This window comes from Lygodium microphyllum, chromosome 9 (genome assembly GCF_053477565.2).
Source record: "Lygodium microphyllum isolate KBCC chromosome 9, Lygodium_microphyllum_v1.1.10, whole genome shotgun sequence".
In the NCBI taxonomy this organism is placed as follows: Eukaryota; Viridiplantae; Streptophyta; class Polypodiopsida; order Schizaeales; family Lygodiaceae; genus Lygodium; species Lygodium microphyllum.
The window spans coordinates 20155611-20227699 of record NC_141143.1 but is presented as its reverse complement, the minus strand read 5'-3'; the positions used below and the strand labels follow the sequence as shown (position 1 = coordinate 20227699).

General features: G+C 41.3%; 1 pseudogene; it reads left to right on the top strand.

Annotated features, from left to right (window-relative positions):
- The first annotated feature begins 59126 nt into the window (after positions 1-59126).
- Positions 59127-59649, top strand: LOC148030842 (ATP synthase gamma chain 1, chloroplastic-like; annotated as a pseudogene).
- The last annotated feature ends 12440 nt before the right edge of the window (positions 59650-72089 follow it).

Genomic DNA, 72089 nt, shown 5'->3' with positions numbered 1-72089 from the left:
CATGATGTTACACAAGATGTTAGACAGGATATCGAACACGCAACATAGCTTGCATTGAGGTGTTCTACTAGAGATAAATGATCTCTTGACCACTATGAGCCCTCCATAAATTATGTCTTGGTTAATAGATGCAGGAGAGCCTCTCACCTATGATGAGGCTATGCTCAGGGGTGACAGTCACTCCTGGGAGAGGGCTATGCAGTCTGAAATTGACTCGTTGCATAAGAATCATACGTGAGATTTGGTTTTCTTGCCTAGTGGTAAGAGGGCTTTGCCTTGCAAGTGGGTGTACAAGTTGAAAAGTACCCTTGGACACCCCAGGCCGGCATACAAGGCTAGATTGGTAGCAAAGGGTTTAAAATAGGAGCATGGTGTTGACTTTGATGAGGTCTTCTCTCATGTTGTTAAGATGACCACCCTACGCTTAGTCTTGGCTTTGGCTGCACAACTTGACTTGGACATGTATTAGTTGGATGTCAAGATGGCTTTCTTACATGGGGACTTGCATGATGAGATTTACATGGAGCAGCCTAAGGACGTTGCAAAGCCTGGCAAGGAATACCTAGTGTGCAGATTGAGGAAAAGTTTTTATGGCTTGAAGTAGGCACCTAGGGAATGGTATCATAAGTTCGATGCATTTACGCGGTCACAGGGCTAGAGCCATAGTGCTATGGATCTGTGCTTGTACACGAAGAAAGCCCATGATGGATCTTTATTGATTTTGGTACTCTATGTGGATGACATGATTTTGGCAAGGAAAGCTCATGGTGAGCTAAACGATCTTAAATCTCAGCTCAAGAAGAGCTTTGAGATGAAAGATTTGGGACAAGCCTCTCATATTCTTGGTATGCATATTACGTGTGATAGGCATCAAGGACTACTTTATCTATCACAAAGAGAGTACATTCATAAAGTCCTTGAGCACTTCCATATGCAGGATGCAAAGCCTATTGGCTGTCCATTGCCTTCTCATGTGAAGATATCACATGCCATTTTGGAGAAGTTGTAAAGGCGTTAACAACCCCCTTTGCACCAACCAATCCAACCTTTTTAACAATGGACCAATAACCATTTCAAAGAGCAAGGGTGCCAAGGGGCATCCCTATCTAATTGACCTTTTGAGGCCAAAGGCCCTAGTGAGTGAGCCATTGATACACATCTGTGCAATTGCATTAGAGAACAATGGTTTGACCATCCAAACACATGCAAGACCAAAGTCCAAGGCTTCCATAGATGTCAAAATAAATTGCTAGCTAATGCGGTCACAAGGCTTGTCAAAATCCATATTGACAAGGAGGATCCTTTGCTCCCGCTAGGTATAGCTCAGTCCACTACATTTGCCAAGTTCAAAATAGCATCTTGGATCTTTCTATTAAAAATGAATCTGTATTGTCACAAATCAATAACCCTAGATAAAATACAAATGAACCCCAATGCCATGACCTTCGCCATTATCTTGTATGATAAATTTAACATTGTGAGGGATCTCCGTTGTCCCATCTTCATCCTGTTGGTGTGGCTAACTTAGGGATCAACTTTATCATGCCATTGTTAACTTCAACAAGAATGGTACTGCATTTCATGCAAGAATTTAGGAAGGTTGTGAAATCCTTATCACATGTATCCCAAACATCTTTGTAGAACTCAATGGGCATAAGGTCTGGTGCCTTGCCATCTTTCATCCTCTTAAGGTGTACTTTGCATCCTCTTCAAAAAAGGGCTTAGAAAAATTCCAAGTGTCACCATTAATGAGAGCGTGAACTCATAGCCTTCAAGGAAGATGGCCATCTTACTATTGTAGTTTGCCACCCTCTCAAGTTCCTGTCCCACGATGGCTGAGAGGTGCCCATGAAAGGTTCCCTTATTTCTTCGATGCTCGTAAGCTTTGCCTCATCAAATCTTCTATGCATCCAATTAACTACCTTCGAGCTTTCTTTTTCAATGCTTCAAGGTTGAATTCAATTGGGACATCACCATCTACCTCCGATTTGACTTTCAAATGACCTTTTGCAGCCTGAATTTTAAAGGCTTCCTAATTTTTAATGAAAATCGTACTCTCCTACAAGAGAGTAGAAAAATCATATAATCATTAGGAGAATAGCTAATAGTAGCAATAAGAGAAGCGGTAATTTTGGAAGCATGATCTATCATACTTCTCCTTTTATGAGGGCAACATTTCTACCATGTTTTTCGGAGTATTCAATAAGTATATAGTTGCACATGATCCATGTAAACACCTACTCCATGCTGCTAGCTCTTGTAGTGTGTCACATGTATTGGATCATCTTCAAATACATTGGGTCTTCCACAAAGGACACATTAAGCCTAAAGTGAGGGGGTCCTTCATTATTATCTCCACTTGCTTATAGCCTAAAAGTAACATGAACTAGGCAATGATCCAATGTTGCCACAACCATCATGATTGAAATTCTACAATTAGAGGACATCCATCAAGCGTTATCACTTTCATACACATGATCCAATCACGAAACTCTCCGAAAGCTCTCCTTTAGATGATTGTGCCAAGGGTGAATTGACTTGCACTTGTCAAAAACCATGGCCATGTTAGCTAGCAAATGCATGGAGACCAAATCTTCCCATGCAACTTTTTTTGAAGTTAGCATTGGATTAGTGTCATGCAAGTGATCTCCCAACTCCATGGTCATGTGCCAATCCCCTAGGAGCACTATAGGGGTGGTCTACAATTTCCCAAATAATAGGGCCCATTGTTCATTTCTCTTAGAAGAGCAATTAGAAGCATATACATAGATGCATATAAATCTTTCACCATCGATAGAAACCTTAGCCCCAACTATGGTGCCTTTGTCATTTGACCTGTTTGGCACTTGAGAGAGTGTATCCCTAATCAATAAGAGTCACCTTTGCCTCTGGGGCATACCCCTTGGCAATGGGTATATGGCCCGGCATAGAGAGATTTAGAGCTTCTTCCTCATCTATCTTAATCTATTGTAGAGCCATCATTTCAGGGTTCCTTTTACTAATGACTCAGTAGACCATAGAGTAAACCATCTATTGGCATCTTCCTCCAATGGTGGCCACCCCATAAAATAAAAGAATACTCTTGATGAAACATAGTCAGTAAATCTCTACCCGATCCTATCCAATGGTAACGCCTTTGGGACTTCAATTCATTTCTTTCAAGTTATTGTTGCTTCATCTCCCCTCTTGTTAGCGATGGCCACTTGCCCATTCCGAACCTTAAGTTCAAGACATTTCTTTCTTGTTATTGTTGCTTCAACTCTCCTCTTGTTGTTGATGACCGCTTTCTCATTGCGGACCTTAAGCTCTATGTCCACCATATCAACCCCACCCAAACAAGTAACATATGTGAAATCTAGCTCCATAGTTGATCTAGTTGCCATGGCGGCCTACATCTTCCCATTGTGCCTCTCAAAGCATCCCTCCTCCCCAACTTGTTTGCTAGCTCTAGACACCTATATGCATGTAGGAAATGGTGGTTGCAAAGTGTCAGTGGGCGGTATAAAAGGTAGTTATGACCATGCTTGTATCTTAAAGAGCTTTTACCCTAGACACCTGCATGCATGTAGGAAATGGTGGTTGCCATGTGTCGGGTGACATAAAAGGTAGTTATGACCATGTTTGCATCTTAAAGAGCTTTTACCCCTTGATAGTAGTAGCTGCTCAATAGCTCTTAAGGTTTTTGCATTGTTCTTATGGACAGTGGCTCAAGTTCACCAAATATTACACTACAAATTCAATTTCTTCCTTGCTGGTGTATATAGCTAGTGGTAAATTCAATTAATGCATGATGCTCTCCTAAAGTGATGCAAAGTTTGTCTCCCTTATGCTTCAAACCTATTCACAGTATGAAGGGAAAATAATAAAATAGATATTTGCTTGCACAATGAATGTTAGGGTTGTGGCACAAATCTTACCTTTCTTGATAAACCCCATCAATTTTAGGTTCATCTCCAACATCAAAGGCCAAATATATCTTTTGAACACTTTGGCAATTTTGTCACTGTATGTGGCCATGTGCCCTTGTTCATCCCTCACCAAGGGAATCATGCTTCACCCATAGTGACTAAAATAAGAATTTCGTAGGTGCATCTCATACCATCTCCCACTTGGATTTCAATTAAACCTTAGTAGCTACAACTCGACAATCTTCCCAATCCTAAAAATTACCCTTCAAGGTTTTGTAAGAGATACGATAGAATGCCATCACCTGAATTGGCAACAACCAAAGTATCACCAACATGGCTTCTATGTTCTGAAACTAAATTTAGCTCCCGTCTCCCTAGTCTAGCTTTATGTCTCCCATATCTTTTGGTTGGCTTTATGACTACTTGCTTGCATCCCTTCCAATTTGTTGGAGGGTAAATTGGCATGTTGGTGCTATCTTTCCACCACTCCTTGATGTCATTCGCACAAACTACTTGTCTTCCAACATGAATACATAAAAATTAAATGTGGATAGTGTGAGGAGTTGGAGAACCATGCCGACTACAATAGATAAGTATAAAGAGATATGGTGAGGTAGAGCTCTCCCTATCATTTGTAAAGAAACACTACTGGTACCACCTCTACTCCCTCCACCAATTTTATAAGTCCACAACTCTACTAAGAGAGCTCTCCTACTAATAGGTGAAGCCCACTACTACCCTAAAATACCTTGTTGGGGAAGATCCAATTTCTGGTTGCCAAAAACTAAATCAAAGTAGAAAAGACCACACCAACAAGTCTCGCACCTCAATTTTTCCTTTAAAGAACAACACTTCTATAACCCATACACCAACTCAAAGACATACGCCTCTTTATAAACTTGCTTCAAACAAGCCTACTATTACATTGTAAAACTTGCAAATCTAAAAAGAGGAAACCACCTTAAAGCTTCGATCTTTGATCATGATACAATGAACTACGATAAATAATCCTATCAAGTCCCACCACTTAGATCATGATACAATGAACTACGATAAATAATCCTAAGAGCAGTGAGCTAGAAAGAGAGTAGTCCATCACATTGTAATTGTATTAATCACTATATGAATCAAAAGTAGATTCATGGAAATTATCAGTCCATGATATATACACTCATGAGAAGCATAAGATATATTGCAATGCAATTAGAAAATGTGTATTCAATAAACATAGACAAAAGGGAAACAAATTGTTATAAATTGTATTGATTGATGATTGCATATATAAATATGAACTCTTGCAATTCTCCAATCCTAATATATGTATGTGGCATTGTAAATAGACAAAGGATAGAGAGAGAGAGAGAGAGAGAGAGAGAGAGAGAGAGAGAGAGAGAGAGAGAGAGAGAGAGAGAGAGAGAGAGAGAGAGAGAGAGAGAGAGAGAGAGAGAGAGAGAGAGAGAGAGGTGAAGCAACCAATTGCACATACAAAATGGAGACTTAAGCACACAGATAAGCATGGTTAAAAACTTCTTCTTCTTTCTTTTTTCTTCTTCCACACAAAAGAACATAGTCTATAACATGATACAAGACTAATATGAAAGTACTAGAACATATGTACATGTGGTCACTAAGTGTGAGCTTGCTAAGAATAAATGAGGTGGCACAATGAATGTGCTATAACCAAGAGTGGACTACGTGGGTGTAGTCTAGCTGTAGAATCATTGATGCATCCTCCATGCTAGTCACCTAATGTAGAGTGACCAAAAGTCCTACCATATCACTGAGGCATGTACTAGATGCCAACTATGTGGAGCTCAACACTCCCCCTTGAGCTTAGCATGAGCTCACATACTCCAAGTATAGTCCTAAAGCAGTGGAGATTCTTAGCTGCCAATGCCTTGGTGGAAATATCTGTAGTCGATCATGTGTACTGACATAAACCAAATCAATATCACTTGCTAGAATCCGTTCTTGAATGAAATGGTAAAATGGAGCTCTATGTGTTTGGTCTGTGCATGATACACTGGGTTGTTCTTGGCTAGCTGAATGCTACTAAGGTTATCATAGTAGATGATAACCTTTTTGTCCACCTGCAACCCCAAGTGACCAAGTGCTTACGTAACCAAGCTACCTCACATGTTGCAACTACACCACCCACATACTCTACCTTAGTACTAGATATAGTTGCTCTATCAAGCACTGAAGTAGAGTATAGAGGCATTGCATTGGCAACATGTGAGCAGACATGGCTGAGATTGATCTCATATGACATGGGTATAGAGATTGATGGTGGAGTCATTATGTATTGTGACAATGTTAGCAGCATTATGTTGGTAAAGAACCCAGTCTACCATGCAAGGACAAAACACATAGAAGTGCACTATCGTTTCATTAGAGAAAAAGTCATTGATGGAGAGATTGACTTGGTCTATGTGAAAACAAATGACCAAGTTGTTGATATCTTTACCAAAGCATTAGGTAAAGATAAGTTTGAGTACTTCACGAGTGCACTTGGAGTCTTATGTGTGCAAGCTCATTCTGAGCTTGAGGGGGAGTGTTGATAAATACGACATATCCTAAGCCATACCCTATGGATGTATGTATCTAAAATAGAAGCATATGTAAAGTGTCCTTAAGTTGGGGGTATCTATCTTTGGAGGATACCACTTGTTGTAGTAGACTTTGAGAATGGAAGACGAATAATGCAGGAGAAGATAACATGTAGCTCCTGACCTCTGATTTGCTCCATCTCTCGGACTCCCTCCACTTCAGTTTATCATATATTACCATGATTGCCTTTTGTCCCAAAAGGACCAGAAGTGAAGACTAAGATCTTATGGGAAGCACATGAGAGCCCCATTGCAAGACATCCGGGGTATGCCAAGACACTCAACGTAGTTCATAAGGGCTATCACTGGCCATGATTAAAAAGGGATGTATTAAAGTACATAACTCAGTGCTTGACTTGTCAAAGAGTCAAGGTGGAAAGGATCAAGATGCCTAAAGAGTTACAACCCTTGGACATTCCAGAAATGAAATGGGAGTCAATAAGTATGGACTTTGTTGTTGGATTATCTACTGTTGCTGGTGGATATGATTCCATCATGGTAGTGGTTGATAGATTGACAAAAGTTGTACACTTGATCCCAGTCAAAACAACCTATAAGTCAACTGACATTGCTCAAGAAGTATTTAGGTTACATGGATTGCCAAAGAGCATAATCAGTGATCGAAACTCCAAGTCCACCTCTAAGTTTTGGACTTGCATATTCCAAGCAATTGGAATGGAACTATGCTTTAGTACTGCTTATCATCCTCAAACTGATGGCCAAACTGAGAGGGTGAACCAGACCATTGAAGATATTCTAAGGTCTTATTGTGGCAAAGAACCAAAATGGTGGATTGAACATTTACCTTTGGTGGAGTTTGCTTATAACACTACCTTTCAACAAACAATCAAGATGTTGCCATTTCAAGCCTTGTATGGGCAAGAATGTCGTACACCTCTAAACTTCTCAGATCCCACTCTCAAGGTAGAGGCTTCTAAGGCTATGCTTGAAGAGATGGACCAACAAATCCAATTGATCTGACATGACATCCAAGCTGCTCAAGATCGACAAAAGTCCTATGCAGATATTGAAAGATCCATAAGAATATTCAAGGAAGGTGACATGGTGTTTCTAAGGGTGAGGCTCGACAAGAGATCATTATCCTTGGGGAAATACAAAAAGCTTAGTCCAAAGTACTGTGGACCGTATGAAGTAATCAAAGTAATGGGAAGGCAAGCCTACAAGCTTAAATTGCCACCCCATCTCAAGATTCACAATGTATTTCATGTAAGCCTATTGAAACCTTATGTACCAAACCTCGATCATGTGCTTAATGACGAACAAATAGTTATGCCTGCCCAAGGAATATGCAACTCGAGAAGATTCTAGATACAAGGGAGAAACCTCTAAGAAGCAGAATCGTAAGAGAACACATAGTACAATGGAAGGATTACCTTGAAGAGGATGCCACTTGGGTTGATGAGGTAACCCTCATAGAAGAATACCCCAACTAGCCTAATGGATAGTCACTTGGCAGTTAAGTCGACTTGGGTGACGACACTATCGAGATGGGTGACCTCCCAGGAATATTTTCGTGCAAGCTAATGGGATCTTCTCACGTGCAACCAATGGCTCCAACGAAGCCTTCATAGCCCAATATGCCAAGGTCTATGCCTTGGTCGCCGCCTTGGAGTGACGCTGCCCGACGACAAGACGTATGGTGCTTGCCCATATATTCATTAGATTGGTATCCTCATGCTACAAAAATGGAGCCCCTCCCTAATGTCATCAATGATGTCATCAAAACTGCTAAAGAAAGCATTCTCTCTTTATAATCAATGATGTCATAAAAAATGCTAAAAAGCAAACGTCCTCCTTTTACCCCCCGGTTACTATATAAACAGGGGTAGAGAGTGACGTGAGGAACACACACAGAAACAACAATGACCCGTGCAGAAATCTCTCTCTGTTGGTTGACACAACGAGGCTCTACTGCAATCTCTCTCTCTCTCTCTCTCTCTCTCTCTCTCTCTCTCTCTCTCTCTCTCTCTCTCTCTCTCTCTCTCTCTCTCCACACCTACGCGGGAGCACTGCTCGAATCCATCAACTTCCTCCATGGCTCCCAAGAGACGTCGAGATGATGAGCGAGGTCACACTCAGAGAGCTCCCGAACACGAAGAAGTGGCCGCTGCTACTGAGGGAACTCAACACAATATTGAAGTGCAAGTAGAGATTAACCCCGAACCCATTCAAACCGAAGAACCAACTGTCCCACAACAAATTGAGGATGCGGCCATAAACCGTAATCATGATGGATGGCTGAACGGAGATAATCAGACAGATGAGTTGAGGATTATGGTGGTTCGGGATGTTGAGGTCCCCAACCCAATGCTCCTTAACACTCTGCAAAGTGTGGAATAACTCACCTTCGGGTGGGGATCCTACGTACCCGAGGGAGATAGGTGTTTTTACTTTTTGATCACTCGAGCACTTGAGAGGGCAAAGGGCCGAGTGGTAAGTACCCCTGTTATGTAGGATGGCTCTAGAAGCTCAGGGAAGCTTAGAGGTGCTCTAAGCCAATAAATTCCCTGTTGATCACATATGGAGTGCGATCACATACAGCCCAATCCCAAGGGATTAGAAGGTCCTATCTTGGGCTAGACGGTGTCTTTCTGTGAAAAGACAGTTTTGTACCACTCTGCGGAGTGATGATTCTGGATGTTATTATGAAATAAAGTATCTGATCTTTCGAATGATTTGTTATGTGCTAAAGATCGAGTTTAACGAATCCAGTTTAACGGAGTAATAAATGGAAGCTGATTTTATATGTCAAAATAGTGTGGTAGTATGCTTTGCTAATTAGAAAACTAAGCAAACCCCATCGAGGAAAGTGGGAGGCTTCAATTCTAACGATTGGGCACCTATAACTGGGTGGACCCGATAAGTCAGGTAACTAGATAGAGCTGATTAAATCGTGGCCCTCCCAATATTGGTAGGATTAGTTACCAGGTTTAACACCGTTTAGGGAGCCGCAGCTGAGATTTTACCTTATGGGTAGGGGGATCAAGTTACACTCTCCCCCGTCTCTCACTCTCTTTGAACCAAGTGCAATGTTAACCTTACTTCTGCCTTTGATTGATTACAAAGTGGTCTTTCTTAGGTGGGCGTTAGATTGCTGTTAGGGGTGACTTTCCACGCTTCCCTTGTGAAGTAGAAGTAAGATTCCCATGTTCAACTAAGTCCAAGGATTCCCATGGGGAGATGGGATGGTGATGTGCATGGATATGAATTTCAGTCGACTACTAAGAGGACTCCTTCGAGTCTGTTGGAGGAGATGTCAAGATTGTGGGAGAGAAGGAAGGAGTCTCGCTTGTAGCTTTCTTGCTTGCACAATGGGGGAAGACACACAAAGGTGGAGGCTGAAAACAGTTTTCCTCTTCTTAGTTGTGTAAGCCAAAAGAACTCAAGTACAAAGAAATAGAAGAACCCTAGATATGGGTCTCAAACCAAACTCAACTAACTAAGGTGGCATACTAACTGAGCCACGAACTAGAGTAGATAAGGATAGCTATCATGTAGCTATTATTCAGGGGCGGTGTACCAACCGCATCTGCAACCGACAAGTCGGTGACATAAGTACTCAACGGTCACCCTGGCGTATCATGAGTGGAGCTCGATATCTCAACACTTCCCCTCGAGCTCAATCCCAATTCCTGCACACCAAGCAGGTCTCTGAACTTGCGCAACTTCTCTGCGCCCAATGCCTTCGTGAATATGTCAGCTACCTGATCCTCTGTGCTGACATAAACTAGATCAATAAGACCTAGTAAAACCCTCTCTCGCACATAGTGATAATGCACCTCAATGTGCTTTGTTCTAGCATGATAGACTGGGTTATTTGCCAAGTGTATACTACTCATGTTGTCACAATAAATGACAACTGGCCCATCTGTAGACTGATGCATATCATAAAGTAGCTTATGCAACCAAGCTACCTCACATGCAGCCATTGCTGCACCCCTGTACTCAGCCTCTGTGCTCGACAAGGCAACTGTAGGCTGTTTCTTGCTGCTCCAAGTGACTGCAGCACTCCCAAAAGAGAACACATATCCACTGGTAGATCGTCTATCAGAAATACTACCAGCCCAATCAGCATCAGTGTATCCATGCAGCTGTATCTGAACCCCAGTCTCATAAAATAGTCCATACTGCAATGTGGACTTCACATACCTGAGTATACGTCTAGCTGCATCCAAATGCGGTTTCCTTGGAGCCTGCATAAACTGACTTACCAATCCAACAGCATAGCTCAAATCTGGCCTGGTAATAGTCATATAAATCAAGCTTCCTACTATGCGTCTGTACATAGTAGGGTCTTCTAGAAGCTCACCTACATCTGCGCTTAGCTTCACATTCTGCTCCAAAGGAACTGAAATAGGCTTACAGCCTGTCATCCCATATTTGGACAGCATGTCCAATCCATACTGCCTCTGCAAGAGCTGTATCCCACTTGGTGATCTAATCACCTCAATGCCCAAGAAATAACGCAGCTCTCCCAAATCCTTCATCTCAAACTTTTGCTTCAATAGCATTTTCACATGTAGGATATCTTCATCACTGTCACCTGTCATAATCAAATCATCAACATAAATGACAAGCAGCATAATACCTTTCTCTGTCTTTCTCACATAAAGTGAGAAATCTGCCTTGAAAATCTGAAAGCCAATAGTGACAAGATACTGCCCTATCTTGTCAGACCATGCTCTAGGTGCTTGCTTCAAGCCATACAAGGCTTTCTTCAACCTGCAAACAAACTCAGGATGAACAGCATGCACATAACCTGGTGGCTGCTCCATATAGACCTCTTCTTGCAAATCACCATGCAAGAAGGCATTCTTTACATCCATCTGATGTAAAGACCATCCCTTTGATGCAGCCATAGCAATGACTGCTCTTACGGTTGCCATCCTTGCAACCGGACTGAATGTTTCTTCATAGTCAATGCCATATGTTTGTGCATACCCCTTGACTACTAATCTTGCCTTGTATCTATTCACAGAACCATCTGCATTGTGCTTCACCTTATAAACCCACTTACAGCCAATTGCATTTTTACCTTTAGGCAAAGGTACCAATTCCCATGTAGCATTTGCTTCCAAGGCATTCATTTCTTCATCCATGGCTTTCTCCCATTTTTCTTTTCCCATGGCTTCCTCAAAAGAAGTGGGTTCTGGTTCCTGTATTACTTTAACCATATATGCATAGTGAATGGCTGTAAATCCATCATATTTCAGCCTATCCACAGGATACCTAGCTCTCGTAGACCTGCGCAAAGTAGGTTCACTCCCAGGTGCTCTCAAAACATCCCTGGTCTTCCTTACTCCAGGTGTAACAATAGAAGGAATACCCAACTCATCATCAATGCTCTGTTCTGAGCCACTGGATTCACCATCCACATAAGAGTGACCTGCATTCACATCAAACATGGGCTGATCAACCTTCTCTTTTCCTTTTCGTGATACCTGCATACCACTATCTGCATTACTTTGAGAAGATTCTCTTGATCTCAATCTGCCTGTCCATGGCGAAGAATGTGAACCACTGCTAGAGGACGCTCCAGGTCCACTAATATTTTGTGACTGCTGCTGTGAATTTTGTGCAGCATTACCATTTTGTGCATCTACATCATCAATCACATTTACTGGTTTATACCAGCTACTCATCTCATAAAAAACAACATCTCTGCTCACTGTAAACTTACGAGTAGAAGGGTTATAGCATCTATACCCTTTTTGCTGCAGAGAGTAACCAATAAAGATGCACTTCTCAGCTTTTGGATCCAACTTGGATCTCAACTCATCTGGCACATGTACATAGGCAATGCAACCAAAAATTTTCAAATGAGAAATATCTGGTTTCCTACCAGTATACCTCTCCTCTGGAGTCATTCCATGTATTGCTGCAGTGGGAGTCCTATTCATTATGTAGACTGCTGTAGCAACTGCTTCAGCCCAATAAAAATCTGGCAAGTCTTTTTCATTGAGCATGGCACGAGATACCTCTCCAATATGCCTGTTTTTCCTTTCTGCAATTCCATTTTGTTGTGGGGTATGACTGCATGAATATTGCTGCTTTATGCCATGCTCCTGTAGGAACCTTGCAAACTCATTTGAGAGGTACTCTCCCCCTCCATTTGACCTTAGGCATTTTATCTGCAAACCTATTTCTTTTTCAACCATAGCTTTAAGAGTTTTAAAATGCCCAAAAACTTCACTTTTCTTTTTCATAAAATACACCCAAACTTTTCTGCTATAGTCATCAATAAAACTGACAAAATAATGACAGCCTCCAAGAGATGCAGCTTTAGTTGTCCACACATCAGAGTGGATTAATTCCAATAGCTTCTTACTTTCTTGAACATGTCTAGGAAATGGTTTCCTTGCCTGTTTTCCAAACTGACAGGCTTCACATACCTTATGCATTTCTGCAACCTTGAATTTCGACAAACCTGCAACAATATTTTGGGCCTGCATTGATTTAAGTCGCTGTACATTAACATGACCAATGCGTTTATGCCAGATATCAATATCTGCAACTACACCGGTCCCATGTGCAAACATTACTGCACTCAATTCAGACATGTCTGCATCCAATGTAAACATTCTGCCCTTCTTCTTTCCTTTTGCTATCAAGCGACCTTTATTTTTCATATCCTCAACAAAGCATCCATGAGGATTAAATCTGACCTGCAAGCCCTACTCAACCATTTGACCAACTGAAACCAGATTCTTGGTGATATTCGGGACATGAAATACATCGGACAAGTATTTCTTTTTCCCATCCTGCATAGACAAAGGAATTTTTCCAATCTGTACAATAGGATGTGCAGTATCATCACCAGTCTCCACAAATCCTGGTTTTTCCATTTTTCTTGCATCCTCCATCCATTCTGCATGACCTGTCATGTGGTTTGATGCACCTGTGTCAACATACCATACATCATTGCTTTCTTCTGCACTTGTCACAGAATTGTTCATGTGCTGCACCATAAACAAGTGCTCATTTCTGTCATCATCCTGTCTACTAGAAGATGCATAATTCCCTTGTTGCAGTTTTCCATTCATGATGTCATTCTGCTTTTTATAGCAGTCTTTAGCCATATGACCCATTTTACCACAATAGTAGCATTCAACATTACTGTTTGCATTTTGGCCTCTTTGCCATCCACCACGACCTCTTTGGCTCCCCCTGCCTCTAGAGTTACCACGTCCTCCTCCATAGGACTGGTTTTCTTGAGTTTACTGCATATTCTGATTTCTACCACGGCCTCCATATCGGCCTCCTCTACCTCTGCCTCTATCTCTTCCAGCATTTGAGTAGAAGACAGCTTCTTTTGAAGTTCCTCCTGAAGAAGATGCACCACCATTTCTTTGCTCCTCAGAAATTAGAAGAGCAATCAACTTCTCAAAGTCAGGAAATCTTTCACGAACGGAAATGGATGTTCGAAACTGTGCATAATCCTTTCCTAGACCATTCAAGGTCACGGAAACTAAATCATCATCTTCCACTGGCGACCCAATGGAAGCAAGTGCATCTGCAATCTTCTTCACCTTCATGTGGTAGTCATTTATGCTCATATTTTCTCTTTGCACATTATGCAACTCTTGCTTGAGCTGCATTTTCCTGGCTTGTGTATTTGTGCTATACATTTTTGACAAAGTATCCCATGCCTCCTTTGGCGTACTTGCATCCTGAATATGCACAATCATAGAGTCTGAAATGCTGATAGACAGCCAGTACATAACTTTCCTGGCTCTCTCATGCCATGCTTTGAATGCCTGCATTTGCTGTTGATTGGGAACATCAGGAAGAACTGGTTCTTCTTCATTTCCTGCAACAAATTCCCAATATCCTTTTCCCATAAGGAAATTCGTCATTCTAAACTTCCATGCCTGGAAGTTGTTATTGTCAAGCTTTTCAGTGACAATCTGTGAAAGAGAATCAGACGCCATTACAGAATACTGCAAGAAATTCTGTCACTGCAAAAAACACAGCTTCACCCTCACAAGGGCAAATCTGGAAAACTGGCGAAAGTGGTATTTGACCACACAGTCACTTCCTAGTGACGATTTTGCATAAACAGGAACCAAGGATGATTCTGAAACTCCCAATGTCTCTGCGCATAAGCATACGATGCAATTTCTACAGTAACTTTTCACCGACCTGTAGAACAGTGGCTGCACAGCATAAAACTGAGCCTTTTCCTGAGTGCGTGCAGAAAACTTCCGTCTGGAAAACAGGCCCCGAAATGGCCTCAAATCAAAAAAATAAGGTCGCCAGGGCTAAAGCCCTTCCTGCAGCATATACTGCCCTCTTGCTTCACCGCGAAGGGCGTCTCAACCTAAGACAATGCACTCCTGCACTTCCGGCTGTGCTACTTGCAGAGATCTGCTCCCAAAACAGAAAATGAAAGCAACATTGCTCCTCTTACCAGAACACCGCGAGCTTGGCTTGCTTTCTTGAGCTCCTTACCACGAACAAGGCTCTGATACCATGTCAAGATTGTGGGAGAGAAGGAAGGAGTCTCGCTTGTAGCTTTCTTGCTTGCACAATGGGGGAAGACACACAAGGGTGGAGGCTAAAAACAGTTTTCCTCTTCTTAGTTGTGTAAGCCAAAAGAACTCAAGTACAAAGAAATAGAAGAACCCTAGATATGGGTCTCAAACCAAACTCAACTAACTAAGGTGGCATACTAACTGAGCCACGAACTAGAGTAGATAAGGATAGCTATCATGTAGCTATTATTCAGGGGCGGTGTACCAACCGCATCTGCAACTGACAAGTCGGTGACATAAGTACTCAACGGTCACCCTGGCGTATCACGAGTGGAGCTCGATATCTCAACAGGAGACACCTCACAAGATACCACATGAGTTCAAAAGAAATGATATTTTATTTAGTAAAATTTATAGAATTATATTTACAATAGGACATTTTTAATTAAAATTTGAAAAAAAGTATAATTTTAGTAAAGTAAAAGTCATCATTTTATGGTCTTATAGCATGTAAAGGATGGGTATTTCTTAGTACCCTTTAAACACATGTTATATAGATAATTTCTTATAGGTGCACCTTCCAAGTCAAAATGTGCCCAAGTTAGCATCTCCTTAGTAGAAATGTGTTTAATGATGAAAAAATCCACCCTATTTAGGTATTTCTACGCATTCACAACAAAGTTGTTCCCAATAGAAAAGGCATCACTCATTGCATCTAGATGCACTACATACACTAGAAGACTAGTATCCTCCTTGTCACTAGAGCTATGGTCTTCGTATCCATCATTAGCAAGGAGTTCAATTGTATGGTACTCCCAATTCTACATGATCTACTTATTTTCGCATCTTATCCAACACCCGTCCTCCATGTGTTGGTCACAAAAGCATGATAGCACTCAACATCTTGTAGAATTTGTATCGATGGATGAATATCCATTCACTGAATACATGGAGTGTTATTTGGGTATCCACTTCCAATCCCACTAATTTTCTCTATCCACACCACCTACCTTGATCTCCTAGAAATCCCTATACACATTATTGTTAGAAAACCTTGCCCTTAGGAATGCAACACAATCTGAAGTGTGTTTTTAGCAAAAATACATTTTGTTTTTGCTATTCATGTGTCAACTCTCACTTTATCTCAACAGTTGCAGTGTCATGCTCTCCCTTTTCATGTCTCAAGCATGGATAACTCCACAACATCTCTAGACTAGTCATAACAAAGTATCTTACCACAAAATAGAATGGACACTTTGCCTTAAATTGTGCTCCATAATCATCAGACCACACCCAATGATATTTCAACTTGTACCCCTAATCCTTTTATTTTGATAAGTCTTTTTCACATCTTCGTTGTAACAAACATAACTTATATGTACCAATATTGTGACTTGGTCACACTAAACAATGCATAGACTATTTTTCATTTTGTTCTTTGAAGGAATAGTTCTATGTAAAGTTAATCATTAAGACTGCTATGTCATCACAAAACCTTGCTATGCAATCTTTAAATAGTTGACTTTGCCACCTATAGATGAAGTTATGCACAATGAAGCTTCCGGTCTTCTCTTTTAACAGAACATGAATTCTAGACACCCCGTTTGCTACATTGAGAGATCTTTCTTCTTCCTCTTTTTACCACTCTCATAGACTCCAATTTCTATATCTTGGAAAACCTGAAATGATAACAAGAACAATTTATTGCTAATTCCATTGGGAACAAGGCTAAATTTTCAGTGCCACATTGAGAACAAATCCCAAAAATGCATTTTCTATCATGAAATGTAGACCCTTCGGGTGTAGGGAAAAGTAAAGACTCGCATAGATATGCGACCCCATTGTAAATAGACTGCCCTATTGTGCAAGTAGAATGCTCTACACCCTTGGCACATAGAGGGTATGTACACATGCAGATTGTGTCATGAAGCCTTTGGCGCATGACATTAAAAGCATCGTTTGGAAAGTTCATTTGGACATGAGTAATGTAACAACATGTATACATGTCTTTCAATTATAGTACATCGTATGGTATCAAGCCCTTCAAACATATCAAAGAGATTTGGCCATAGGGATAGGCTCTCTTAAATATCTTGAAAACCTTTGTTTGCATGCCAATGTAATGTAAATTTTTTTTATTATACATATGTTTTCTAGGAAATAAGCAATGGTTATCACTAGATTTCTCCAAGAGAAAGTTCTCGATATGATTGAGCTTACTACAACTAGACTAAAAAGTAGGTCCCCAAGAGCTTTCAGAGATGGAAAAGTGCTTTCAAAACTAGAAAAGTGCTATAGGATCTAAAAAAGTACTTTCAGATATAGAAAATTTCTTTCAAATATAAAGAATACTTTTGAACCTAGAAAAGAAATTGAGAAAATAGAAGAATGCTTTTTAAGATAGACAATTTCTTACGAAAATAGAAAGATGCTATCGAAAATATATTTTTTGAAAATAAAAAAGTTCTTGCAAAAATAGGAAAATATTTTTTCCAATATAAAAGTGCTTTTCAAATCTAAAAACAGCTCTTCAAAATGCAAAAGTACTTTTGAAACACAAAAGTGTTTTCCAAAATATAAAAGTGCTTTCAAAACACAAAATTATTTTTGAAAGCATAAAAAAGCTATTTGATATACACAATTGCTTTCTGATTTGGATAAGTGCTATGTGAAATAGACAAATGCTTTTTAAAATATAGAAGTGCTTTCTAAAATGGAAATGTGATATCTATAATATAAAAAATACTTTTGGGAATAGAAACATGCTTTCATAAGAAAACAAAGTATTTATGCATACTAAGTGTTTTCTTTCCTATACAAGATCTTTACATTACACACCACAAAGTTTTCATTGATAAAAACAAGTGATTTTCTACGTGTGCTTAATATGAAAGGACATGAAAAAACTATTTTCAAAAGAAGAAAATGTGCTTTTTGAAAAAGAGGAATTGTTTGAACGTGAGAAAGTGCTATTTAAATTAGAGAAAGCACTATCTATGTAAGATGAAGTGCTTTTACACACTACAAAAATGCTTTGAAACATAATATGGACCATGCAAGAAAAAACGATGCACTAGTAATACAAATGAATAAACATGAAAAAGTGATTTTTGAAAATGAGAAATTACAATATGAAGAAGGGGAAAACTCTTTAAACATGGAAAACATTTTTTGGATTAAGAAGGAGAACATTACTAGATATGATCTAATATTTGAACTTGAATTATGTGCTATTTGAGATTGCATTTTGAAGAAGAGAGCGTGAAGTGCAAATAAGGCCCAACCATGTGGGAGCCTTTGCTCAACTGCCAAGACCCACGGACCGCTTATTGTTTCAAGCGTTCCAAGCCGAGCACTAATGGCTACCTCTCACATAGCCGACGCGCCATCCCTATCTACGGGTGTAGTGAGCTTATCTCCATGCCGTTCGAGTTACCTCCTCTTCCGCGCACTCCGGTAGCTCCACGATCCAAGTGCAAGCTTCAAGCAAGCTCCATCCTCAAGCTCCACGCTCCAAGCTCCATCACCGCAAGCAAGAGAAGAGAAGAGAAGAGAAGAGAAGAAGAGAGGAGAAGATGGAGAGCTTCTCCACCCCACGGTCCCTCACCCTCACACACTCACTCCCTCACACTCTCACACTCCCTCTCTCAAGCACAAGCTCAAGCAAGCAAGAACAAGAAGAAGAAGAAGAAGAAGAGGAGAGCCACTTTTTGCCACACACAAGAATGAGCTTCTCATTCACTTTTCAACTTTATATACAAAACCCTAAATCCCTTTTGGGCAGTCATCCCCTTTTTTACATGGCCGGTCGTAGCCTAGGCTCTTTTTCCCATTGCCCTTCTATCTTCCTAGCTTCCTTCCTACTGCCCATCTACCTTTACAAATTGCACGGCGGTGAGAGCCCGTCACTCTTTAAATTAAACCATGATGTGCTTGCGCTCTTTTACAAAAGTATTGATTCACGCTTTTTCTTGTGCACCCTTTTCCTTTATTTAGGACTTTTTTGCATTTCTTGTGCTTCCATATTTTTCTTGGCGCGCCTTTGTCTTCCGTTTTACTTTTGCCTTGGCCTTTGTCTTCTGCTTTAGCTTTTTCAGATTTTTCACCTTGTTGGTCTAACGGTTAACATTACCCCCCTCCTAGATGAGTGCTAGTCCCATGGCACTCATCGTCGTAGGTAGCAGGCTTTAGCATGCATCGAAGACGTGGGTGGTAGGGACATTGGTGGGGCTACCGTGGAGAAGTGTTGGTGGTGGTGTGGAGAAAGGTCGTTGGGGGCACGTTGGTGTTCTGATTGGCTGGTGATATGATTGTTGTAGGTGGCGATAGGGCTACTCTTTGTTGTGAATGGTCACTCATAGTTGGCACGGGTATTGGTGTTCTTGGGATGCTCATGGTGGATTCTGCTCGTGATGATTCTCTGGTGGTCTTGCATGATGAAGTAAAGGATAATAGTTCAGAGTTGAGTGTTGATGTGGAGCTGACGATGCTTTCGTTGGAGTCTTTAATACCTGCAATTGGAAAACCTCTCATGTGGTCTCTCCCTAAGGGGTAGTGCTACTCTTCTTATCGTGCATAAGACATATTTTGATTAGTTTGGAAGACAGGTCAAACTCTAAGCAAGCCTGGAGTATTGTCCTGCACTTGAGGACCCAAATCGTGTATAGGTTATAGTGTGAATATTAAGTGAGTACACGTGCGTATTTAGGTATTACTTAGTTAGAAGACCGTTGGTCTGGTTCCTTGTATAGCAATGGGTTAGTGAAGCAAGGGACTAAGTTGATGGAAAAATTTGTCGATGAAGACGAGGGGTACACTTGAAGATTGCTTGAGACATCATTATGGTCTTGTCAAGGCATTGTAGCATAATTGAGCTCCTTGATGTCTTAGCTTTTGGTAGCTAGTGGCTACTTGTAGTACTTGAAAAGTATGGTGTACTTTTCCATTATCTTTCATGTCTTGCTTACCACTATTGATTGTAATGGCATTGAGATGGAGTGCAAAAGAATTGTGCAAGTGGTTTAGGGTGACAGATCTAACCATAGGTGAGGCGAGCTCCCCTAGGTATGTCCTGCCCTTGATGTGCCCTGAACAATTGTGGGGGATGTACAAAGGGCTAGGGAATCAGGGACAGAGCCAGCCGACCAAGGTCACGGGATGTACCTAATTTGAGGACCCCTAGGTGCGGTGTTGTGATCGTGTGTGGTTTTTTTTTTTGTTCTTCTTTCTTTTTTTTTCTTTTCCTTTTTTTCTTTTTTTTTTCTTTCTTTCTTTCTCTTTTTTTTTTTTGGTGGAAAAAATGAATACAATCAATGCCATACATTGAGGTTGTTAGCCTTTCATTTGGATTGAGAAATGTTGGGATCCAAAGGCTATGAAGAATGGATATTACAGAGATGATTGTGTCACCAGCCTTGATGCTAGAGGAACCATTGTTAAGATGAAGAGACACACTTGAGATTTTGCAAACCTCTTTGCGACATGCGATGTTGGTACAATTGAGGTAACAACTGCCATGAGCCAACTATAGAGCTTGACCCAGAAAGAGAGCATAGCCCATGAATATGCTTTGGGCCATGCGATGTGGGTGGTTGGCAAGGGTGATTTTTGCTTTTGGCAGCGTGGCTTTGTCGCGGCTCTTTGTGGGGTCGATGGTCTTGCGGTGATCGGGAATTGAATACTTTCGCACAAAGACCTGTATCATCCTGCATCCACTTGTCACTTCATGAGAGTACATGCATGGTATATGCCGCAACTATAATAAACCAGTGCAATTTGGCAAGGAGACATCACTTATCTGAATTCCAGGGTGTTGACTTAGATACTTATCACTTGCGCTTGATTAGCTTTTTCTTTTGCTAAAGACGTGAAATATATTAAATGCACATATGAAAAGTTTATACAATTGGGGAACATGTCAACGCTTAACCATTTAAAGACAAAAAGTCATGGCCAAGTAGCATTTGTTAAGCCTTTCATACAACATGGGGCTACTCTATTTGTACGAGGCGGGGCGAGTCTGGGTGGTCGGGCGACTGAGGCTGTGCTAGTGAGGGGCTCCTATGAGGCTGGGAGGGGAAAATGTCGGCTAGGACCCGGATGGTGTAGTCTCTATGGTGCACAGATCGGATGCTGTACGCTCGCGTAGTGAATGCTAGAAAGTCCCCAAGAACAATAGAACTCTACTTTTTGCACAAAATTCAATGTAAAAAGCATGAACGACATGAACAAGAGACCAATTGGGTGCAATCTCCCCCCATGCCTTGTGTGAGTGCTCCACAAAGCATGTATTTTATGTATTAATCATCTTCAAGCTCAAATAATAGCCCAAATTACAAAATAACAAGCTTTTAGCTTTTGAGTTTGCTTTAGCACAAAATAGGAATAAAGCTAACGGACGGTGCCCAAAGAATTTGGCATGCCCAATACAATGTCCAAGTGCAAATAGCATAATTGTACGCCCATGCGCATACAAAATAATAATAAATATCCAATGCCTCAATAAATAGACGCGACAAAATATAGGCGCCATGCCTAAGGTATGCGCCCATCAAAATATAAATAATAAATCGAATACTCGCTATCCTCCAATGCTTTCCTCCGCCACTGCTATCTCTACACATCAACTGAAGCATTCACAATCGTTAGTAAAATAATACAATTAAACCGACAAAAGTGAATACCTAGCAGTCTTCAGTTACACAAATAAATCAACTCGTTAGAAATCAATTCTAACCTTAATTTATTACGAGTACGCACTCTAGACTCATAAACGTTTATTAATTTAATATGCATTTTGCGGAATCACCCACTATGGAATCACCCATGTACACACTAAATTAATGAAACGCCCGAAAATGACAGGCGTCCCCATCAACTTCTCGCACAAAGAATCCACTTTGTGTATGAGCCCCGGTCATCAAAGTTTACGGAATCCACCGTAAAACCTCACGGAATCCACTGTGGCACGGAATCCACCGTGAAATATGCCTCCTGGCATCATACCCCCGGGGTGGGATAGCAATTGACCTCAATTGCTATTAGCTCAATGTGGAGCTAACAGAGTGGGGAAATCATTTAAGTCTCTAGCATGCATCCATTGGGCTTCTTCTACAGGATGGTTCTTAAATTTGACTAAATATCTAGAATATCTTCGGCCAGTTCTAGTGGTCATAAAGTCATTATCTATGATAGCTTCAGGTTCAAGTATTTCAGTCTCTTTCTCTAACAAAGGTGGGTTTTCATAAACAGGGTGTACATGTAATTGGCCTCTAAAGGGTCGTAATAAACTAATGTGAAATGTGTTGTAAATTTTCCAGTGAGATGGTAATTCTAACTTGAATGAATTGTCATTAATTTTGTGAATGATCCTAAATGGTCCATAGAATCTAGGGGCTAATTTCACAACTGGGTGTCTATCTACACTTTGTAGTCTACGTTTTTCTATTCTCAAACCAAACATAGTCATGAACTTTGAAATTCATTGCTTATCTTTTCTTATTGGCTTGTTTGGTATATGATTGCTGGGCTTTGGCAATCATGTCTTTAACCTCATCAAAAATAGTATTGTGCATACTAGCAATATCATCAGCACTCTGAATTCTATTTGATAAAGATGCAACAAGTGTAGATAATTTATAACCATAAATCACTTCAAACGGTGCTTTCTTTGTAGATGTGTGTGGTGTATTGTTATATGCAAACTGTAATAAATGCAAATGTGTATCCCATGTCTATGGTTTAGAAATAGTATAAGCACGTAAAAGATCTAGAATAGTGCTATTAGTGGCTTCTGTTTGTCCATTAGTTTCAGGATGAAATGCAGATGAGAAATCAATCTTTGTGCCAAGGTTAGCAAACAAAGTAATCCAAAAGTTGTTACAAAATCTAGAATCACGATTAGAAATAATAACTTTTGGTAATCCATGGTTAGTGAAAACAGTTTTCAAAAACAATTGTGCTGCCTGTGATGCTGTTAAAGTTTTCTTATATGGAATGAAATATGCTTGTTTACTAAACCTATCTACTACTGTCCAAATCATATCATGGTTAAATTTAGTATTAGGTAAACCAGTAATAAAATCCATAGAAATTTGTTCCCATAGTCTAGACGGAATAGATAAAGGCATAAGCAATCCATACTGTTTACCATGATGTCTCTTAACTCTTTGACAAATCAAACATTCAGAAACAAAATTAGATACATTAGTGTCCATATGCGGCCAATAAAAATCTTCAGTTAATGTACGTAAAGTAGATATGATACCTCTATGACCTTGATATGGAGGACAATGAATCTCATTCAAAACAAAAGATCTGAATGGAACTGTAACACATAATCTCTTTTCATAAAACATAAATCCATCATTATAAGATAGTGAATCAATAGGAATCAAGTTATTTTGAACTAATTTATTCCAATCAGCATGAAAAATAATGTCCTGATCATAAGTATCTTTCATAGCAATCCAAGAATCAAATGATATAATAGAAATATTATGAATGGCAGGTCTTTTGCTTAATGCATCAGCCACTACATTTTCTTTACCGGGTTGATATTGAATGATAGGATGAAAACTTTGAATAAAGGATTCCCATTTGATATGTCGGTTAGATATTTGGGGTTGACTAAGTAAATGTCTAATACTTTGCTGTCGGTCTTAATCATAAATTCTGAACCCATTAAGTAGTGTTTCCACTGTCTTAATGCTTGTACCGCAGCTAATAATTCTTTGTCATATGTGGAATATTTCAGTTCAGAGGGTTTTAGCTTACAACTAGAATAGGCTATGGGATGATTGTCCTGATAAGTACGGCTCCTATTCCTGATCCACTAGCATTGGTCACTACTAAAAAGAATGGTCTATTAAAATCAGGCAACTGTAAGACAGGGACATGGGTTAATGCATGTTTCAATAAGTCAAAGGATTTCTATTGATTATCGGACCAATGATAAACAATACATTTCTTTAGAAGTTTGGTTAATGGTAAAGCAAGTAATGAAAAATTACGCACAAACTTCCTATAGAAACTAGCAAGACCTAGGAAAGAGCGTAACTCATGCACATTTTTAGGTACAGGCCAATTCAATATTGCATCAATTTTCTTAGGGTCAACTTTAATTCCATCAGATGATACAATATGACCTAAATACTCAATTTTTGTTTTAAAGAATTCACTCTTTTCCGGATTTGCATACAGTTGATTATCTTTTAATAACGGGAAAACCAATGACAAATGCTCATAATGTTCTTTCTCATTTTGACTAAACACCAAAATATCATCAAAGAAGACAATAACACAATGATGATATTTCAAAAATATACGGTTCATCATTCTACTAAATGTAGCAGGTACATTAGTCAATCCGAAAGGCATCACTAAAAATTCATAATGACCAAACTGTGTCCTAAATGCAGTCTTGAATATGTCAGACTTATCTACTCTCACCTGATGATAACCAGATTTAAGATCTATTTTACTAAATATAGCAGATCCTTGTAGTTTATCCATAAGGTCATCGACTCTAGGAATTGGATACCTATTCTTTACAGTGATCTTATTTAAAGCTCGATAGTCAATGCACATACGATAGGTATTATTCTTTTTCTTTACTAACAGAACAGGTGCACCAAATGGAGAACTACTAGGTCTAATCAATCCTCTATTTAGTAATTCCTCAACTTGACTTTGAATTTCTTTTTGCTCTATCTGGTTATGCCTATATGGTGCTTTGCAAGGTGGTTGTGTGCCAGGAATCAAATCTATTTTATGGTCTTCTGGACGTGAAGGAGGTAAACCAGGTGGTAGATCTTTGGCAAAATAGTCTTTAAAATGTGCAAGAAATTCTTTATGCCTAGGATGCATATGATTTTCTTTAACTTGCAGTTCATTCACCCAAATGAGATAAGATTTACTACTTTTGTGTAATGCACGTTTAGCTTGAGTATGCGAAAGCAGTGGAAAAGCATTAGATGCATGCATACCGTACAATGTAATATGTTTTCCTTGAAATTGAGTATTAATTGAATGTGTGGAATAATCTATATCTGGATTATGCTGATGACGCCAAGGCATACCTAAAATAATGTCACTGGATTGTAGTGGTACAACTAGAAAATTTATTCTTTCAGTGTATTGACGAATTTGAATTTCTAAATCATTCACTTCCTGTGTACCATTATACCTAGTGTCTAAGAATGCTGCTTTGATGCGATAATGCATAGGTACACTCGGTAACTTCAATTCTTTTACTAGCTTTGCAGAAATAAAATCATGAGTACTACCATCATCATGCAAAATAATATTTTCCTTTCCATGCACTAAACATTTCATTGTCAATAAAGAATGTGGAGTTGGCATACTTGGTAAAGTATCTGAAGGAGTAGTAGTGTTGTCCTCATCTTCCGTGAAATCAGGCATATCTTCATGTTCTTCATCTTCCATTGCTCCAAGGTAGTTGTTATGGACAGGTGGCTTCTTCGAATGGCAATTTGCTGCTAGATGTCCAAGCTGGTGGCATTTATAACATACTATAGGCTTGGCTTTGGTTACATTGTTTGCAATAGCGGGAAGTCTAGGAATATTAGGATTTGGCTGTGGAATAGGCTATGTCAGTAATGAGGGTTGCAGGCCCTTCACTTGGAGGTGGGGATGGTCATACGACTTTTAAATGTGTGATGAGAGGAGGATCTGAGGAGCTTAGCCTGTCAAACCCAACTCTTCTCCCTGCGCTTGACTATCATTGCTTGTGTGTGTTGATATTGTCTATACAGGGTCACACAAAAATCATTGTTTATTTATATACATATTTACGAATCCATGTCACTTCACGAGGGTAAAAGCCAATTGTAGAACTCCGGATTGTACTGAAGTGTGGCACACGCATCTAGTACTCGTGGCAGCTTACTCAATACCGATAGATATTTTGCAATATCGAGTAGTATGGAACCTTGTCCGAGTCTACTAGCAACATGTAGCTCCTCCTCAGTGAGAACCTTATCAACCAAAGAGTTCTCTTCCCTAGTTCTAGCTAAGTTTGTTCCTCGAATGGCAGTTAGCACTCGAAAGGAAGTTGGCGCCACATAGGTTGGGTCTCTTTGAGATCGCCATTTGGCCAATCGCTCTTCTAAGACTGTCATGATTTGGGCTCCTAGTTTGGCCATTGCAACACAGTTTTCAAACCAACATTTCTCAAATTGACTTTGACCCTTCGATTGTCGTTTTAGTTGCTCTATCTCTAAGAGATTTGGTTGGTAGAGCACATCATTGAATGTTACAGTTAAGCGTAGTTCGTCGGCTTCCTCGTCAGAGATGAGCCGCATGCGTTCATGCAGGAGCCTATCATAGTGCTCATTAAGATGTTCTTGCTCTTCCCAGGATAGGAAAAATGGCAAGTATTCTCCAAGCTGCTCCTTAGGGAATGCGCCCATGTCCGCAAGGACGTAGACACGTGCGAACACCTTGAGCTTAGCATCCAACTCAGTTAAGCATTCTGTGACACTTCTATGTTCAACGAGGGCTTGCTCGGTTGCTATCTCATGCAAGGTTCTAGGAGTTTGCCTAGGCTTTAGCATAGCTGGGGGCTTAGGCCTAGATGAGCAAGATTGGTCAACACTAGGATTGCTTATGCTCTCGAGGTTTCCATGTTTCTCCTGAGGCTTTGTTATTGCGTCATGGTTCTCCTTGGATGTGACTGGTATAAATTTGTCACCCTGTTGTGACAACGTTGTCTCCACTCTTGATTGGTCGATGCGAGTTCTATTGTCAGTGGATTGAGTGTTGGAAGTAACTGTTGATGGCAACGGCTGCTTTGATTTTTCAGAGCACACGGATGTGTCTAAGGTTTCACCGCTATTACAAGAGACATCAATGGGTTCATTGGTGGATGGACTTGATGCTTTATTCCCTAGCTCTCCAGTGCTCTTGGTCTCAATGCTATTGGGGTCCATGACCACCTATAACTGCTGTTGTTTGCACTGTTTTCTCCTATTTTTCTTGGTCAGTGAAGATGCATAACTTAATGACTCAAGACCCTGAACTAGGTCAGCCATTGATGTGCTTGGTTGGGCCTCAGCTTTCCCCTTCTCTGGTGTGTCCTCATGGGACATAGCTCTGACCTGTTGGACAGCCTTGCTAGGTTGATTGGTCAGATGCACCATCTCCTTGGCCACATCTTTGAGAGATTTCTCGTCAAGCCTAGGCTTTAGGTGTTTTGAAAGTGCTGGAGTTGTTAAGGACACTGGTTGCGGCACCTCCTCCCCAGGTGAACTACTAAGGACACGTTCCGCAAGGGGCATTGTCATGGCCAAGGGCTGTGACTGCTGCGATCCTTGATTGGAAGTAGTAGCGGCTAATCCAGTGGACTGGCTACTCTTGGTGGATTGCGGTGTCAAGTCCCTAGGGCAATCGGAAGTGGTCGTGTCTTTTGTTTCCATTTGAACATTCACTTGTGTAGATTGAGCATGAGTTGATCTAGTCACCTTAGGTTGCATAGGCATATCCTTGGGCCGAGAGCTACAAATGGTGTCATGTCCCACCTCTTGGACATTTGGAAGCTTAGATGGAGATGGAGATTAGGATTGAGCAGCCACCCTTGACGATTGCTATTGTGCTTCCTATGTTCGTTTGGCAAAAGAGGGTGTAGGAGATCTAGGACTCTTAGGTGGACTTGGCACTGACTGAATGATTTGCTCAAGGCTATTAGACGATTGTGCCATTTGTTTTGTTGAGAAATTAGCCATCTCACAAGCAACGTGGTACCTCTGGTGCTCCTTATCCTCTTGAGGAATCAAAGGCTCCCTGGGCGCTAGTGGCTTTCGTGTATCCTCAACAATTATATATGATATCTGCTTGTCAAGCATGCTAGGCTGAGGATCTACCCTCCGATTAGTCTCATTTGGTTTCTTGACTTCGATCGTGAGGGGCTCGGTCACTCCAATGTTTTTAACTCGAGACTTCGTCTTTCATTTAGGTCTCCTCCAACGCTTGTTTGCTCTTGATATGAACTGGCCTTCAATCGACAGAGGAGGTTTAGCAGGGGGCTTTGGCACCCAAATCCATCGGTTTCCTGCGTAATACCCTTGAGCACAAAGCAACGCTTTGGATATCCATTGTGGCATTGTGCTGACCCTCCATCGATGCCTTCGTCTATAAGTCTTGGGTTTCTTTTGGGGTCTTCTACGATATTTGTAAGTCCATAGCCCGTCCTTGGCATTGTCTCCTGACCTTCTTGTTTCAGTCATGGCCTCACTCAACACTGGTTCTTGTTGTTCGACCTGTGCTTGCATCAACTCTTCAAACAAGTCCTTGCCCTTGTTAGTGGACTTGACTGTTATGTTAGCACCTTCCTTGCCTTTCCCTCGAGGTTCGACAAGGTCAGTCTTGCTAAAGGTTGTGACTATCCTCACACCTGGTAGTATTAGGTGTATCCTCTGTGCTACATAGTCCGCCTCACACTTGGTCGCCCTTTTGAAGGGCCTTCCTAGGAGGGTTTCCTTCCCGCAATTAGCACTATTTGGAGGAACATGAAATAGGATAGGCAAGCTTTCAGTTTCAATTGTCGCAAGGATTTTGCACTTCCCTATGAGTGCTTGTGGGTATTCCCCTGTAAGGGCTAAGAGTTGCATTAGTCGGTGTGAGCTCTGGTTGGCCTAGTAGGGTCCATGCTTCATAGGTCAAGACATTAAAATCTACTCCTTCATCAATCAGAGCATCGATAGTATGCTCTCTTTTCGCGGTGAGTTTGACCCTAAGATAAGCAGGTGGTACTATGTCTTCATCTTCTGAGTCTTGGCTTGTAAATTTAAGCCTTTTGACAAATGTCCTTGAGTTCCCAACTGCACGATCAGATGTGGATTCTCCATTGGTACCTTGGATCGTCAGTGTAGTGCTATTCAAGGAGCATCTATCGTCATGATTGTCATATCTATTCATTCTCGCTATTGTAGCTTGATGTTGTTGCTTTCCGCTTTGACTAGATGCAGTCCGAATGCAACACGTATGTGTTTTAGCAGTGTGGCCTTTTTGCCCTTGTTGGCTAGATGGGCCCATTAAGGTTCCAAGGTCTCTGTTTGTCTCTATTTGGGTACAGGCTTTTGGTTGCTCTTTTGTAAGTGAGAATCCATGCTTATGTAGAGCCATTGATACACTAGGGTCCAATTTGGAGGACCTGTCATAGCGCACGTTTTCTCTCCAACCTACTCGGGGGAGGTGCGAAGGGGGCAGAGTCCCCTCTAGGGGGTCCGAGGGGTAGTCCCCTCCTTGACCCGCAGGGTCATTATGGTAAGCACCATGCATAGCTTGGAGGACTATTCCGCCAAATCTTGAACCTCTTGCTCGAGGTTTCGGCCCAGTGGCGGATCTGCGATGCGCCTTTCGCTCTATGTAGCCTGTGGGGTCAATTTTGGGGTTCGGAGCTCTTTTTCTAATTCGTTGCCTCATTTGTTTTTGGGTCTAATGGCTTTCCCACTCGATGGATTGTGTCTAAGTCCCTGGTCTTGTAACTGCCTGCCTCTAGCTACTAAGCGACTATGCCCTACGATTTTGCCTATTCTGTGTGTCAGAATCGAGTTCTGAGTGTCCTAAGGGCTTCTGACAGTTCGTGCCACTGAGTGTTGGCTGGGTCAGGTAAAGCTTTCTGAAAATTTGGTCAAATTGCACACTCGGCCCAACTAGTCCGAGTTGCAGGGTCCGAGTGCTCGATTCGGCGCGTCCGAGGGCCAAGTGGGTCGAGGCCGAGTCCGAGGGCCGAGTGGGTCGAGGCCGAGTCCGAGGGCCGAGTGGGTCGAGGTTGACTCGGAGGGCCGAGGCCGAGTCGGGCGGTCCAAGGGCCGAGTGGGTCGAGAGGGTCGGGCGTTCCGAGGGCTGAGTCTGGGCCTCAGACCAGAGTTGACGTGACTTGGACGTGCCGAATGCCGCGCGTGTTTTCGTCGACACTCGCAAAATTCGTCATGCAGGGCACTGGAGGCCTTCCCCCTTGTCGAGCAGCTCCAGATTGGTTCTACTATTGTAGGGCAAGGTGTAGAATTACCTGGGCTAGCCGAAGATCCCTCTGATGCCAAGATCGAAGCGGATTCCCTTGCCAAGCTTTCCTCTTCTCTCATGCTCTCCTGAAACCATGCAATGCACAATGTGGCCTTCCTTGCCACTTTGGCCCTTATACTCTTTTCCGAGCGTGGTATTGGCACCCCCAATAACTCATTTACCGACCTTAGGCATCACAAGCGAGTTTTTTACCGCTTTTGCATGATTCTTGCTCTATTTCTGCCCTGTTTTGCAACAGTAACCCTAATGCTTATTTGCTTTGTTTTTCTTTGTTTTCTCCTACTTTAATGCATCCAAATCACAAAGTAAATACCTACACTACTCCATCTCACAATATAACTCTCAAAAAGCAAAGAACCTACTTCCCAAGGAGATTGAATACCGTCTTCAACCCCCTCACTCCCTACCTATCTCAAGCACCGGTTCGAGGGAAAACCCTTACTTTGATACTCGATTCGAAGTGCACAAGCGCTCAAGGCTTGAATCCGTTGGTCCCGGCAATGGAACCAAAATGTGGGAGCCTTTGCTCAACCGCCAAGACCCACGGACCGCTTATTGTTTCAACCATTCCAAGCCGAGCACTAATGGCTACCTCTCACATAGCCGACGTGCCATCCCTATCTACGGGTGTAGTGAGCTTACCTCCATGCCGTTCAAGTTACCTCCTCTCCTGCGCACTCCGGTAGCTCCACGATCCAAGTGCAAGCTTCAAGCAAGCTCCATCCTCAAGCTCCACGCTCCAAGCTCCATCACTGCAAGAGAAGAGAAGAGAAGAGAAGAGAAGAGAAGAGAAGAGAAGAAGAGAGGAGAAGATGGAGAGCTTCTCCACCCCACGGTCCCTCACCCTCACACACTCACTCCCTTACACTCTCACACTCCCTCTCTCAAGCACAAGCTCAAGCAAGCAAGAAGAAGAAGAAGAAGAAGAAGAGAAGAGCCACTTTTTGCCACACACAAGAATGAGCTTCTCATTCACTTTTCAACTTTATATACAAAACCCTAAATCCCTTTTGGGCGGTCATCCCCTTTTTTACATGGCCAGCCATAGCCTAGGCTCTTTTTCCCATTGCCCTTCTATCTTCCTAGCTTCCTTCTTGTTGCCCATCTACCTTTACAAATTGCACGGGTAAGAGCCCGACGCTCTTTAAATTAAACCATGATGCGCTTGCGCTCTTTTACAAAAGTATTGATTCGTGCTTTTTCTTATGCGCCAATTTCCTTTATTTAGGACTTTTCTGCATTTCTTGTGCTTTCATATTTTTCTTGGCGCACCTTCGTCTTCCGTTTCACTTTTGCCTTGGCCTTTGTCTTCTGCTTTAGCTTTTTCAGATTTTTCACCTTGTTCATCTAACGGTTAACAAACTAGCATGAACCCATAGAAAGAGAACAAGAAGATGCAAAAATGATCACTACCTCTACTACTTGCTGAGGCTCATTGAGTCATTAAGCAAGTAGATTGGGTGTGTGTGACAACTAGATGTCCCAATTTGCTTAAATAAATATCTTTTTTGTTTGGCGATACATGCATCTCTATTGTCCAAAGAGCAAAAACAATGTCTTTGATATCATTTGTGATAATGTGATTTAGGGATGGCTATCTTTGGCATGTCTCTAAGGGCAATACTCCATCACTTGAGAACTTGCTATTGTCTGATTTCTTTTTTGGACACCAAGATATTTTGTAGCCCTTGCCATGCTGACCAATTTCTTTATATCATTGGTATCACTATTAACCAAGGACAAACACATTCATCTCTTCAAGAAAAGTTTAGGCTTTGGTCTATGCCTTTTCACTTGTAAGAATGTCCTCTTGATGTCGATCATGAATACTATATCATATTGCAATATTGGAGGCTACAAATCCCTCAATCTAGGATGTTGCAAGAGTTCCCTAAAAATGTATTTCTAGTTCTTAATGTTGATGCCATTTGTTGGACTTAACAATTTGCCATAGTTGTGTATATTTTCTTCTTCCCCCTATCATCAACATACCATGGTTGAGTAATCCTATTCTTTTTTCTTTGACGATGCTCACATTACCTTGTAGCCCAATAATTTTGTGTGGCTTTTATATATTCTTTGTTGTTGCCACTTGAACCACTTCTACATTTGATGGAAAAAATTGATCATGTATTGTGTCATCACACTGAGCTTCACCTTCAAAATAGTAGCATTCATTTGGGAGAAGATGTGAGAGAAACTAAACATCCATTATGATGGGGTTGAACACTGGCAACCCACAGACAAAATATTCCAAACACAGAGAGAGAGAGAGAGAGAGAGAGAGAGAGAGAGAGAGAGAGAGAGAGAGAGAGAGAGAGAGAGAGAGAGAGAGAGAGAGAGAGAGAGAGAGAGAGAGAGAGAGAGAGAGAGAGAGAGAGAGAGAGAGAGAGAGAGAGAGAGAGAGAACGATGCCACAGATAGAACAATATCACAAGGAAGGTGAGAGAGTGTGGAAGCTCTCACTCAACTGCCAAGACCCATGGATAGCTTATTGTTTCAAGTGTTTCAAGCCAACTGCAATGGCTACCTCTCATAGCTATGCATACTCTCACACCTATGAGTGTACTAAGCTTACCTTCATGCCCAATCGAGTTGCCTCCTCCCTCAAGCTCTCCGGTAGCTCCATGATCCAAGGTGCAAGCTTAAGCAAGCTTGACAATCCTCAAGCTCCAAGCTCCAAGCTCCATTGATGGGTGAGAGACAAGAGAAGAGAAGAAGAAGAGAGGAGAAGATGGAGAGCTTCTCTACTATGGTCCCTCACCCTCACACACTCACTCCCTCACTCCCTCTCTCAAGCACAAGCACAAGCAAGAACAAGAAGAAGAAAAAGATGAGAGCTAGTTTTGGCCACACACAAGAATGAGCTTCTTCATTAACTTTTTGCCTTTTATACATGCCCTACCTCCTTCTTGGGTGCCCATCCCTTTTTTATATGATCGGCCATTTTAGCCTAGGTCCTCTTTCCCTTTTCCCTTTCTATTTACAATGTTTCTTCACCCATGCGTGTCTACATTTACAAATTGCATAGGAGAGAGTCTAGCACTCTTTTACAAGGATTTAGGGTGTGCTTTTATATATAAAATGTGCCTTTTCCCTTTTGCAATTCCCTTGGACTTTTAAGTTTGTTTCTTGCGCTTTTGGCCCTATTCCTCTTGTTTTTTTCGTTGGGACACCTTTTTCCGCTTTGTCATGCGTCTTTTTGATTTTATTTTTCTTTCCCTTCGCTTTATTTGCACTGGGGTTAGCATTATCTCTCTCCTAGCCAAGTGCCAGTCATGGCACTTGTTGGGGAGGGCTTTGGGTGGTTGAGGGTTTGCTATGTGGGTCGGCGATGGGATGTTGGGGAGATTGGTCATGGAGAAGAAGCATAACATAATGGTCGAGAGTTTGTAGAAGCCAAGGATAGATTGAGTGTGTGATGGGAGCCTCCAATGTCAATGGTTAATCACGGGTTTTTTAATGTACTTGGAACAGAAAATGAAGTGCACTACCTGGGGGTGTGTCTACCTCACCGTGTAGTGCATGGTGTCCATGCTAGTGGAACTAGGAGTTGGGTCTATTGAGTTAGCTACAATGGAGCTTCTATGTAGAGATGCAGGTTGAGAGAAAGAAGAGACAGAGACACATGATTTATGGTACTTAAGAGTGAACCTCAATAATGATTTTAGATAGGTATATGTACTATGTACAACCTGACCCTTACGGGTGAACCTGGGTAACATTGCCCTTTATCCCAACAACCTCCCCCCTAAACGCAATGTGCCCAAAAAGAATCAGCTAAGTCTAAGTATGTACAAAGCTGAAGAGACTATACCTATCCAATACACATCATTTGCCGGCAATGGGCAAACCTCTCTATTGGAAGACCTTTCGTGAGAAGTCTACCGCAGAGTTTCATCAGTGTTCACCTTGACTAGCTCAATGCTCTTGCGGTCAAGTACCTCTCTCATGGAATGATACTTCACATGTATGTGTTTTGCCTTTGCATGAAAGACAAGGTTCCGTGCTAACATGATAGCACTTTGACTATCACAGTGGAGAATAGGAACCTCAGTAATCCCAAGCTCAGCAACAACCAAACGTGACAACCATAAGGCCTCATTACATGCCTCAATGATAGCCACATACTCTACCTCCATAGTAGACAATGCAACACACTTCTACGGCCTGGATATCCAAGAGATAGATTCCCCCTGTGAAGTTAAATAGGTACCCTATAGTGGACTTCCTGCAGTCCGCATGTCCAGCATAGTTTGCATTTGTAAAGCTAATGATAGATGTCTTCTACTTACCAAAGCAGATGCACAAATCCTTTATGCCCTTGAGGTATCTCATAATACCTTTCACTGCTTCCCAATGCTTCTTGCCAGGGTTTGCCATGTACCTGTTAACCAGTCCCACTGCAAAGGCAATGTCAGGATGTGTAGCAACCATAGCATATATCAAACTGTCAACAGTTGAAACATACGAAATCTTGGCCATATCAGTCTTCTCATCATCAGATGTAGGGCACTCCTCTTTGCATTGAGTTTCAAATATGGAGACAATGGAAGTATGATTGCTTTCCCCCCTTCATATTGAAACACTACAAAATCTTGGATACATACTCCTGCTAAGATAGATAGAGTAATCCCTTCGATGTATCTCTGAGTATCCGCATCCCAAGAATGTGATTGGCATCACCAAGATCTTTCATGTCAAAGTTGCCATGAAGGCTTTACTTCAATGAATCCAAGGTATGAGTATCCCTGCTAGCAATCAGTATGTCATCAACATATAGAGCCAAGATAATCAGGTTGCCATCTTGGTGTACAAGTAGTGATCAACTTGACTTCTCTGAAAGCCTTGAGACTGAATGAAAGTATCAAAATTATGATACCATTCCCTTAGTGCCTATTTCATCCCATACAAACTCAGTTTCAGTTTACAGGCCATCATCTCTTTGCCTTTAGCAACAAAACCTTCAGGTTGCTGTATATATATGTCATCATGCAGATCACCATGTAAGAGTGCAATCTTTACATCCATCTGTATGAGCTCCATATCTTCAACTGCAACTAAGCCCAAAATGGTTCATAGAGTAGCCATCTTGACTACAGGAGAGAAGATCTCGTCAAAGTCAATTCCATGTTCCTGCTTGTATCCCTTTGCAACTAACTGTGCTTTGTACTTTGGTGAAGAACCAGAAGTGACCTTCATCTTGTAAACCCACTTGTATGGAAGAGTTTTCTAACCTTTAGGCAATTGCACCAAGTCCCAAGTACCATTCTTATCAAGTGATTCCATTTTCGACAGCATGGCCTTGAACCACTTCTTGTTGTTCGGTCTAGTCATTGCTTCCTTGAAGCATGACAGCTCACCACAATCAGTAACCATGACATAATCTGTAGTATACTGTGCACCAGGAATAAACCTATTTGGTTGGCTTGAAGGTCAAGTTGACCTACACAGTGAAGGTTCTGCATTTGCTAGCTATTGGGCGTGCAAATCTGCATTTATAGGTTGTTATCCTAAAACACAGCCTGTAATTCTGCATGTATAGGTTGTTATCCTAAAATTCCAGCATGTTTTTAGGCTGAAACTATGGTGTATCATGGGCAATACCTTCCTAGTCATTTCCAGCACCATTTCTTGCATTTTCAAGAATATTTACAACAGGTATACATTGCTATCCAATGGGCATAAACTAATATCCAACAAGTACATCCTCCCTGAAAACAACCCTCTTGACTTCCTCAGTCTTCTCGGGCTACTTATGCATGCGATCTTTACGGAAGATGATGTCATTGTTGCATACTATCTTTCTTTTCTCGAGATCCCAAAGTCTACACCCCATTTCACCCTCGTCAGCATATCCTAGGAATATGCATTTACAAGACTTTGCTTCCAATTTGATGTGCTCTTCTTTCCTTATGTGCACAAAAGCCTCGCAGTCAAACACTCGCAAATAAGCATATGAAGGTGGCATGCCCGACCACTCTTCCTGAGGGACTCTCCCCCCCCCCCCCCCCCCCAAAGACCTATTCGGTGACCTATTAATCAAATGAATGGCTGTCATAATAGCCTCTGCCCAAAATCCATGGGGTAATGCAGCATGAGACAGCATTGTATGGACCTTATCCTATATGGTCGGATTCATGCGCTTTTGTAACTCCATTTTGGGGTGGATTATGAGGGGCAATGAGCTCCCTCTTTATCCCCTTGCTGTCATAAAATGCCTGAAAGGCTTTGGACACATACTCCCCACCGTTGTCAAAGTGAAGACACTTAAGTGTCTTATCAGTCTGGTTCTCAACCAATGCCAAGAATTTTTGAAACCTGTCAAGCACTTCATCCTTGCTACAAATAGGGTAAACCCATACCTTCCGAGTAGCATCATCGACAAATATGACAAAGTATTTCTTTCCTCCTAGAGATAACCTGGCATCTGACATACATTAGAATGTACTAGCTCTAGAGACAAGGATTTCAGCGAAAGAGACTTTTTATGAGATGTCTACACATGCTTACCATAAACACATTGATCACAGTGCTCAAAATCAGCATAATGAGGACAATGCAAGTAACCCAAACGAGAAAGTACTTTCATTCTTATTTGACTCATGTGTCCCAACTGACCATGCCACAAGGAAACACTTGGCTACTCAATCACGGTGACAACATGGTCATGCACACTAGATACATGAAGTGGATACAAAGTATCACTCTTCCATTTCCCATCACCAAAGGTGATATGAAATCCATTGTCATCTAGCTGTCCAGTACTAATCAAGCTCTTCTTAAGCTGAGGTACATGCCTTACATTTTGAAGAGTGAAGACAGATCCATGCTAAAACTGTAGTTGCACACTGCCAGTGCTTGCAATGTCACATGTATAATTGTTCCCAAGATGGACAACACCATGTCAACCTCTTGTATAGTCTGTAAACCGCTCACGGTGAGGGGTGACATGAAAAGAGGCACCTGAATCTAAAATCCAAGTGTGCATGTCATCATCTGTATCGGCTATCAAAGCATGTGCATTGAAACATGAAGAGACAAAGAGTATATCATTCCCATTGTCGCTCTCTCATGGCTAACTACATTCACCTCTTTGATCTTTACACTGCTCTTCTTAGCAGGCTGACTCTATTTCTTCTCTTCCTTGCTATCATTTGTCTTCTTGCCCTTCCCTTTCTCTTTCTTCCATTTATAACAGTCACGTTTGAAGTGACCCTTCTTGCCACAATGATGACATTCAACATCCTTATTACGTGATTTATTGCGTCCCTTGCTATCAGATTTGCCTTTCTGCTGTGATCTGTCTCTAGTATGCAAAGCATTGGAAGACTTACTGGATGTATTGTTCTGTTGATTCATTTCTTCCATGAGTAGAGCACTCTCTACACCAGCATACAAAAGCATAGCCGTAGAATTGCTCATAACAATCTTGAAGGTATCCCAGCTCTCCAGCAGAGTGCAAAGCAAGAACGTAGCTTTGAACTCATCATCGATATTGAACTTCAAAGCAGCAAGTTGGTTGAAAATGGAGTTAGACTCACTAAGATGAGTAGACATTGCAATACCCTCTTTTACACGCAAATCCATGAGTTTCTTCAGCTAGTAGACTTTGCTTCCAGCACTCTTTTGGGCATACAATTCTTCCAATCACTTCCAAATGTCATAAGCAGAATCCAACTGACATATGATTTTTTACGCCAAGAAGTGCTTAAAAATAGCCAAAAAATCCAAATTTTAGGGAAAAAATAGACTTTGTCGAAGGCGGCAGTTGCAATTAGTACAATTTCAAGCGATAAGGCCCAAAATTGTTTTAAAGACCCACTGGACGGCAGTTGGTGATTTTGGCATGTCATACGAGACTCTTGGAGATGCTCGACAGTGGGGGACTTCGAGATGGACACCCAAGAATTTTCAGATTGTAATTCGGACATCGGACGTGGAAATGGGAGTGCTCGGGAGGCCAAGGGCCAAAGGGGCCAAGTATAAATGGGGACTTTAGGAAATCCCAAAGGGTGTGACCCTTAGGGACTCCCTTTGGGGGGGGGGATTTTTTCGGCGGATCAGAAAACTGACACCATGGATAGAGGGAGGGACGATTTGTGGGTGGGGGATTGTGGAGCTTCAAAGCACCCCCCCCCCCCCCCCCCACCCACCACAGATTGCATACATGATTTCCCTCTTCTCTACGCTCGCTATCGCCGCCTTCGGCCTTAGAGATGGCCACTTGGTTGTTGAGTTCCAATTTTATTGTTTCTCTCTCCTCTTTCTGTCCCCTGAAAGAGGCAATTCATGTGGGAAGAATCAAGAAGAGAATCAGGTGGTGAACGCTTGTCCGCATGGTACCGGATCACTCCCGAATCGATGGAGGGCTAGAGTTGGCTGTTCAGAGGTGGGATGAGCCTAGAATGCGGGTTGATCTACAGTCTCGGATTAGGTTTTAAAACTTGCAAAGAAGGAAAAAAATGATAACTCTATTTTACAAATGAAATTTGCTTTTTTTAAATATTTGATTGAGCCAATGTTGTTCTTATGGAGTGAAAATTGGTAGACATGCTATTTAATGTTTGTTCTATGCTTGCACAGTGAAAACATCAGAAAACATAAAGTCAAAATGCTGGAAATAATTTTTAGAAACCCGTAAAACACGATTTTTATGAGAAAGATGGGGTTTTTGGTGTTTTCAGGTGGGATAAACCAATACAAATGGGATAAAATGTCAATAAAATCTATATTTTTGCTATTCTAAGAATCAAGAGCCATAACTCTGAAAATATATCAATTTTTAATTGGAAAAATAGAGAAAAATGAGAAAACATAAGAAAAAATAGGAATACGCCTTAGAAAAATACGTAAAAATATAATAAGTGATTGTGGATGTATGGTAATGGTAGAGCATGAGGTTGGCCTCACTTTGCCCTATCTTTTTGTCACAGTGTGTGATTTATTGCTTTTTATACATTAAACCATGACAAAATAACCTCTATACACCTATGCAACGAAGCAAAACTTAAACGGTGAGGGGGAGGAGGCTTTTGTGCAACAGTTTGAGGGCTGAAATAATACAAATTCTGATTGTTTTTTCTATGCATAGCATTTAGGAAACGGCCTATTTGGAAATAAGGGATCTAGTAGCACAAGGTTCGCCTTGGTGCTAGATTCTTGCAACGAAGCATATACATATTAGTTGGAATTCATGAAAAGACTGTTTGCGTACCAGCACATAGGCTGATTTCGAAACATAACTGTTTGTGCACGATGAGACATCCACTATTGCATTGATCATACATATGGTACCAACTTCTAAAAATGCATAGCAATTGTTTGAATTATAGTTGACCCACACTTGAGAGGGTGAGATTCCCCTTGTTGTAGGTTACGCATTTGTTTCTTGGGGAAAATTATTGGTGAGGAAACATGGTATCTCCTGGATCTCACTAAAAAAAGAGGGGAGTCTTATGCGAATGTGTTTATATGTAAAAGCAGCGCATCGAGGGGCCAATCCCCAAGATGTAGGAGAGCTACAGTGGGGCCATAGCAATCGGTCGATGGGGTGGTTCCTATGGCTGTGATACGTGGCACTTATTGCCAATATGTGTGGGATACCCCATTGGACTCTTATCTAGCTACAAATGCAACATTAGATGTATCTAGTGTGCATTTAGTTATTACAAATGCTCCTAGCCTGCAAGGCCGTGTGGTGGTGGAGTTGTCTATTGTGTGCATGAGGTCCAACTCTAGTGTCATAGCCAGTGCCGACTCATTTTGCCCATTTTTGGTCCCATCACCAACCCTTTAATGTTAATCAGCAAGGTATCAAAAATTGATAGCTCAATGGTAGTGTGCAAGCTCACTCAGCTCATCCTAGTCGTCCTACTCTACATCAACTGGTTTTCTTCACTTTATTTTAATCGGCTTTGCTTGCTTCTTCTGCAACAAGATATTATAGCACTGCTTTTACCAAACTGCAAAGTTGTGTGCTCCTTCAAGCTTCTTGATATGCATAAGATGATTGTCATTGGTACACCATGATTCATAGCCAAATAACTGTATGACAGTAAATGACAGCTAATGCCAAGTAATGGAAGCTCCAAAATCCACTCAATAGTATGTTAGGAATATCCCCAAGTATGTAGCATCAAGAACATACATTAGTTCATTGCCCAAAATGCCCCAAAAGCATTCAATGATAGTAAACATACCAATTTTATGACAAAAGCAGAGTGCAATCTTGAAATTCCTAACAATACAGGTGACTGTCTTGCAATTCATGAGTGTAGTCCTGAAATTCCTGACAATACAGGTGGATGTCCTGCAATTTAGAAGTGCAGTCCTGACATTCAGGAAAAATCTATCCTGATTCAAAACTAATATAACCTCTCAGACTAAGATCTGGATTTTCAGAGCCAATTTTGAGCCGTGCTTGAAGCATTTGAGGCCATTTTTGGAGCAAGAAGTGCCCATGAAGCACCAAAGACCAAATTTTCATGAAAAATCAAATGGTGGAGGATGGCCAAGCTGGAGTTTTTCTAGATGCATTTTAGTGTTAGGAATCCAACGCAAGTCTCGGTTCGTCGATCAGAGGTCGTTTGACCCCCCCTTTAATCTCTGCAAGGTTTGGTGTTATAAAGCAACTACTAGATCCAAGAGCCGGAAAGTGTGCAACGGGGCCCAGATTTATAGATTTTGATGATGCAGAGTCACCTGTCCAAACAGATCTCAAATCGGAGTCTGTTTGCCTACTTGAAATCAAAATATCCACTTGTCGGGAAGTGTGAGCACAAAAATCATGAACCGGTTATTTTAATAATTTAACCTTAGGCTTTAAAGAAGCTCAAAACTCAAAAAACACTAATGACCGGGTGGGGGGGGGGAATCTTTTGCGTCCTCTTCAAATTTAATCAGTGCCACTTGATTTAACATTCTTCTAGAGAGAGAGAGAGAGAGAGAGAGAGAGAGAGAGAGAGAGAGAGAGAGAGAGAGAGAGAGAGAGAGAGAGAGAGAGAGAGAGAGAGAGAGAGAGAGAGAGAGAGAGAGAGAGAGAGAGAGAGAGAGAGATCCATGTTGAGAGAGGAAGAAGATAGCTGTAATCTTGCCCAATTTCATGAAGAAATAAGATATCTGAATTTTTTAGTCCTTTTCTCTTCTCTCTCCTCCCTCCTCTTTGCTGTTGTTCGTATACATCAATTCAAGAGAGAAGGGGGAGGGGTGTGATGAAGAATCTGGAGCAAATGATAATGTTGGAGTGATAGAGGACATAGATCGGGCTGAGAAAGCCCATCAGCGGCCTCCCGCCTATGAGATACGAGCCTCGAAATCAACGACCTTGAAATCACGGTTTCTATGTGTAAGTGATCCTTTATTTTGTTTTATGATAAATGGTTGAAGAAATTCCTTGAGGATGATTGGTACTGGTTTTCTATGCTGTGTTTTCTCAGAAATGCTAAGGAAAAAATAGAAAAGTCAATAGTATAATATTTTTTCCGTAAAACCCGCAAAACCCGCAAGTTACGGTTTTCATAAAAATAATGGAATTTAGGATTTTCGTTAAGTGTTTTGGGTTCATATGGGATAGAAATATGAAAATGATGTTGAGTGTCCTTGATCAGTAAGAGCTCTCTCTTAATTCTGAAATATCACATTTTTATGAACAAATAAATGAAAAAATAGAGAAAATAAGAACATTTTTAGTTTTTGTGCCTTAAAAATTAAGAAAAAATACATTTTATGTTCGTGAACATATAACAAGGCTGGACCATGAGGATTAAGCCTCAGTCAAACCTTTTTCTATGTGAGTATGTTTTTATCGATTTTTATGTGAAAAATTCCATAAAAATGAACCCTACACCGACCCAACGAAAGCAAAATCTAAATGGTAGGAGGGAAGAGGGTTTGTGAAAGTGGTTAGTTATTGAAAATGATTTAAATTCTGATCTATTTGTCTATGCACAACATATATGACGGATTATTGTTTGAATTAAGGAGACTAGTAGCATAAAGGAATTCGGTGCTAGTCTCTCTATCAATGCCGCACATACGATTAGTTGAAAAAATCATTAAAGGATTGTTTTTACACTTCACCTAGCTGGTTTCTAATGATAAAATGCTTGAGCATAATGGTCATCCATACTTGCATTGAGCATAACATGGTATCAAACCTAGACACATTGCAATTGCTTTCCAAACATTGACCCACGTGGAGTGTGAAAGGAAATCTGACCTGCAGGGTAGATGAACGATTTATTGGGGGAAAGCTTGGTAAGGAAATATCAAATCTCCTGGATCGTTCAAAATATATAAGAGTGGAGATTGTTCGTATGTGCTTCATGTTAGAGCAATGCATCGAGGGGTCAATCCTCTCGGAGTAGCAGAGCTGCAGTGGGCCACAACATTTAGCCAGAGGGGTGCCTCCTTTATGTTTGTATCACGTTGGTGTACTACACCAAGATGTGTGGGATCTTCCTCTTAGGAGTAAGGAAGGGCAATTGTTGGACTATGTTCTATTACAAATGCAATATCTATAGTAGCAATTAGGGCAGTGTATCCCTTGGACGCCCCTGGCCGTGAGGCCATGTGGGGTTGTCTTGTGAGTGTTATAGAGGCATGGCTAGTTGGGCTCATTTTAGGTCCCGACACATACTAAATGAGATTGAGCTCCAAAGATCATACAAAGCTGCCCAAAACATCACCATAATGTTTTTGCATAGAAACATATCAAATTTTCTTATTGTACAGTAATGTTGTCCTGAATATGGAGGAAACTATCCTAAATGTACAGTAATAGACCTATAGGTAAAGTTAATCCAAATATCAGCTTTAATCACTTCTCAAATGCATTCCAAAATCAAATCCAAGCATGTAACATCAACCATTAGTATGAATGCTTGGTTTAGAATGCCCGAGACCAAGTCTAGAAGCAAGACATAATGCATATGCAGTTAAAATGTCATTCACTCATGTTATTTCAGCAGCCAAATCTCTGTCAAAACCAAGCAAAATGATGAATCTAATCACCCCAAGATGATCTCTAATCATGGGCATAACATCTCCAAGTCATGTAGCACCAAATGGGCATCAAATAGTCATCACATAAGTGAATCATAAGCATTATTCACTCAAGAAATAGTTACTACCATGTTTTCAGCCACAAATATGTCTACAAAATGGGCCAAATCCTTGCCAAGATTAGCTCAAAATGGCCTCAAGACAATGCCACATGGTTCCCAAAGCATCCAGCATCTAGCATCAAGACACATCCAAATAGCTATCATATAAGCATCAATCTCAAGAGACTAGGTGCTACCCTATTTATTATAGATCTGAATACTATGTATTTCAAACCTAAAGTTAAATGTATATCAGTCCCAAGTGTAATACTACACTTCAATGCTCAATGCTAAGCATTAGATGCAAAGTTTGGAGCACAACCATGATGTGAAATGAAGAGGAGCAGCTGATGTAGGTCCTAAGCATGCTGAAAACTAGATCTGCATACCCATGCTGATGGCGCCTTCAGCCCTGAAGAGATTGGAATGCTAGTTCAAGTGTTGGAGATGATAGAGAGGGTTCCAAGTGGCCAATGATGTGGCTGGTAACAAGCTCAAATGAAGGGGGAAGCTTCAAGCTTCAAGAAGAAGCTTCAAACCTTGCTGCCTACATGCAGACTCTTCACAGTGAACTCTTCTTCAACTTCAAGCTCCTACACCTGAAGAAATGCCAAGCTCTTAATTGCCTGAACCAAGCTCTGATACCACTTTGTTGAGTTAGCTGCAATGGAGCTTCTGTGTAGAGATGCAGGTTGAGAGACAGAAGAGACTAAGACACACGATTTGTGGTATTGAAGAGTGTACCTCATTAATAATTTTAGATAGGTATATGTACTATGTTACAACTTGGCCCTTACGGGCGAACACAGGCACGGCCCTTTATCCCAACAGGGTCAACCTCAAGCAAGCTCGTATGGTTGTCCCACACTTGAGGACCCGGTTTATGTATAAGGAGAGATATTGTGGGTGTGTCTTAAGGGACAGGTCTAACCGTAGGCAAGTGTAAACTCCCTAGGTGGTGTGTCCTATCCTTGATGTGCCCTAAGTTTGTGAAGTGGGAAAAGGAGCTAGGGATATAATTGTCCCTCGGTGCAGTGTCTATGGCACTCTGATGATAGATGAGAATTCCATGTCCTCCTTTGCTTGTGCTTCGTCTTTGTCCTTCATTTGCCTTCTTTCTTTATTTTTCTCTTTTCCTTTTTTTTTTCAATATTTAGCACATTAGGAGGGAGCATGCTAGATGTCATTCCTATACTCTTCAGGAGCTACACTACGAGGGGGTCTAAGGGACTTAGTAAGGAAGGGTCTACTCTACAAGTAGCCCTTTATATTAATGCATACATTTAGAGGTGTTGTTGATAGGAAGGGGTGGTTGCACCTAATGAAGTGGCTATCATTCATATCTTCAAGGATGGCCATGCAAAAAGAAGGCAAGAGCACGGCCCTTATCATAAGATGGGCTATCGCGCAGCTATCGATTCTTGCATTTAGATTAAAAAAAGAGTAGCAGCAATCCTGGCCTCTTCCATCGTGGGCTTTTGCTCGAAAAAAATACTAAGTACCCTAAGATAATTACATATAGTAATAAAATGTGGGGTCAAGGTAGTATGAGAACTAGTCAAGGAAGTATGTGATGGATGGGTGAATGTCTTGCTTGGTGAAGATTAGGTACTCCTCTAGACTTTCTGTATTAACATTGTAGATCCTTGGAGAGTTGTACTTGCCATGCATATTCGGGTTATAATCTACCCCTATTCTCCACAGATATGGCATGTAAGTGGGATCGTTTTGTTGTCTAATATGCTGCTGCAAAAGGCCATCCAAGCATCAAGGTTGGAGTCCCAGACGCATCGCTGCCATTTTGGTTGGGCTTCGTATCTGTTGACAGTATTTGGAAACTCCCAAACCTTGTCTTGCTAATAATCTACGAGCTCTCTTTGCCAACTTGTAGGGTGTCTTGCTCTTTCCTCTATCCACCTACTTTTCAACCTTTGTGCAAGTCTAGTCACCTACTCCACCACCCTTAAAGATAGAACCCTATCTAAGGAACAAGGGTAGTGGAAGGAGAACTCAAAGGCTCAGCCTTGGTTTTCCCATTGCTCCCAAATAGCCAATTCCTAGGCCCAATTTATAGGGTAGCATTCCTCTCTTTGTGGAATCTGGACCTCAAGAACTTGATGTGGCCTTGCTTGGAGTCTCCTTTGTGCCAGCTCCACCTGCTCTCTTTACCTATGCTTCCTTTCCACAACCCTTGAGGTTTCCACTCTGGCCTTCTTCGGTTCTTTTCTAGATTCGGTGTTGTCGCAGTGCGTAGGGCTGAAGGTCACCATAGGGGCTTGGCAAGAGAATTAGACAAGATAGATGGAGATGTGTCTTCAAGAGATAGGTGGGTACAAGCGAATGTTTGTAGGTTCGAGAAGAGCTTCACAACCTTCAGCTTACCATTTACTTTGACTTAACTTGGAAAAATAGATTGATATATAAGATGGTCAAATAAATGGGTTAAGAGCTTGAAACTTTTGTTCACAAGGATGGATGAATTGTGAACAAGAGTACAACTTCAATTGATTTAAGAAGAGTCTTGCCCTTCCTTGCCAATGAGTATAGCTGCTTATATTAATCTAGGCATGAAGAAGATCTCCGAGACATTTTCTCTTTTCAACTGATTAGTATAATGAAGATAGAGGAACAAGAAGGAGACTACCTATATCAACCTTTGAGTACATCACTGTAGTTGGGTTTACATGAAAAGTTCATGAGTTTCATGACTTAGATCAATGTAACTTGAATTAAGTAGCTGCATAAAAGCTTCAGCTTATGGATTGACTATTATGGACATCCAAGCTTAATTCCAAAGTATGGCAAGAAATTTCTGAAAGACTTCTTTAAACCCTCTCTTGCATGATAAGGAAGCAAGATACCATTGTACTTGTATTGTTTGGAGTTGAGGTAGACTCTGTGTTTACAGATTTCAGCCCAAGAGTATCCTGGATTAGATTGAACCAAGAATAGTCCATGTTCTACCAAGATTAAGGAAGTGGTTCATAAGTAAAGCTTCATCCCATAAATTTTCTGTTTTGGGAAGCCATGAATAAAGCAAGATGATACACATAATCTTCCAAAGAGTGTCTTCAATGCCCTTTCAAGGCAAGAGTGTTTAGATGCAGCATTTACAAGAGTAGTAGAGCATAATCTCATTATAAAGCATAAGAGTAAAACTTGGAATATTGATGAGACAAGAATTAGCACAAAGATTGAAGTGGGTTGAATATGACAGTTTAAAATCAGAGTTTTATTGTCTACCAAGCTTTCTTTTTGGTAGGGAGGAGATATTTCATCGAGCAGTAGGTACATAAGAACTTGCCCTTCTTCTCATCCACACAAATACATGTACCTCTTGAGCCGTACAAGAAGTGCCTTACAGAATAGAGATTCAGCCCACAAAAGAAAGTAATGGGCTGCATATAATAGTCCAAATCAGAGCCTTTATGCTTTCCAAGATCTCCTCTTGGTAGAGAGGAGAGAACACATTAAGAGATAGTGCATAAGTCAATGTTCTTCTCATTTACTTCATAAATACAAGTACCTCTTGAATCATGCAAGATATGCTATGTTTAATAGAAATTCAGCCCATTAAAGAACATTTTTGGGTCTTTCAGTTCAGGCCACATGGCTTGATAAGACAAATCAAGAAGCCTTCTTGACTCACCCCTCCATTAGGAGCTTGTAGTAAGATTTCCAAGAGCAAGGGTGAGCCCTTTGGGCCAAGATAATCAATGGATCAAGCAAAATAATTTCAGCCCAATAATTTTCAGAATTGGAAGACCAACATCAGTCCCTAATCAACTCTTAAAAGATTCAAGAAAGTAGATTTAATACCTCTCTTGTCATGGAAGTTCAATCTCAGCATACACAGGTCAAGCCTACATCTCCTTCAAGACTTATCTTTCGAGCTCCCCTTTGTATGGGCTATTGCCCTCTAAATACATAGTCTGGATAGCCACAAAACTGTTTGTTCTTTGCTAAAAGTGCTACTTGCTTGGCAAGAGATGAAGGCTCCACCACTCCTTTACCCCCCCAAGCTTGAGTTGCATTGCAAAGCTTAACCATGAGTAGCACTAGAGTGATTCAAATCTGCAGATCCCTTCTCTTAGCCTGCGCCCTTAATCAGTGCCGAAAAGTGCGCTGGCTTTCCTGCTCATGACTTCACTCCTTCTTGCCAAGGTTTGTTTCATATAAGTCATATAAAGCATATACAATGTCATATGCTCATTAACATAGTATACTTTATGGATTTAAGTGATTCCTCATTCCAATGAACTTGTGAGACATGTTGTTAGATTGTCTTCATCACTGATATATGTAATCAAGGCCTCATCCAAGCCATATGTTTGTCCATGATTACATGTATCATGTCATATGTAGCTTGTTTCTCAAAACTCGTAGCAACTTCATGTAAGTAATACAAGGACGATTAAGAGTAAGTATCAAAATCAATCTTCTTGTCAAGGCTGATGATAATGTCTTATTGCACTAGGCAAGTTTCTATGTAGTATGTCTAGACTTCAAGCAACTAAGTATTATTTGTAAAGGATTAAGGTTGTATGTTTAGAGCGTGGGCAAAAAATCTCATGACAATGTCCCAGCGGCAGGCCTCCTCATTCCTAGCACTAGGGCTCCTCCATTGGGTGCTAGACCAAGCTGCTACACTGTGTTGACTAGGTACTGTACCCAAGCCATCACATTGCTTTGGTTCACCGTTGCATCCGTGGTTTCTTGTGTGGTGGTAGTGGTGGCAACCATGAGAAGTGGAAGCGGTTCTAATATGACCTTCCCTTTGCCTTCCACTATAGGTCCTTGAGTCACTTCTTCTGCTACAAAGCTTGTTCAAGGTGGGTCATCTTGGCTCCTTTCGCCAACTCTTCTATGTGGGAGGATTGCTCGACCAATAGCCTGATGGCGAGATCCATCTTCTTGTCCTCTTCTCTCCTTAGTCTTTCCTCCTCCTCTTGTTACTTCTTGCTTCGTTCTTCCTCCATCCTTCAGGACTCTTCTTCTGTCCTTCGTAGGCATTCCTTGTCTTGCTCCCTTGATTTCCTTTGCACAACTGCCAAGGCTTTGTCCTCTCTTGTTGTTGTTTCCTCCTTCTTTCCTGGAATTTTTAGCATGGTTTTCTTCTGCTCTCCCTGGCTTGATGGGAATGAACCCTCCCCACCTTGCTCATGAACGATCCTTTCATTCGACTCCTTCAGTTGCTACTGTGCTTGGAGTTGAGCTCTTTTCTTTCTTGTGGCTCGCTCTACCTTCTCTTTTTGTGGCTTGCTCACTTCTTTGTCTCTTGCCTTTCTCACTTTTGGAGATGTTGATGGGCTTTTTGCGACTGGGGAGAGGTGCTGCTCTTAAATAGGAGATCTCTCTAGAGACTCCCCTACTTCTTCTTCCCTTACATCAAGGCTTCTTGGATTATGGCACCCTATCATGGACGCTTTTGATGTAGGCATTTTCCTATTTGGTTTGGTTGTGGTGGCTAGTGACTCACCTCCTACAGGTGTTTGGCTCGATGACAATGCCTTGCTTATGATTCAATCATTTTGCAGATGTAGGCATTCGGATTTATTTCATCTAGAGCCCCTGCTATGATGCTTTCAAGCATCAGCACTAGGATCCAGGGGCCGTGAGGGTGTTGTATCAATGACTAGAGAAAAGGGCACGCACCATCTTTGCCTATAACTGGATGGCGAGATCAGGGATGTCTGCTAGATTGATCCCATCATTGGTGTGCACCTTTGTCTTCAGTATCTTCAACATGCTATAAACATCCCTCTTTAGTCTCTTTCCTTGTGTGTTTGCCAACCCTAATGCCTTCTCTACTATTTCAAGGCTAAGCACAACTTCTATCCTTTTATGTTAGCCTCCTTGCCTGATGGTCACCATACCACTTTTCTTTCTTGCATCGAAAGTTCTCACGATCTCTATGCATCTGCCGTGGTCGAGATTTTCTAGCCGACCTTCTCTACGTATTTGTGGACTTTACTTGAGTCTTGGGATTTTTTTCGCACTGCGATCTATACCAACAAACTTGATGGGCTGAAATTAAAAGATGTAGAGAGTAATCTTTTGACTAAAGAAATTAATAGGAAAAATAATGATGCTTCTTGCAATTTAGATGCTTTATTAGGTGGCAGAAGTAGCAAGAAAGATAATGATCATCATGGGAAGGACTCTCAGAAGTCACGGTCTAAGTCACATGGACAAAGCAAGTTCCGAGATGTAAGTCTAATCTTACATGCCATTATTGTGAGAAAGCATGACACATATGGCCACAATACCATAAGATACACGATGATAAGCGCAAAGAAAAGGGGAAAGAAAAATTGCAAGAGAAATCTAATGATTGCAGCATTATACCTACAAAGTCTAGCGTAAAGATTGAGGAGATAAATGTCATGTAGCCTGAGGAGTCCGATGGTGACTATATCTTAGCAGCCTCTTCATATGATGCCTCTCAGCTGACTGAGGCTCAGTCTATGCATGCACAGTATTGGCTCTTGGATTCGGGTGCATCTTCTCATGTGACCCCCTATCGTGAGTGGTTTCATACCTATCACAGTGTATCTGGTAATTGTGTGCTTAGGTGATGATCGGTCTCTTGCTATTGTTGGCATTGGTGATGTCACTCTACAGTTTCCCTTTGATAGCACTTTTGTTCTACATAATGTACGTCATGTACCTACCCTAACTAAAAGCCTTATGTCTACTAGGTAGCTTGATGATGCAGGTTATCAGATATGCTTTGGTGATTCTGCATGGAATATAACTTGTGGCAGGCTTGTTCTTCTTGGGCATATGTCACTTAAGGGAATGAAAATGCTTAGTGCTTTGCAGTATCTTCTGCCTTTTGACTACTCGCATTTTGAGTCATGTGATCATTGTTTATATGGCAAGCAGACTAGGAATTTGCATAAAAAGTATAGTATTTTACACATGGGTGAGAATTTGGCTCTTGTGCATTTAGATGTATGTGGACCCATGCCCTGTCAAACATTAGGGGTGCAAAGTACTTTGTCACATTTATTGATGATTATTCATGTAAGCTTTGGGCGTATCCCATAAAGCTTAGTCAATCCCTTGGACTTGGCTTTGGCTTAGTCAATCCCCTGGACTTGGCTTTGGCTGCCTAGATTGACTTGAACTTGTATCAGCTGGATGTCAAGACGGCTTTCTTACATGGGAACTTGCATGATGAGATATACATGGAGCAGCCTAAGGGTTATGCAAAGCCTAGCAGGGAACACCTAGTGTGCAGATTGAGGAAGAGTCTTTATGGCTTGAAACAGGCACCTAGAGAATGGTACCATAAATTTGATGCATTCATGTAGTCACATGGCTATAGTCGTAGTACTATATGGATCCATGCTTGTACACAAAGAAAGCTCATGATGGTTCATTACTGGTTTTAGTACTCTATGTGGATGACATGCTTTTTATAGGGAAAGATCATGATGAGTTAGATGCTCTTAAGGCTTAGCTCAAGAAGAGCTTTGAGATGAAAGATCTAAGACAAACCCCTCATATACTTGGTATGTGAATTACATATGACAAGTCTCAGGGACTACTCTATCTGTCACAGAAGGAGTATATCCATAAAGTCCTTGAGCGCTTCCGTATGCAGGATGTGAAGCCTATTGGCTGTCCATTGCCTTCTCATGTGAAGGTATCACAGGACGATTGTCCACAGACAGATGAGCAGAGGGTTGAGATGTCCAAGATTCCCTATGCATCTATAGTGGGCAGTTTTATGTATGTCATGATAGCCACCCGTCCAGATATTGCATTTTCAGTTGGTGTTGTGGCACATTATATGGCTACACCTAGTAAGAGGAATTGGGATGCCATGAAGGGTATCATGAGGTACCTGAAGAGCACTACTAATATGTGCATATGTTATGGCAGCCATGATACATGAGTCATGGGATACACTAACTCTAACTATGCAGGACATGCAGATATAGTAGGAAGTCCACTTCTGGCTATGTGTTCACTTTTGCTAGAGGTGCTATTTCATAGATGTCCAGGGTGTAGAAATGCACGTCCCTTTCTACTACAAAGGCCGAGTATGTTGCAACCAACTGAGGCTTGCAAGAAGGCCATTTGGTTGGGTCGTTTGGTTGTTAACCTTGGTATTGCATATGCTATCCCTACACTACATTCGGATTCTATGAGTGCTATCCAATTAGCCAAGAATCCGGTCTTCTGTGAAAAGACAAAGCACATTGAGGTGAGGTATCACTTCATTTGTGAGGTCATTGAGGATAGGTATGTTGACCTTGTTAAGATCTCAACTAACCAAAATCCTGTAGACTTGCTTACAAAAAGCCTCTCTACAGAGCGCTTTGCCTTCCTTAGGGGGTTGATGGGCATTGGACGACATGACATCTTTCCTCATCTTGTTGTATCTATATACATGTTGTATTGTCTTTTCTTTTTTCTTTTCACTCCTCATCACTGAGGCAGATTCTCCTTTAAGTGGGAGGTTGTTGGGGGTAAAGGCACCTCTACCTAGCTGCTCGTGTATTACTACACTGACAGTACTTGCACTTGCACACTGCATGCAGGGCGCCCATCACTATCACTTCATTCTTTATTCTTTCAGTGACATTTGAATAAAGGGAAGGTCAGTCACACATTGTGACTATTGGAGTTTCCATATTGTGTGTGTGTCTCCCTCTCTTGCTCTTATTCCTTCCACCATAGCTCTTGCTCCCGCTTGTGCTTCCACTTCAGGGCTTATCTCCCTTCATATACAATGTAATATGAATAGAAATTATTGTTCTTGTGTGTGCAACTATTTAGCGCTTACTTCCTTCTTTACCATCTTACTTTCACCATAACTATTGCTTGTGTGTGTGTGTGTGTGTGTGTGTGTGTGTGTGTGTGTGTGTGTGTGTGTGTGTGTGTGTGTGTGTGTGTGTGAAGATGTGTATATATGAGGGACTAAGAGGATGACGCCCTTCTTTATTCTCTTCTCTTCCTTTTCTTCTTCTTTTTCCCATTTGCATACCACGTGGTACACATTTTTGCCTCCATAGCTTACTTAAGTGAGAGAAAGAGAGTGATAGAGAGAATGAGAGACCACATGGAAGAATATTCTTCTATGATCTTCTTCTTCTTCTTCTTCTTGTGGTGAGAAGAGAATGAGCGAGGTGAGTTTGGTATGTCTATTATAAATTTTGGATTTTTTGAACTTTCTTGCATTCATTGAGTGGAGAGGCATAAATAGTTTGGAGCTAGACTAAAAACCAATTATGTGGAAGATAAATTTACATTATCTGAAGAAGGGAAAGTAATCCCTTGAAAGGATAAGAATCTATCTAAGTTCCATCAAAAGCAGTGGAACTATATCGAAGGAGACATTGTAGTGGCGCTCGAAGTCCCTCAGTGAAATGTTGCCGCATAACAAATAAAAGATAAGAAGGATTAGGAGTAGACATAGGATAGATTGGATGTCTATTTCACACATAGTATGAAGGGCTATTTGCAAGAATTTGAAACCTCGACTATTGCTTTAGAAGAATTTGGCAAGGTTGTTTGAGGTAAACAAAAAGTCTAGAAAGCTATATCTCAAGTCAAAGCTAAATCAATTTAAAAGAGGGAACCTTTCCATCAATGACTATGCATTAAAAATCAAGAGTATTGTGGAAGTTCTTTGATATATTAGTATAGCAATTGATGATATTATGTGAGCATGTTTGACTACTGATGGTTCATCTAAGGATGATGTATGGTATATAGACTCAGGTACCTCTAACCAGATGACTTCTCACGGAGAGTTGTTTAGAGAGATGCATAGTCCAAAGTCTTTAGGCTATGTGGAGACTGGGGGTGATACATGTACCAAACATAACTAAGAACATGGTTTCTATTGGTCAGATGATGGTGGAACAGGGATTGCAGGTTCATTCACATATGATGGTTATTATGAAGACCTTAGAAATGGTTACAGGTTGATTACAAAAGGTAAACATGATGGTAGATTATTTACGCTTAATGTAGGTCTACCTAAAATGGACATTGCTATGTTTGCACAAGGTTTCGCATGTTCTGGTTGACATTTAAATTTGGCATAAATGGATTGGTCATGTAAATGTGAAACATTTGAGAAAAAAGCAATTTAAAACATATTGTGGATGCCTTACCAAAGTTTAGAGTTGATGGGACGTATAAAGTATGTGTAATATGTCGATTTGGAAAGCAATCAAGGGATGCATTTCCACATGAAAAGCATGTATGCAAGAAGCCACTTGAATTGATACATTATGATGTGTGGGATCTTATAAAGACTATAACTTAGTGGTTGCAAGTATTATATATCTCTCATTGATGATGATCATACTCAAAAAGTATGGATTTATTTTATGTGTGAGAAAAGTGTGGTGTTCACTCACTTTAAAAGCTTGAAAGCTTTGGTTGAGAAAGAGACAAGGTTACATATTAAATGCCTAAGGTTGGATGGAGGGGGAGAGAATTTCTCCAAAGAATTTTTTGAATTTTTATTAAAAAGTGGTATTCAAAGGCAGCTTACGTGTAGGTACACTCTATATCAAAATGGAGTTGTTGAGTAGAAAAACAAGCATATTATAGAGGTTGATTGAGCATTGATGTTTGAAAGAAACATGCTTCACTACTATTTGGCTAAAGCAATCGCTATTGCCATATACATTATGAACAAGACATCTATCGCTATTGTATATGGTACGACACCTAAGGAGAAGTATATAAGTAAAAAGCCAATCTTGTACTGCTCCAACTTACCATGGCTGATCCAAATGAGAATGCATAGCCACCAGTAGATATTCTATCCATAGAGCTACCTGCCGAGTCTGCATCTGAGTATTCAAACAATGTAGGCTTGATTCCTTTTTCATAAAACAAGCCAAATCCGGCTGTCTTCTTCACATACCTAAGAACTCTTCTCACTACATCCAAATGTGATTTGCATGGTTTCTGCATAAATTGACTTATCAATCCAACAACATAACTCAAGTCTAGTCTTGTAATGGTCAAGTAGATAAGACTACCAACCATCTTTCTGAACATAGTGACATCCTCAACATAAGGTCCATCATCCATCAACTTAACATTTTGATCCAATGGTGTATCAATCGGTTTGCATCTTGTCATGCCATATTTTTTCAACATCTCCAATGAATATTGCCTTTGTATCAGCCATATACCATGAGGTGTGTCAATAACCTCAATACCCAAGAAGTATCTCAACAAACCAAGGTCCTTTATATCAAACTCTTTATGTATCCCATGCTTGACCTCAGCAATCTCCTTCTCAAATGTACCTGTAATAATGAGTTCATCAACATATATGACAACAACAACCATACCATCTTTTGTATGCCTCACATAAAGTGAATAATCAGCTTTGCTATGCTAAAATCCCATACTGCATAAGAATTTGCTGATTCTATCACACCATGCTCTTGGTGCTTGCTTCAGTCCATATAAAGCCTTCTTCAACCTGCATACATGATGTGGGTATTTTGGATCCACATAGCCCTCTGGCTGATCCATGTACACTTCCTCTTCTAAGTTGCCATTCAAAAGTGCATTTTTCACATCCATTTGATAAAGTTTCCAACCATAGATAGAAGCTAAAGCAATTACTGATCTCACTGTTGTCATTTTAGCTACTGGACTGAATGTTTCTTCATAGTCCAAACCATAAGTTTGTGCATATCCTTTTGCAACTAGCCTTGCTTTATACCTCTCAAGAGAACCATCCGACTTACATTTGACCTTATAAACCCATTTACATCCAATGGATTTCTTGCCATGAGGTAATTTCACCAAATCCCAAGACTTGTTTTCCTTAGTGCATCCATCTCTTCATCCATTGCTTGTCTCCACTCTTTGCTCTCTACTACTTCTTCAAAGTAAGTAGGCTCCCCATGTTGTACATAAGAAACCATGTATGCATAATGCATCTTCATGAACCCATTATAAGTCAATCTATCAACTGGATACCTTACCCTTTCTGACCTTCTCAATTGAGGTGCACTACCATGTGTCTCATCTGATCTAGCATGTGGTGGAACATACTTTCCTGCACTTCTAGTGCCAGGTATTTTAACATGTGGAATGCCATACTCGTCATCTATAGATTCATCTTCTGAACTTTTAGCCATAGGTCACTTTCCTTTTGCAACTTCTGCACTCCTTTGTGCATTTCTCAATCTACCACTCCATGGACTGTAGCTGCCACTGCTTTCCTCATTCTCTTGAGGTCCTGAAGCATCTTCCACATGCTGATTTTCAGCCTTGTTGTTTGCTGAAATTTTCCTTCCATAGCCATCATCATCATTGCTTTCATAGGAATCAACATCCACTGCAATTTTGGGCTTGTATCATGATTCATATTCACTGAATCTGACATCCCTGCTTATGTATACTTCCTTACTCACTGGATCATAGCATTTGTATCCCTTCTTCTCATCAGGATATCCAAGGAAAATGCATTTTACAGCCTTTGGTTCCATCTTCTTTCTCAAATCATTTGGAACATGAACATAACAAACACATCCAAAGACTCTAAGGTATGCAACAATGGGTGTCCTGCCATACATTCTCTCATATGGTGACATATTATGAGTCAAGGATATAGGTGTTGTATTCATAATGTGAACTGCAATATGCATTGCTTCTACCCAATATGACAATGGCATGTTTATTTGGTTCATCATTGCCCTTGCAACCTCTGGAATAATCCGATTCTTCCTTTTGGCCACACCATTTTGCTGAGGTGTGTACTTGCATGTCAATTGGCTTTTGACATAATCTCTCAAGAAATCACAAAACTCATATGACATGTACTCTCCACCATTATCTGACCTCAAACATTTTATGTAGCATCCAAACTGCTTTTCAGCCATAGATTTAAATTCCAAGAACTTTTCAAATGCTTCACTTTTATGCTGCATAAAGTACACCCAAGTCATTCTGTTAAAATCATCAATGAAAGTGATTTAGAATCTACATCTTCCGCTCATGGAAACATTCTGACATGGGCCCCAAATATCTGAGTGTATTATTTCCAAAGGATAGATGCTTATTCTCCCCCTCTTTGGAAATGGCATTCTTGATTGCTTGCCAAATTGGCAAGCCTCACATACATGATCAAAATTCACATATCCAAAGTGCGGTAGACCAGAGTCTATCTGTCTTGATTGCATTTGCTTCAATCTTTGCAAATTGACATGACCAATCCTTCTATGCCATAATTCCACATCCTTATCTTGCCCATGTCCTCTCTCAACATACATAGAGTTTTGAATCACTGGAGTACCTACATCCAAAGCAAATAATCTCCCTTTCTTTCTACCATGAGCAATTACCCTGCCAATTCTCCCATTATGGAACTCTTCAATGAAACATCCAAACTTATTGAATCTCATCTGCAATCCTTGATCTGTCATTTGACCACCAACAACTGATGCTAAGTTCTTAGTTATTGTGGGCACATAAAGTACATCACCAAGCTTGTTCTCAATCCCATCTTTAGTAACAAGTGGCACACTACCAATATGAGTAATTTTATGTAAAGTATCATCACTAGTGGTGGCAACATATTCCTCATTCTGCATTTTCTCCTTGCTATCAAACCACTCAACATGATGAGTCATGTGGTTTGTAGCTCCTGAATCTAAAAACCAGTCATTCTCACGAAGAGGGTGAGCCATGCTCCCAAGCACATGCTCCATAGCAAATAGGTGACCTCTAGGCGATCCACCTCTAGGTCCATAACATGTACCAACATAAGTGCCTGCATAGTGGCCATATTGGATCCTTCCACGACCCCTAGACATGGCATTTTGTTTAGGATAAAAATCCTTCTCAAAATGACAAAATTGCCCACAATGATGACAATTGCCACCTCTTTGTGAAGGACTAGACCGTCCTCTACCTCTAGGGAAAGATCTCCCCCTACCTCTATGCATGAAATCACCATGACCAAAGTTACCTCTTCCACGAGAAAAACCATAATTACTACGACCAAGTGAAGAACCTCTAGCTCTAGATGAGCTGTCATGACCTCTTTGGTGATAGAAAATACTGTCTCCACCTGCATTTTTGCCACTATTATACATTTAATCCCGACTTGATTTCTTCTGTAATTAGCAATCCAATAAGCTCCTCAAAGTCAGGCAGCCTCCTCTAACTAAAATAGAGGTATCCAAAGATTTGAAAGCTGGTCTAAGTCCATTTAATGTCACTGACACTAAATCATCATCATCAACAGGTGCATTAATGGATGCAAGATCTTCTGCAATTTGCTTGATTTCTGCCACATAGTCACTAATACTGCGATTGCCTCTCCATGCACCATGTAATCTCTGCTTGAGTTGTATCTTATGAGCCTTTGTACACGTTCCATACATTTTTTCTATGATTTCCCATGCCTCCTTACAAGTACTTGCCTTTTTGATATGAGGAATCAATGTTTCTGAAATACATATGGAGATCCAATGTAAAACCTTCCTGTTCTTCCTTGTCCAATCCTTGTACTTTTCTTTTGCTCTTCAGTTGGATGTTCAGGAACTTCTGGACATTCATCATCACCTGTTATGAGGTCCCATAGACCTCTACCCACATCAAAAAATTCTCCATCTTGTAAGACCAAACACTATAATTGTCTTTGGTCAATTTGTCTCCCACAATCTGAGTAATCTGTGTCATGTCACACATTATGGCTGTTGCAAATTCAGAAAAAACAACAATACAAATTGTCCACAAATGATATTCAGTAGTATGCCCTGATTCGAAACATCAATGGTCCAATCCGAGACCAAAAAGCATAAAAAATAGTCCAAAAATGGATGTAAAAATAGTTTCCAGCAATATGATTGTCATACATGTGTCCAAAACCTGTCATACACATCCATCCATGATGCCAACATGTCATACATTCAGTTCCCAACAAGAAACATCCAATTCAGATCCCAAACGATATTCGTATGATCCAAAATGCATCAAAACATGGGTCTAAAATTGAGCACCTTCCTACAAATTTTCTACATTTTTTAAACCAAGCTGGAAGTACATTTCAAGCTAAAGCTAAAGCTACATTTTTTTCTGCCAAGCTGGAAGCACATTTCAAGCTAAAGCTACAAAAATTTTCCCAAAATTTTCTGAGCAAAAAATGGCCTCTAAATAACTAGTTCAACTCTGCAAGATGGTAATGCAGTACAACTTTCCCTTGAGCAAAACAGAGCCCTATACAATGCTGCAAACACCCAAGAACACTGAAGGCCCTTCCATAGTCCCGTTGTTGAGGTCTACTACCAATTTACTTTCGTACCTCTTAAAAGACATGTGCTCATTTTTTTTGAAACTCCCTCGCACTACTCTAGGCTTTCCTTTGCTATCTGAAGTAGTATATAATGGAGATTAATAAGCTTGTCCTCTTCAAATGGTAGCTTAGGATGCCGCGCATCATGATGTATTTGCATACTTTTCACATTAGAAACTGTTGCCCTACAGACAGGACATGTTAGTTTCGCATGCCCTCCTTTGTTTGCTCCAGTGCGATCTTCTAAGCTAGCCTTCTCAGCTTAGCTTGTCGTGGCAATTGAGGATGATGAGCACCCTGCGGATGTGAAAGCCCTCTCTGTATTGTTGCAATTCCTGTACGGAGCATTTGAACCTCTCTATGGTTCCAATTTCTGCACTGAGCATTTGGATTTGATTGTCAAATCCTTTCCATTGGCGACATTTGAGCAACATTGTCTATGCACACTTTCTCAAAATGCAAAACGTTTGATCATTATTTGTGCAGGCAATCTTGTGCAGGGCAGGCAGACTAGACACGTCAAAGACTTTTCAAATGCTTAGGGTGATGAATAGCTAAGGGGGAAATGCATCTCCCTATGTCAAAGCTAAAGACAGTCTAAACAAGTAAAAAAATTACTTCACCTTGATGAGGAACTTCACAAGAGGGTTGTTGGAGTCCTGACGATGAAGGAGGCTCAAGCCATAGTCGATGAACTCTTTGCTTTGTTCGTGAGTGAGGATGTCAACAAAGTAGAGCTCCTGTATACCAAATTTGTCTCGCTGTGATCAACCGTCATCCATACCCTGCTCCCGCTATTGCCGCAGGGGGAGGTCTGCAACATAAACAGAAACTGTGTTGACGACGACGATGATGAGATGTTCCAGCTGACGACCAAGGAAGGGAAGTTGTCAGTGGAGAGGGAGACACTCTGCATCGACACACTACAGTTCACGGGGGTGTTGACGTTCGAGTAGGAGCCGGTGCAGATCTTGGGCGTGCTCCTGCCGCTGTATTTGAATAGTCAGCTGGGCCCTGTAGGAGTCCGTGGCCAGCAAGCTGGCGGCCCGCATGAATGCCATGAATAACACCTCCAACAATGCTAGTGAGCTCAAGCATAGCCTATCCATAAGCTACAACAGTCAGCGCCAGTCTAAGATCACGAGTGAGATCCTGGAGATCGTCGCCAGTGCCAACGCCCTCTCTTAAATCACGCTCTGATACCAAATGATAAACTGAAGTGGAGGGAGTCTGAGAGATGGAGCAAATCAGAGGTCAGGAGCTACATGTTATCTTCTCATGCATTATTCTTCTTCCATTCTCAGAGTCTACTACAACAAGTGGTATCCTCCAAAGATAGATACCCCCAACTTAAGGACACTTTACATATGCTTCTATTTTAGATACATACATCCATAGGGTATGGCTTAGGATATTTTGTATTTATCAACAATATAGACAACCATTGCTAGCATGATAATCCTTAATCTTAGACCTTTCTTTGTCAAAGCTTTCTCCTTGAAGTACCTTAGCTATGCATCCTTCATATTCCTTATCCTGAGAAATAGTTTGGCATACAAGCTCAAGTACAGGATTATCAAGTATGGATACAGTTCTTAAGCTTCGAACTTCTACAACGCTATTAAGAAAGGCTTTTCGGCTTAAGGCATTTGCAACAACATTGTCCTTCCCTAGACGATATTTGATTTTAAAATCAAGTTCTTGTAGTATCTCTATCCATCTTCTTTGCCTCATGTTTAGGTCAGCTTGGGTGAAGATCCACTTAAGACTTTTATGATCTGTCACTAAAGTGAATTCCCTTCCCAATAGATAGTGTCTCCATAGTTTCAAGGCATGGATTACTGCGAGTAACTCAAGGTCATGAGTAGCATAGTTGGACCCGTAGGGTTTCAATTTTTTGGAAGTATAGGCCACTGGTCTTCCTTCTTGTACTAGCGCCCCACCGATCACAAGTCCACTTGCATCAATGATCACCTCAAATGGTTGACTGAAGTCAGGGACTTTTAATACATGTGCAGTGGTTATAGCTTCTTTAAGCTTATCAAAGCTTTCTTGATGCCCTTGGTCCAAATGATTATTGCATTCTTCTTCAAAAGATTTGTCAAGGGTGCAGTAATGAGGAAATAATCCTTGATGAAGATTCGATACCATCATGTCAGTCCCAAAAATCCTCAAATTTCTTTTACTATCTTAGGTATTGGCCATTCTAGAAAATCTTTCACTTTGGTAGGGTCTATAGAGATTCCATTAGTGGAAACAATGTATCCAAGATATTCAATCGTGTCAGTGAGAAATACACATTTACTAATCTTGGCATAGAGTTGATTTTCATGGAGTATTGCTAGGGCAATCTTTAAGTGACCTTCATGTTCCTCTATTGATTTGGAGTATACTAGTATATCGTCAAAGAATACTAGCACGAAATCATCTAGATATGGTCGAAAGATGTCTTGCATTAGATGATTGAATGTAGTTGGGGCATTAGTCAATTAGAATGGCATGACTAAAAAATCATAATGACCATACCTAGTGTTGAAGGCAATCTTTGGGATATCTTGTTCCTTGATTCGAATTTGATAGTATTCGAACCTTACATCAATCTTGGAAAAAACCTTGGCTCCGTGTAGGCGATCTAAAAGTTCATCTATCCTGGGTATGGGGTCTTTGTTCTTCTTGAGCCAATCCATTCGCAGAATGCAATTGTAGCATCCTAGTGGTAGGATTCGAAATTTTGCTTTAGTTATATGGATGTCTAACTCAAATTGAAGTTTCCATACAGTTTTGGTTGAGGCGATTTCCTTCCCACTAGCCAATTCTACTATCATTTTCCTTGTCCCCTTGGATTCTAGATGCAATCTTTTAATTGACTTGGGTGCAAGAAAGGAATGTGTGCTACTGCAATCAATTAAGATTATAAACAAGGTACCCTTGTAAGTAAATGGAGATTGAATTACTAAACATTGGTGGTCCCATCCTTTCCTTTCCATGGCAGCATGAATGGATCCTCTTTCAATTTCTTCACCTAATGTGCATTCCTTAGGTTGTCCAATCATGGTATTTGCACGAGCACCAGCTGTTCTTCCATGTCCATGGCTTGGGTTGTTGTTGTTGTTGTTCCCTCGGCCTCTTCCACCAACCTGGTTTAGGCTAGGATTTTGAGGACGGTTAGGAAAATTTGCCATTAGGTGCCCAAATCTTCCGCACTAGTAGCAGTGTCTAATTCCTATCCCATTTGGTCCTTGAGCGATTGCATTAGCTCTACCGTTCCCCTCTGGCATTGGCCATGTCAACACCACGGTTTGGGTAGCCCCTTCCATAGTTGTTTATTGGACGGTTCCTTTAGCCATTTTGAGCGATTTCCTTGGCCATAGGTTTTGCTCGCATAAAAGCATCTTCGAGAGTCGTTGGTCTCATTGATTCAAGACGAGTGTCCAAAGGTGGATTTAGTCCTTTGGCAAAACCTTGCAATCTGTTGAGACGTTGTCATTGGGGGTACATATTTGCACAGACTCACAAACTTAGAATAGTATCCTTCCAAGGTTAGGCTTAGTTGTTGTAAGTTGTAGAATTCATTCATCTTGATTGATTCAAAAGATGGGGGAAGATAACATCCTTTCACAGCTTCTTTGATCTCCTCCCAAGTTTGGGAAGCTTTTGTTACCCCTTTATCTCGGCAAAACTGTTTCCACCAAAGCTTAGCTTTGCCAGTAAGACGAAGACGAGCAGCCATGGATTGATTTGCAACAGTAGTTTCAGCGACTAGGAAAAATAGTCATCCAAAGCCTCAATCCATGCTTCTGCATCTTGCTCCACTTTGGATCCTTCAATGCTAAACCTAGGTGGTTGGTGTCTGCTTGAGAAGAAACTTCTTCTCTTGGAGTTCCTTGTATGTTTCATCAATTCGCACTAGTTTGACAATTTTGATTATATCTGTAGCTTATTAGTTACAAACGAGGTGGTTTGACCTTCATCTCTAGGAATCGATAAGATTTATTCGACCCTAAGGCTACTTGATACATGATGGGAAAAATATCATGCAAACCTGTAGCTTCCTCATCATCGCTAAGTTCTTGATGTGAATAATGTGTATGCTAGTGTTAGTGCAAGAAAATCGACAACAAGTTTCTTCAAACAAGTGTGGTTATTTTATTAATTCCTTTTATATGTTGACTACTTAACCTTACACTAAAAGCTCTTTTGAAACCTAGGCTCTGATACCATGTGTGAGGTGTCTCCTCCAATAGACTTGGAGGAGTCCTCTTAGTGGTTGACTGAAATTCATATCCATGTACATCACCATCCCGTCTCCCCATGGGAATCCTTGGACTTAGTTGAACATGGGAATCTTAGTTCTACTTCACAAGGGAAGCGTGGACAAGTCATCCCTAACAACAATCTAATGCCCACCTAAGAAAGACCACTTTGTAATCAATCAAAGGCAAGAGTGAGGTTAACACCGCACTTGGTTCAAAGAGAGTGAGAGGGAGGGAGAGTGTAACTCGATCCCCCTATCCATGAGGTAAAATCTCAGCTCCGGCTCCCTAAAATGGTGTTAAACCTGGTAACTAGTTCTACCCATATTGGGAGGGCCATGATTTAATTAGCTCTATCTAGTATCAAAAAGTTACCCAACTTATCAGGTCCACCTAGCCATAGGCATCCAATTTTTTAGGATCGAAGCCTCCCACTTTCCTCGATGGGGTTTGCTTAGTTTTCTAATTAGCAAAGCATACTACCACACTATTTGGACATATAAAATCAACTTCCTTTTATTACTCCATTAAATTGGATTCATTAAATTCAATCTTTAGCACATAACAAACAATTTGGAAGATCATATACATTATTTCATAATAACATCCAGAATCATCACTCCACAGAGTGGTACAAAATCGTCTTTCCATAGAAAGACACCGTCTAGCCTAGGATAGGACCTTCCAATCCCTCGGGATTGGGCTGTATATGATCACACTCCATCCGGGATCAACATGTAATTTACTGGCTCAGAGCCCCTCTAAGCTTCCCTGAGCCTTCGGAGCCGTCCTACATAATAGGGGCACTTATCACTTGGCCCTTTGCCCTCTCAGTGCTCGAGTGATCAAAAAGCAAAAACACTTATCTCCCTCAGGCGCATAGGACCCCCACATGAAGGTGAGTTATTCCACACTCCGCAGAGTGTTAAGGAGCATTGGGTTGGGGACCCAATGTCCCGAACCACCATAATCCTCAACTTGTATGTTTGACTATTTTCGTTCGGCCATCCATCGTGATTACGGTTTATGGCCGTATCCTCGATTTGTTATGGGATGGCTGGTTCTTCGGTTTGAATGGGTTCGGGTTAACCTTCACTTGCGCTTTAATATCGTGTTGAGTTCTCTCAACAGCGGCCACTTCTTTGCATTGGGGAGCTCTATGAGCGTGACCTCGCTCAGTATCTCGACATCTCTTGGGAGCCATGGAATTAGCTGATGGATTCGAGCAACGCTCCCGCGTAGGTGTGGAGAGAGAGAGAGAGAGAGAGAGAGAGAGAGAGAGAGAGAGAGAGAGATTCGACCGATTGCAACAGAGCTTCATCGTGTCAACCAGCAGAGAGAGATTTCTACAGGGTTGTTGTTGTGTCTATGTGTGTTCCTCACGTGACCCTTTACCCCTGTTTATATAGTAACCCGTTGGGGGGGGATAAAAGGAGAATGTTTGTTTTTAAGCGTTTTTTTAATGTCATCGATGATAAAGAGAGAACACTTTCTTTTAGTGTTTTTGACGATGTCATTGATGATGTTAGGGAGGGGCTCCATTTTTGTAGTGTGAGGATACCAATTTAACGGATATATGGGCGAGCACTATATGTCTCGTCTCGTCGGGCTATGTCATTTCAAGGCTTTTAGTGTTTTTTATGATGTTATTGATGATAAAGAGAGAACACTTTCTTTTAGCATTTTTGACGGTGTCATTGATGACATTAGGGAGGGGCTTCATTTTTGTAGTGTGAGGATACCAATTTAATGAATATATAGGTGAGCACTGCACATCTCATCATCGAGCTGTGTCACTTCAAGGCTAACAACTAAGGCATCGACCAAGGCATAGACCTTGGCATCTTGGCCTTAGCATACTGGGCTATGAAGGCTTTGTTGGCGTGTGTGTGAGAAGCTCCCACTAGCTTGTACGAAAATCTTCTTGGGAGGTCACCCATTTGTAACATGCCATGCTTCCTCCCATAGGAACCCCCTTTTTAATTTCAAAAAAAAAAAAACTACAGTTCCAAAATTTTTAACCCCCTCTCTCTCTCCCCGCCGACAGCACGTTGGGGAGAGAGAGAGAGGGAGTGGTGGTGCTGGGGGGACATGCAGCTCCCCAGGTGGGAGGGGTGGCCATGCCACCCACCTCCTCCCCCCCTATATAAGGGGAGGCCCCTCCCCTCCCTCGGCTACATGGATGGAGACTGTGCCCCCCCTTCCCTGCATCATTGCCTCCAGCAGAGCAGCAGCATCCCCTGCGGCCCGTCAGTCGGCTCTTCCCCCCCTTCTCGCTTGGCGGCAAGCTGCACCCCCCTCCCTGGGGCCTACGATTCAAGTCACCCCCCTCCTTGTTTGCCAATCGCTGCGGGTCCCTCCCTGGGGCCCTCGAAACAAAGCCACCTCCCCTGATTGCCATCTAGCTGTGGGTCATGAGGAGAGAAGAAGAATAAGAGAAAAGAAGAAGAAGAGGAAGAGGAGAGGAAGAGAAGAAGAAGAAGAGGAGGAAAAGAAGAAGAAGAGAGAGAGAGAGAGAAAGAAGGAGAGGGAGTGAGAGTTGGTGAGTAACTTCAAGGAGCCACACTCAAACCACCCCCTCGGCGAAGGACCCCATCCAGCGATCTTTCCTACTCGAACTTGTTGTCCCAAAAACCGTTGAGGTCTGGACTCTCCAATCTCCGTGAGGTGAATAGCTCCCAAGAAGAAAGTCGCGGGAAGCATAGGTGCCAAAACTGGAGAGGCGAGCGGAGAAACCAACGCAACAAACACGAATCAAACCCAGGTTCTAAGCTTTAAAATTAATTAGGTATTATTTCTCGTGGTAGAGATGAAAGGGTTGGTGATGTGCATGGAACAAGAATGAGTCTTAGGGTTTTTGTTTACTCTAAGCACTAAGTTGCATGCATGAAACAGTAGAGTATGGAATTCGCATAAGATTATATGCATGAAATGATAGCTTTTACACACATAAAATGATAAGGTTATCACCTTACTTCACCCAAAATAATAGCTTTTTAACCAGTTTAGTGCATGAATAGTCATTTAGAATTCACGTTTCGCAATCATGGTTAAAAGAAATACATGAAATGTTAGTTTTTGTTCATGAGATACATTTGCACTGTTGGATAAAACCCTAGACTTTCATATACGCAAGTCACATGTGATCCGGTGCATTAGGAAAAAGTACTCGTTGCGAGGAATGATGAGAGATAAAGGTTGTTTAGGATGTTCAACTTTACTAAGCGCACCGTGTGCATGATGGATAAGGTTGATTGGAAAAATTCTGCATGGAACCGCACTAAGAGAAATGGAGGAAACACATGCATCTAGACTATATCTTGAAGGCCTAAATGAAGAGTCATGTGTTGCCAATTGTAATAACCGAACTTGGTTAGAAATAGATGAATAAAAGACCTTTGGTTAAGTTGCAAATGAAGGCATGACCGTTGCCTTGATTGTCCAGTTAATGCTTGGGTTAGGTTAAGATACCATAAGGAAGAACCCAAGGGAAGAGCAACTCAAAATAAGTTAACGTACATTTGCTTGTGTAATCTTGTTTGAAATTATTGGGATCTCAGCAAGTCATGAACGATCGAGGATAGGATGCTGGGAGCATTCGGGAAAAAGACCTAGGATCGGATGCTGGAAGCATCTGGAAAAAAAAGGGTCACACCTCAGTAGTTGGTCGTACAAACGCCTTCGAAGTGTTTGTGATTGTACATTTAGGTACATTATTTGATCTCTTTGTTCAAGGAACTAATTCAGGGAAAAACACTTAATGCTTTAGGTTAAAAGCCTGGAGGGAGAGGCAGGAACAGCTACCTCCGACTATCTGCATGGCCCTATCCAAGGGGGTTGTTAGCCGCGCCAAGTATATGGATCTAACTCACCGCGAGAGGTCTCTTCGTGGGCGCTGCTTGGAGTGGGAGGATGTTTGGGTGCCAAGGGAGGCTCTGGCTGTAAATCCCTTACCTTCGGATCTCGCATAAGAGGCCGATGTGACTCGAGATGGGATCTCGAGGCCCGTGTACTAGTCAACGAGCGGAACTTGGAGCAGCAATCCTGTAGATTGCTGGGATAGCCTTCGTGCGTGATATTGGATGTAATCTAGGATTTTGATAAATAAAGAGCAGATATTGGAAAAAAAGAAACTTGCTTGACATTTTTTTTGTGTCAGTGCCTAAGTTGTGTGAAGGAACCCGTGATTAATTTGATTAATTAAGGAAGCTGCTTTTGCATGTCAAAACATAATGTGGTAGGTAATTAGATAACTAAAGAAAAATGAGGAAAGTGCAATGGACGTGACTTAGGTCTGTCCTACGAAAGGATTGTCCCAGTTAGCTGGGAACTTTTCTCAAATCATGAGATAATAAGACTATGAAGACCTAGTGTCAGTAGATATAGAGTCCCTGTTTATTTTGTTTTAGGGGGAAGGAATGGGACTATGCCGTATGGCTGAGAGGTTGAGCTTCACATCCCTCTCGTTTTCCATTCTCCATGAACCAAGTGCAGTATGAATCCGCTTTGACTCTGTTGTCCCTACGCAAAAGGGGTACACTTGGAGCTCGACGTTAGCCTTTTCCTAGAGACTTTGCTGATAGGAAAGAAACCCTGACCTTAGGTTGATCCCAAGTGGGAACGGCCGGACACTTCTGCTCGGGGTAGACTCGGGAAGACCTAGATCGCAAACCCTGCGTGATTCCATGTGAGTGCCAGGCAGAGCTTTCTAGACTCTCCACCTGATGGGCTATTAAGACGTGTCCCACAAGCGAACAAGTGGACACGTTACAGTTGGTATCAGAGCGAACTAATGGGATTTAAGATTTATAAGGGAACTTAATGAAGGAAAATAAAGGGAATAAGGGGACAATCAGGGGAAGGTAAGTGGAATAGAGTAGTGTTTTGTGATTGAAAATATTTCTTTACTCACTTATGGATGTTGGGTTGCAGAGTCACAAAGCATGGAGCAAGTTCTTGGTGTTCCAGGTCATGTTTATGACTGCAATGCGTGCTTCGGATTATCAAAGAGGTTGGGCATGATGAATATTCTGGAGCACATCTATAACCCTTCACCCCTATATGCGGAACGGAGATGGATGGGAGAATCAGGAATATACTACATAGCAGCCCACCGACTCGCGTACCTTCAGACCAACTTGAAGAGAATCAAGTGGATGGAGGATTTAAAGATCGTGAAGATGTTCATCTTTGTCAAAGCTCATGCAAACACAACTTTGCATGTTGGCGGTCGGCAAGTCAAGCAGAACTAGTATGTCTATGAAGAAGTGACTCGTGTGATCCCTACCAACAGGATCAAAGTGCTAGGGCGATATGAGAAGAATGGGTATCAAAGGAAGGGATACCCCAAGCTTCCTATGACTTATCGTTTTCTAAAAATCCACGACCCCACTCCATATTATTACTCAGTCCCTGTAGCCGATTGTAACACAATCTTATTTTCCCCAAACTGATGTATCAATCAGCTTGTTCTACTTACCCAAAATAAATGTACTCAAAGGGCTATGCCCTAATGAATGAATAAGACTTTTTACTATCATCTATCTTGATTGTAAATGTTAGCAAAGGTGTTAAGTGATTAAGTCACTTGGCTAAAAGTTGTGCAAGTCATAATAATGTGATATGGGGAGCAAGTGATAAGTTGTTAACATAAAGAATCTTATTGTCTAGACGCAACCCCAAGTGCAGGTTCCAAGTCCGACTCCTGCACTAAGTACAACTGTGATTCAAGAGAAGAAGTTCCTCCTCAAACAAATTAAGCCACCTAAGTTTGATGGCAAAGGAAGGACTGTTCAAGCTAACAACAAGATCTGGATCGAGTCCATGGAGGACTATTTTGAGGCAGCAATAACTGCACCTGCTAACCAAGCCATGCTCGCCAAACTTAAGCTTACAGGCAAAGCAAGACTTTGGTGGAAACAGTGGTGCAGAGACCAAGCAATCTCGGAGGGGACAGTCACTTGGGAAAAACTTAAGGAAGATGTGCGAGGGAGGTATCTGCCACCTGCCTACCACACACAGAAGATGAATGAATTCTATGAGTTGAGGCAGGTAGGACTATCCCTTGATGCATATTATTCAATGTTCATTTCTCTCTTAAAGTACGTGCCTCCAATGGATATGACACAACAGGTGTCAAATATTTGTGCTAGGTTAAATCCACCCATAAACACCCGCTTGGAATCAATGCGCCCAACGGACCTACAAAATGCACTCATTCGAGCTACTTCGATAATAGAGGAGGTGCAGACCAAACCAAGGAACAACAGGACTTGGCCTTACAGAGATCAGAACAAGGGTATGTCTAGGGCTCGGACTAAGAGAGCGTAGGATCAGAATTAGGGCCAAAGGAAGAAGGCTAGGGCCAATGCTGTCAACAACTTTGTTCCTACACAAGGTAATGACCGCAATCTACGTGCTTCCATTGCAATGAGCCTGGATACTTCATATTCCAAGGGCAATTCCAAGCTTAGCAGAGGACATCGCCAAGGGCAATTCCAAGGAGGCGCCCATGGCCAATGAGCCACAGTCATGGCCAAAGGGAGAACCTCCAGTGTTTCCAACAAGGAGCTGGGCAATGAAGAAGATCCATCCATGGATGTTGACATTGAGAGGGCAATGGTTCACGCCACTTTGCACAAGAAGGGTCCGAATCGCCAATTCTCGGTGATCCAAACTTCATTAGATTATGAAGGTAAAAGCTTCAAAACCCTAATTGATTGTGGCAATACACATTCCTTCATTTCACCGATCTGTGTAAAAAGGCTAGGGACAACCACAATAGACGCACCTACTTTACTTGTGGAATTGGCAAACGATCGTGAGGTCTCTTGTACTAGGCAAACTGCTAAGGTGAAATTCCTACTGGGTGGGAAGCTGACTTCGTCGGTGAGATTCAGGGTAATGAACCTAGGTGTCCACGAATGTTTACTCGGAATGGATTGGCTAATACCCAATGATGCCCACATCCACTATGGAAAGGGCCAATTCTCCTTTCGAAATTCTGAAGGGGAACTAGTTACAACTCAAGGAGAGGCTGGTAAGGCAAAAATATAGATGGAAAAAGCAACTAATAAAAGGAGTTAGAAAGGGCCTACTTGTCTATCTGATTAAACTGAATAAGCTAGATCATAATCAGGAATCTGGGGAAGAATCTTCTTGGTTAAAGGAATACGCGGACGTATTTCCTGAAGATCTGACAGAACTTCCTCCTCAAAGGGAAGTTGACCACGAAATTAAGCTGGCGCCAGGAGCTGCACCAGTTGGCAAAGAGGCCGTATAGGATGTCCATCCAAGAAGTTATCAAACTGAAAGAGCAACTCAAGGAACTGTTAGACCAAGGCTACATCCATCCTAGCAGTTCACCATGGGGAGCTCCAGTGCTGTTCCAAAAGAAGAAAGATGGAACGCTTTGTCTATGCATTGACTACAGAGGGTTGTATCAATGAACCATAAAAAATAAATACCCCATTCCAAGAATAGATGAATTACTTGACCGTCTTCAAGGAGCGAAGATCTTCTCTAAGATAGATCTCAGATCTGGATATTATCAAAATAGGATCAAGGAAGAAGATATCCCGAAGATTGCATTTAGCACAAGGTATGGACACTTTGAATTCCTAGTGATGTCATTCGGGCTAACGAATGCTCTTGCTACCTTCAACAGGTTAATGCAGGATATCTTTAGGCCCTATCTTGATGACTTCGTACTCGTCTTCTTTGACGATATCCTAGTCTAATCTAAATAGGAAAAAGATCATGAACCCCAGCTTTGCATTATTCTTGAAACAATGAGAGCATACAAGCTTATGCCAAGAAGAAGAAGTGTGCCTTTTTCAAGTGACAGATTGAATATTTGGGATTCATTGTATCAGCAGAAGGGATTTCAGTAGATCCAGCTAAGGTTAGAGATGTTTTGGAATGGCCAACACCAACGTCTGTCAAAGAAATACATAGCTTTCTTGGATTGATAGGATGGTACAGGATCTTCATCAAAGATTATGCTTTGATTGCAGCGCCTCTGGTTGACCTACTAAAGAAACAAGTAGCAATTGTATGGTCACCTGCCGAATAGACTAGCTTTGACAAACTAAAGCAAAGCTTAGTATCAACACCCATCCTGAAACTTCCTGATCTTAGTAAGGAGTTCAAAGTGGTAACTGATGCTAGAGCACTTGCCTTAGGATGTGTGCTTATGCAAGAAGGCCATCCCGTAGCGTATTCTTCAAGGAAATTGAAGAGCCATGAAAGGAATTATGCTACCTACGATCTAGAGCTGTTGGCTGTCATCCATGCTCTCAAACTTTGGAGGCATTACTTGCTAGGTAACAAATTTTCCTTAGTGACAGACCACAAGAGTCTTAAATGGATCTTCACCCAGAATGAGCTTAATATGAGGCAACATCGATGGATTGAAGTACTAGAAGAATATGATTTTGAAATCAAATATAGGCCTGGAAAAGAGAATGTAGTTTTCGATGCACTCAGTCCTCGCAAGGCATTTCTAAATTCTCTTATTTTACAGGATCCATCAATAGCAGGATCTCTAGCCACAAAGGTATCAATGCCAAACAACCCAATTCTTGAGCTAGCTAAAGAAGAGGTATGTCATGACCCAGTCTGTCAGAAATTGCTAAGGGAGATCCCCATCAAGGATCAAGACCCGAAGCTAAAGACGAAGTATCAAGAATTCTCTGTCAGTAGTGGACTTGTCTACTTTAGGACAAGATTATGTATCCTTGCAAACCATACTCTCAAGAAAAAGATTCTTTGGGAAGCCCATAACTCCCCTTTCTCAGGACATCCTGGCTATGCCAAGACTCTTTATGCGGTCAGGAAGAGCTATTATTGGGATAGGCTCAAGGGTGACATTCTCAAATATGTCACGGAATGTTTGTCTTGTCAACGCATTAAGGCAGAACATGTCAAAATGTCGGGGAAATTGCAACCACTTGACATTCCCCAAATGAAATGGGAATTCATTAGTATGGACTTCGTTGTTGGCCTACCCCAAGTTTAGGGAGGATACAACTCTATTATGGTTGTAGTAGATATGCTCACCAAGGCCGCACATCTCATCCCTGTCAAGACAAACTATAAAGCTTCAGACATTGCAAGATTATTCATCAAGGAAATATTCAAACTGCATGGGTTACCCAGAAGAATCATTAGTGATCGTGACTCTCTCATCACATCACACTTTTGGAGGGCTATCTTTAAAGCTATTGGGACTCAGCTCTGTTTCACTACAGCTTACCATCCCCAAACTGATGGTCAAATGGAACGAGTCAACCAAGCCATTAGAGATATGCTTAGGGCATACTGCTGTCGCGAATCCAAAAGGTGGATTTGCCACTGGTTGAGTTTGCCTACAAT